Source organism: Zingiber officinale, chromosome 1A, assembly GCF_018446385.1.
Source record: "Zingiber officinale cultivar Zhangliang chromosome 1A, Zo_v1.1, whole genome shotgun sequence".
NCBI lineage: Eukaryota > Viridiplantae > Streptophyta > Magnoliopsida > Zingiberales > Zingiberaceae > Zingiber > Zingiber officinale.
The window spans coordinates 59,548,464-59,620,552 of record NC_055987.1 but is presented as its reverse complement, the minus strand read 5'-3'; the positions used below and the strand labels follow the sequence as shown (position 1 = coordinate 59,620,552).

Sequence of the window (72,089 nt, the reverse complement as noted above, 5' to 3'; positions counted from 1 at the left end):
CTCTTCTACTTAGTTGTATTAATCTACTGTTAGGAAGTAAATTGGATAGCTCTAAGATTGTATGATCAAGGGGTCTTTAGGTAACTCTTTAACCAAACTTTTTAGAGTTGTTTCTTTACTTAATGGCATTAGAACTTGGGTAAACTCCCTGGTCTAATTTTTACAAGGTTGAGTTGAGCTGAACTTTAGTTAGAAAATCTACAAAGTATAGCCATGGAGATAAGAAGATGAATAATGCATAAGGATATTAACTAACATCATACTGAAACTAAACTCCTATAATCATTCATCCATCATCCAACTCCTCTCTCTCTCTCACTCGCTTAACTCTCTCACTTTCCTAACTCTCTCTCTCTCTCATTATCTCTTGCTATCAAGCTTTTCCAACCAACCTCCAACTATCTACATAATTTGTCATATGAATTTAACTAGTGTTTAATCAACAGTCCCTGTGGGATCAATATTTTGATTACTTGATGACAACCGTGCACTTATGGATTGTATACATCAATGTGAAACTCTCGAGTTGTATCATATATGTGTCCTCGAGCATGTTTCCATTAAGAAAAGTTATTTTCACATCTATTTATCATATCTCATAATCATAATTAGCTGATATGGTCAGGAGTATCCAAATGAATTTAAGCATAGCTACTAGTGAGAAGGTTTCATCATTATTAATTCCTTACCTTTGATGATAGCCCTTTGCCATCAATCTTTATTTATAGGTAATTATATTGCCATCTATATCAGTTTTCTTCTTGAAAATCCACTTGCACCCAATAGGCGTAATGTCTTTAAATGGATCCACCAAGTTACAAACTTAGTTTTTATACATGGAATCTATTTTTGACTTCATGGTTGCAAACCACTTGTCCCTTTTAGAACTTTTTCATAATCAGTAGGTTCTTCATTCTCAATGAGTAATAGGTCATTCAATTCATTTATGAGAGATCCATATCTTTTAGGAATATTGCATATCCTATGAGATCTATGAGGAAGTTGTGTTACCATAGGTTCAACTGATGGTTCATCATTATGAGTAATCGGTTGTGGTTCTTGACTAAACATCTCTTCATTATTTATTGGAGTTTCTTGAACTTCATCAAGTTTAACCATACTCCTACTTATTTCCTATAAGAGAAACTCATTATCTAGGAATGTTGCATGCCTTGAAATAAACACTTTTTATTCCAAGGGATTATAGAATTGGTAACTCTTTGTTTTCTTAAGGTAACCAACAAATAGATACTTATCAGATTTAGCATCTAGCTTGTCTGACACAGTTCTCTTCACATAAGTAGGACAACCTCATATCTTCAAATGAGATAGATGAGGTTTCTTACTAACCCATATTCCATATGGATTAACAAAAATTGCCTTAGTCGAAACTCTGTTTAGCAAGTAAATAGTTGTCTCGAATGCATAACCCCAAAAGGATTTGGGAAGACTTGCATGATTCATTATTAACCTAACCATGTCCAACAAAGTTCGGTTTAACCTTTTAAATACATCATTATGTTATGGCGTATAAGGCGGAGTCCATTGAGATAATATTTCATTATCCCTTAGATAATCTTGAAAATCTTGGCTTAAGTATTTATCACCTTGATCAGATCGAAGTACCTTAATGCTTTTACCAAGTTGTTTCTCTACTTTATTTCTGAATTTTTTGAACGTTTCAAAGGCTACAGACTTGTATTTCATAAGATACACATAACTAATTAGGAAACAAATTCCCTAATTGTAATTTCTTAATTATTTTAGAATTTCCAAAATTAGAATTTTTGGGATGTCTCCAAGTTGTGCCAATCAATTGGCACAAGTTATTGATCGATTGGGAAGTTCTCAATTGATGTAGTGATCGATTATGTAACGACCCGGCCCTCTTGGCCCATTTGGCGGTCCATTTGGCGACCTCTCATGTCGTCGACCGTCGGCCCATTTGACGACCTCTAATGTCGTCGACTGACGACCCTTGGCCGTGCCGTTACTCACTAGGACTTTCCACCCCTGGTCAGTGGATTTTTGCCTCCCCCAGGATTCGAACTCTAAACCTCCAGGCTTAAGTATTAGAGTTTATGAATCCTGGTAACCAAGTGAGATGATCTCACTTGGTTACCAGGATTCATAAACTCTAATACTTAAGCCTGGAGGTTTAGAGTTCGAATCCTGGGGGAGGCAAAAATCCACTGACCAGGGGTGGAAAGTCCTAGTTAGTAACGGCACGGCCAAAGGTCGTCGGTCGACGACATTAGAGGTCGTCAAATGGGCCGACGGTCGACGACATGAGAGGTCGCCAAATGGACCGCCAAATGGGCCAAGAGGGCCGGGTCGTTACAATAAAAGGCGCCCCTCCTTACTACTCCTCTAAGGGTGACCGCTACTGAATCTACTATCTACACATAACTGGTACTACCTACTTTAACACTAGAAATGCTTTAATCTATTTGTTTAAAACATATCACATATCAACTAAAACTTTAAACTGCTCTGATGTTTTTTTTTTCCTTTCTTACTTATTTAAACATGCAAATAAGTGTAACACAAGCAAGTGTAACATATAGGCAATGAAGCTTAAGTATCTCTACTGTTTGCTACTTCCTTAATTAACTTGCATTCATGAAATCCTACCTAACATCCCTTGTTACAGAATGTAGTTATTCATTCTACAACCAAACCGTAATTAAAAGAAAGTGAAATAAACTACTACTCATTCATTTCCTAACAAGACGAACCACATGCTTTTCTTTCATACACCAAAACTCCTACTGCCCATGCATTTCTAACAAACCGATCAGTATATATTTCCCCTACCATTAAACAGTTACTTCTACAAAATATAAAACACTAGCATGCAAAATAGTTTCCAAGTGAATAACTCCAAGCTAGCAGTAACCAAAAATTAGCATGTACATAGGGATACTGAGTATCTAGCAAACCGAACTTCCCATGCCAATTTCCTCCATAGAGTAAAGCTCATATAACATACCAGCAAACATATAAAATTTCTGAGTATTAACAATCCGAATTTAACCCAGCAGATTTAACATTCCAGCAGTGATAAGAAAAATACTGAGTATATAAATTTACCATCTTATTGATTCTAACACATAAATGAAGCAATTTAAACACATCTTAGTATTTCAAAACAATTTCCTTTTTGCAGAAATTAAAGAAACCAGCAGGTATAACATTCAGCAAGAATCCCAAACTTCCATAATAGCCACCACACACACACCATCAACGACTCCTTGTCGCCTTCTTCTACACCACTTTAGCTTTTCCTTTATTTTTATCTATATCTGCAGTAGGAGGAAAAAGTAGTATCTATAAGCTAAAAGCTTAGTAAGTGCTTTCTACTCACAAAATCCGATAAGGAATGCATAAGCATTAAAGAAAGCAGGGAGTACATGCTCAACATGAAAATAGCAATATAGAACTACATCATGCATCTCTAAAGGAAACAACCATTTAACTTGCTAGAATTTGCAACTTAGATAAAAGAACTTGTTCTGTTTGTTTCCAAATTAATACTTTTATACTTTAAAATAATATTCAACTTTACTTGGGCCCGGCATTGTACCACTTTGCGCGCCTTTCTTAATGAGAATTGAGGTAGCTAATCCCAAAACCATTAAGACACTTCTAGACCTTATGTCTAGGGGCAACTTGGAGCCCATCCCTTGGACCTTGTGTCTGGTACATGCCCTTTAAAAAGTAAAATACTTTTCTTTATATCCTTCTTTAAATACTTCTTGTAATAAAATGCCTTGGCATTGATTTAAGCACTTAGTGTGCTTTGATTCTAAATTCTGAAATTTTAGGATCAGATTGTGACTTTATCTCACTTTACTTGCACTTCTCTCGTTTATTCAGTATACAAGAGATTTTAAACCATATGTCACTGATATAAAAATATAAACCAGTACCTACTCAAACTAAATTCCACAGTAATTTAAAAAGAACAACTATACCACTGGAATGTAACATGATATGTTCAAACTGAATTTCAACAGCCAATAACAAAAAACTACATGGTCATAGATGGTATCCTTAGTTAGGCTCACGGCAGTGATAGTTTTCCCCACAATAAGCTTGTAAAAATTACCTTATTTCAAATCTTAACAGTTCCTTGATCATGCTGTAACTTGAAGGAAGTTTAACTACTTAATCATGCTTAAAGTGTAAGGTAAATACATCTAAATAGCATGCTGTGGTAATCAAGGAAAAACCCTCAAGAATTTCCATCCGAGCACTAAAAACACTTCAACAACATGCTGTGACCAACAAGGGAAACATCAAGGCTCTGCCGTGCATCAAAATAACCAAAAGGACCTATCCCAAATCTTAACCCGGATTGTTAAAAACAAGGGTTGAAATAAATTCCATATTCTAGAATGAAAAGGCTACTATTGTTCATTTTACAACCAAAATGCAAAACAAAGCCCCGAGAGCTACTCCTACCGCAGGTGAGAAGCACTTACATCGGATTCTTGGACTTACAACCGAAGAGAAGCGCCCTAGGGTTTCGGTGGAGCTTCGATTCCACCTTTTTCCTTGTATTTCCCGAGCTCTCCTTGCCGGAATAGTCACCCACGAGTGGAGACCGGCCGGAAAACACCTCACCGACGTCGTAAGGAGGAAACCCTAGCCTTGGCTGCGATTTCGCCCGAGGGAAGAAAACGGCGTCGCGTGCGTGAGGAGAAAAGGAGAGATTAGGTTTTAGGTTTCGGGAAGGAAATTAATCTCCTTAAATAACCTAGGTTATTTCGGTTCCATCTATTACTTAAATATATTTGTTCCCACACTTAGTTAACAAAACGAGCTCAGCTCGGTTGGTTGGGTCGAATACTGCTTGGGCCGAGAGACTGGGTTCGAACCCTAGCTCTTGAATTTTTTTTTTTAAACTTTCTCCACTCGGTAAAAATACCAAACGGACTCCAAAAATTGCATAAAAATACTCTAAAAATTCCTAAAAATCTCTAGAATATTTCAAAAGTATTTTTAAATATTTTTAAAGATATTCAGAACTCAAAATAGGGAAAATTGGGTCATTACAATTCCACATACCTTATAAAAAGTTTGTCCTCGAACTTAGAATAGTTCTGGATATTTCTGTCTCATACTGTCCTCCCGCTCCCAAGTGACTTCCTCGTGTTCCTGGTTCTGCCAGACGACCTTCACTAGTGGTACTTCTTTGCTTCTTAGTCTCTTGACTGCTCTGTCCACTATCTGTGTAGGTCTACTCTCAAAACTAAGATCCGCTTGGATCTGCACTGACTGAGGCTCAATCACTTGGCTAGGGTCATGGAGGCACTTCTTTAACATGGAGACATGAAACACATTGTGTATTGCTGACATGTCTTGTGGTAATTCCAGCTTGTAAGCTACCTTCCCAATCCTGTCTGTAATCAGGTAAGGTCCTACATAGCGAGGACTTAATTTGCCCTTCTTGCCAAATCTCATCACTTCCTTCATAGGAGCAACTTTGAGAAAAACTGAATCTCCTACTTGAAATTCCAGTGGCCTACGGCGTGTGTCAGCATAGCTTTTCTGTCTACTCTGGGCAGTCTCAATCCTCTGTCTGATTTTCTGAATAGCCTGAGTGGTTTCTTCTATCAGCTCTGTCTGAATGCCCAGCTCTACTTCCATTTCCTTTCTTTCACCTGCTTCTTGCCAGCATATAGGTGATCTGCACTTTCTGCCATACAACGCCTCATATGGTGCCATCCTGATGGTGGCTTGGTAGCTGTTGTTGTAGGCAAACTCAGCTAAGCACAGATACTTGCACCAACTACCCTTAAAATCTAGTGCACAAGCCCTGAGCATATCTTCTAAGATCTGATTTACTCGCTCTGTCTGTCCATCAGTTTGAGGATGAAAGGTTGTGCTGAACTTGAGTTTGGTGCCTAGTGCATTCTGAACGCACTCCCAAAAGTGTGAAGTGAAGCGCCCATCTCTATCAGAAATGATAGATTTGGGAACTCCGTGAAGTCTGATCACCTCTTTAACATACAGCTGTGCTAACTGCTCTATAGAGTGAGACACCTTGATGGCTAGAAAATGGGCAGACTTGGTCAATCTATCCACTATTACCCATATTGCATTATATCCATTCGTAGTTCTTGGGAGACCTGTTATGAAGTCCATGGATATGTCTTCCCACTTCCACTCTGGTATTGGAAGAGGTTGTAGAACTCCTCCTGGTCTCTGGTGCTCTGCTTTGACCCTCTGACATGTTAGGCAGGTACTGACATATTTAGCCACATCTCTTTTGAGTCCAGACCACCAGAACTTCTGCTTCACATCTTGGTACATCTTGGTAGAACCAGGATGCATGGAGTATGGTGTACTATGGGCTTCTTCTAAAATTTTCTTTCTCAGCTCTTCATCATTTGGAACACAAAGGCGATTCCCCTGATAAAGAATTCCACTGTCTGATACTCGAAATTCTGAACTTCCTTCCTCTTGTATCCCTTGCTTGATCTTTTGAATATCTGGATCTTCGCTTTGCTTTTTCTGTATATCCTCAAGCAGGGTTGACTCTAGGGTCAATGCAGAAAGTTGCCCATAAATAATTTCAAGTCTGAAATCTGACAACTCCTTCTGTAGTGGCAGAGCTAATGATGATAAGGACATCAAGGATACACTGGACTTTCTGCTTAGTGCATCTGCCACTTTATTAGCTTTACCTGGGTGGTAGAGGATTTCACAGTCATAATCTTTGACCAACTCTAGCCACCTGCGCTGTCTCATGTTTAAGTCCTTCTGAGTGAAGAAGTACTTAAGACTCTGATGGTCTATGAAGATTCTGCACTGGACTCCATACAAGTAGTGTCGCCAGAGTTTCAATGCAAAGACTACAGCTGCCAGCTCTAGATCATGAGTGGGATAGTTCTTCTCATAGTCTTTGAGTTGTCTGGAAGCATAAGCTATAACTTTTCCTTCCTGCATGAGTACAGCTCCTAAGCCCATCTTGGAAGCATCACTGTAGATGTCAAAACTCTTGTCGCTCTCTGGAACAGTCAGTATAGGAGCACTGGTCAGTCTCTTCTTGAGTTCTTGAAAACTCTGCTCACATTTCTCTGACCATTCAAACTTCTTGTCCTTCCTGGTGAGGGCTGTAAGTGGAGAGGCTATCCTGGAAAAGTCCTCCACAAATTTCCTGTAGTACCCAACTAAACCAAGGAAGCTTCTCCCTGGCATTCTTGGGTCTTTTCCAGTTGTTGACCGCTTCTATTTTGGCCGAATCCACTTGAATACCTTCTTTTGAAACAATATGACCTAGAAATGCCACCTGCTCTAACCAGAACTCGCACTTTGAGAATTTAGCATAGAGCTGCCTTTGCTGAAGGGTCTGTAGGACTATTCTCAAATGCGTGTCATGCTCTTCTGGGGTTCTGGAATAGATTAGAATGTCGTCGATGAACACAATGACAAATTTGTCAAGGTATTCACTGAACACTCTATTCATCAAGTCCATGAAGACTGCAGGTGCATTAGTCACACCAAAAGGCATAACCACGAATTCATAATGTCCATATCTGGTCCTGAAAGCAGTTCTGGGTATATCACTCTCCTTTACTTTTAACTGATGGTACCCAGAGCGTAGATCTATCTTAGAGAACACTGTTGCCCCTTTCAATTGATCAAATAAATCATCGATCCTGGGCAGTGGATACCTGTTCTTGATGGTCACTTGATTCAGAGCTCTATAATCTATGCACATTCGCATAGATCCATCCTTCTTCTTGACAAACAATACAGGAGCTCCCCATGGTGAATGACTAGGGCAGATGAAGCCTTTGTCAAGCAGCTCCTGAAGTTGTTCTTGTAACTCTTTCAACTCCGCTGGGGACATGCGGTATGGAGCTTTTGAAATTGGGCCGGTACCAGGAACCAGTTCAATCTCAAACTCTACTTCTCTATTGGGAGGTAGTCCAGGTAGCTCTTCTGGGAATACCTCTGGATACTCACAGACTACCCGAACTTCCTCCTGCTTAGGTCTTTCTTCTTCCTTGGTACTCACAATGAATGCAAGAAAACCAACACACCCTTTAGCTAACATCTGGTGAGCTGTGAGAGAAGAGAGGAACTTCTGGGTCTTCCTCTTTGGTACTCCTGTAAATTCAAAGGAAGGTTCACCTTCTGGGCTAAAGATCACCTTCCTTCTGCGGCAGTCCACTGAAGCACTGTACTGGCTGAGGAAATCCATCATGAATAAGACAGAGACTCATTTTACCCGGTCCTTCTCTCGCTGACAGGGAAGGAAGGCACCGAAGAACCATAGGATCAGGCTCACCAAGTAGCACTCGTCTGAACCAGCGAAGTGGTCTGGTCTTCTGGGGTCAAGTCATCCACATCTCGGACTAGACATAGGAGCGACTAAGAGGAGCGGTGAAAGGAAAGGTAGACGCGGAGGGACGCCGACCTTAGAATTTCTCTGCCTAGCCCTTTCACCAACTATCCCTCCGGTGCCGATCTATTCTTGGATATCTGATGGCTGACCAGGGAGCTTCTTTCCCCGTAGCACTGAGCCAATTAGAGTCTGATTGATCACTGATTCCTATTTCCTACTCCATAGGACAGAAGGCTTCCTAGGCCGATGCTCCCTCTTCTTAATGGCTTCCTCTCGCAGCTACAGTTCCCATTTCGTCTACTCTTCCTTCGAGGTCCAGGTATAGAAAAATGGGATCCAGCGACCTAGGCATACTTCCCTATAGCAGTAGAGTGGCATGGAAAGAGTTAGCCGATAGCTACGTGGGATGAACATGAACCACCTAGAGGTCGAGCTCCGAAGAACCTATCCGAAGCTAAGCCCTCTACTCCCCACCTATCAGCTGACGAAGCCGCTCCTATCGATTCCCTACTTCCACGATAGCAAGCATGCCTACAAGTCCTTTCACTCTGAGCCTATGAATGATGATTGCGGGACACTTGGTCGCTCATCGCTCCCGTCTTCTTTCGGTTGCTTTCATTGAGTGCTTCAGATCGGTGGATTGGCTCTACCGTATATTTCGATCTTCTCTTTCATACCAGGCATGACTTGAACTCAGATCAGGTTGATGACCGCAGATGACTCTTTCTATCTGATCCAGCTTCCATGGCATGTCTTTCCCTATTCTCCGATTGACTCTTACTTAGTGGCTTCCCAAAGCTCCACTTGGCGGCTGATGGGAAGAGTTTCTTGCCGCACCCTTGCTTCCTTGTTGCTCCCGTTGAGACCTGGACCGAGCCCCATCTATAGCACCCGACCGGGCCCAGTTGAGCGCTTGCGCGCAATCTGGGCAACTCTCTCTCCTGCGAAGCGAAATAAATGATATCGAAATCCTGCATAGCGAGGACTACCAGGTTAACATATAGCTCTCGGTCTGAAATCCTGACTGGTACAGACCGAAGCCACTGGCTGGATTCCATGACGTCTCCAGAAGGTAGAGTTGTCAGGAACTTGAAATTCATGTTTTCTGTAGGTACCCGTAGTTCTTTGGCAAAAGGTATGGATACAAAAGAATGGGTCGCCCCAGTATCAAATAGTGCAGTAGCTATATGCTGAAAAATAACTACTTGACCTGTTACGACCGTGGAGGCACTAGCAGCTTCCTCTTTGGTAAGGGAGAATACTCTGGCATTGTCAAAGGCTAGAACTGGTGGAGCTTCCAACCTTCCTTGACTGATCTGAGGTCCTTCCAGAGTTGCAGGCATATAATGTAGTTGAGGCTTGGCTCCATATTGTATTGGCTGTGGCTGGGGTGCTTTGAACTTGTTAGGACACTGTTTGGCCATGTGTCCTTCTTGACCACAAGAATAACATCCAGTCTTACCCAAGAGGCAGGCTCCTGGATGTGTTCTCCCACATTTGGGGCAGGGAAAGAGCTTAGTCTGTTTGGTTTCTGGTCCTCCCTTCTGGTTACTTCCTGAATCCCACTGCTTCCTTTTAGTACCCTTGCCTTTCCAGTTCTGATTATTTAACTGGGGTTTCTGATTTCCCCCAGTCTTGGTCTCCATCTTGATTGGCTTGTGCTGCTCTCTTTGTGCCTTCATGCTGTTCAGATAGTGCTCAGCTACTAAGGCTCTACTGACCAACTCTTCTCCAGTCAGGGGTTGATGAGTCCCACTGCTCACATTAAGTGATATCACAGGCTTCAGCATTCTGAGCATTAGTCTGACTCGCTCCTTCTCTGTACTTACTAGTTCTGGGCAGAGACGAGCTAGCCTGTTGAATCTCTTAACTGCTTCCTCCACTGTCAGATCCCCCTGTCTGAACTCCATAAACTCCTCGTAGTGCTTGTTGGTGATCTTTTGGCGAAAGAACTCGTCGTAGAATTCTGTCTCAAAATCAATCCATTTCATCTGATTGATTGCCCTCTTGCTCTTTACTCTCTCCCACCACATGCGTGCGTCTCCAGTCAGGCAGAAGGAGGCACACTTAACTTTCTCGACTTCTGGCCAGTCAAGAAGTTCCATGGTGCTCTCCAGTGTTTTGAACCAAGCCTGGGCATCCCAGGGCTCAGTTGTGCCTGAGAAACTCTCTGGTTTCAGTTTCAGCCACTGAATGAGGTAGGATTCTTGTCTCTGGGGTGTTGTGACGACTCCTTGGGCAGCTGGTGGAACCTCAGTTACCACTAGAGTCTCCACAGTTACTGTTTGAGGAGTAGGAGGGACTGGTTGTTGATTTGCCATCAGATTGGCAATTACTTGCTACTGCTCAGCTACTTGTTTCTGAAGTTGGGCAACAACTTCAGAAAGATTGGGCTCCGTTGAGCCTGGCACCTCTTTCTCCTGTACTTGGTCCTCAATACGAGCGGTACGGGGACGTCCTCTTCTCGACATCTAGTTAAACAAATAAGAAAATTTGATGATTTCTCTACCCTTTCTAAACATACCCATTTATATATTAAGAAAGGAAATAGCTAAAAAAAATAAAACTCTTATCTTACTCATTCACTTATAACTATCAATCCATACTGCAAATAATAATGTAAATAAAGGAAAGCAATAAAGAAAGAACTTAAATACTTTCTTACTTGAAGACGGCAAGGATGATGCTGATGTGTATGTGTTGCTGGAAAATGGACCTGCTCTGATACCAACTGTAACGACCACCCTCCTTACTACTCCTCTAAGGGTGACCGCTACTGAATCTACTATCTACACATAACTGGTACTACCTACTTTAACACTAGAAATGCTTTAATCTATTTGTTTAAAACATATCATATATCAACTAAAACTTTAAACTGCTCTGATGTTTTTTTTTTCCTTTCTTACTTATTTAAACATGCAAATAAGTGTAACACAAGCAAGTGTAACATATAGGCAATGAAGCTTAAGTATCTCTACTGTTTGCTACTTCCTTAATTAACTTGCATTCATGAAATCCTACCTAATATCCCTTGTTACAGAATGTAGTTATTCATTCTACAACCAAACCGTAATTAAAAGAAAGTGAAATAAACTACTACTCATTCATTTCCTAACAAGCCGAACCACATGCTTTTCTTTCATACACCAAAACTCCTACTGCCCATGCATTTCTAACAAACCGATCAGTATATATTTCCCCTACCATTAAACAGTTACTTCTACAAAATATAAAACACTAGCATGCAAAATAGTTTCCAAGTGAATAACTCTAAGCTAGCAGTAACCAAAAATTAGCATGTACATAGGGATACTGAGTATCTAGCAAACCGAACTTCCCATGCCAATTTCCTCCATAGAGTAAAGCGCATATAAGATACCAGCAAACATATAAAATTTCTGAGTATTAACAATCCGAATTTAACCCAGCAGATTTAACATTCCAGCAGATTTAACATTCCAGCAGTGATAAGAAAAATACTGAGTATATAAATTTACCATCTTATTGATTCTAACACATAAATGAAGCAATTTAAACACATCTTAGTATTTCAAAACAATTTCCTTTTTGCAGAAATTAAAGAAACCAGCAGGTATAACATTCAGCAAGAATCCCAAACTTCCATAATAGCCACCACACACACACCATCAACGACTCCTTGTCGCCTTCTTCTACACCACTTTAGCTTTTCCTTTATTTTTATCTATATCTGCAGTAGGAGGAAAAAGTAGTATCTATAAGCTAAAAGCTTAGTAAGTGCTTTCTACTCACAAAATCCGATAAGGAATGCATAAGCATTAAAGAAAGCAGGGAGTACATGCTCAACATGAAAATAGCAATATAGAACTACATCATGCATCTCTAAAGGAAACAACCATTTAACTTGCTAGAATTTGCAACTTAGATAAAAGAACTTGTTCTGTTTGTTTCCAAATTAATACTTTTATACTTTAAAATAATATTCAACTTTACTTGGGTCCGGCATTGTACCACTTTGCGCGCCTTTCTTAATGAGAATTGAGGTAGCTAATCCCAAAACCATTAAGACACTTCTAGACCTTATGTCTAGGGGCAACTTGGAGCCCATCCCTTGGACCTTGTGTCCGGTACATGCCCTTTTAAAAGTAAAATACTTTTCTTTATATCCTTCTTTAAATACTTCTTGTAATAAAATGCCTTGGCATTGATTTAAGCACTTAGTGTGCTTTGATTCTAAATTCTGAAATTTTAGGATCAGATTGTGACTTTATCTCACTTTACTTGCACTTCTCTCGTTTATTCAGTATACAAGAGATTCTAAACCATATGTCACTGATATAAAAATATAAACCAGTACCTACTCAAACTAAATTCCACAGTAATTTAAAAAGAACAACTATACCACTGGAATGTAACATGATATGTTCAAACTGAATTTCAACAGCCAATAACCAAAAACTACATGGTCATAGATGGTATCCTTAGTTAGGCTCACGGCAGTGATAGTTTTCCCCATAATAAGCTTGTAAAAACTACCTTATTTCAAATCTTAACAGTCCCTTGATCATGCTGTAACTTGAAGGAAGTTTAACTACTTAATCATGCTTAAAGTGTAAGGTAAATACATCTAAATAGCATGCTGTGGTAATCAAGGAAAAACCCTCAAGAATTTCCATCCGAGCACTAAAAACACTTCAACAACATGCTGTGACCAACAAGGGAAACATCAAGGCTCTGCCGTGCATCAAAATAACCAAAAGGACCTATCCCAAATCTTAACCCGGATTGTTAAAAACAAGGGTTGAAATAAATTCCATATTCTAGAATGAAAAGGCTACTATTGTTCATTTTACAACCAAAATGCAAAACAAAACCCCGAGAGCTACTCCTACCGCAGGTGAGAAGCACTTACATCGGATTCTTGGACTTACAACCGAAGAGGAGCGCCCTAGGGTTTCGGTGGAGCTTCGATTCCACCTTTTTCCTTGTATTTCCCGAGCTCTCCTTGCCGGAATAGTCACCCACGAGTGGAGACCGGCCGGAAAACACCTCGCTGACGTCGTAAGGAGGAAACCCTAGCCTTGGCTGTGATTTCGCCCGTGGGAAGAAAACGGCGTCGCGTGCGTGAGGAGAAAAGGAGAGATTAGGTTTTAGGTTTCGGGAAGGAAATTAATCTCCTTAAATAACCTGGGTTATTTCGGTTCCATCTATTACTTAAATATATTTGTTCCCACACTTAGTTAACAAAACGAGCTCAGCTCGGTTGGTTGGGTCGAATACTGCTTGGGCCGAGAGACTGGGTTCGAACCCTAGCTCTTGAAATTTTTTTTTTAAACTTTCTCCACTCGGTAAAAATACCAAACGGACTCCAAAAATTGCATAAAAATACTCTAAAAATCTCTAGAATATTTCAAAAACATTTTTAAATATTTTTAAAGATATTCAGAACTCAAAATAGGGAAAATTGGGTCGTTACAGATTACAACCCTTTTCTTTCGAATAGAATGACCCTTAATTGATTCGGTAATCGATTCAAGGTCTTAATTGATTAAGCAATGAATCATGGAGCCTTTCTGTTCGCGAATACAGATCTCTCAATTAATTGGGTGATCAATTGAGATGCTTAATCGATTTAGTAATCGATTAAGAAGCTTTCTGCATGTGATTTTAGAGCTTTTAATCAATTGGTAATTAATTCAGATGCTTGATTGATTCATTAATAGATTATAAAGTCCTTTGTTTGTGATTTTTGGCCATTTAATCAATTGATAATTTTTGTCAATCGATTGGGATCAATTGAACCAATCAGTCAATCGATTTAGAGGTCTTTTTTCGCAATTTTCATCATTTAATTGATTGGCGACCTTTTCCAATCTATTGAGTTCGATTAAATTGATTGGCCAATCGATCAATTGATGATCTCAACCTCTTTAATTGATTGAGAATAGTTTTCAATAGATTAAGAGAAGCTTTTGTTGTGAATTTTGAACTACAGATCGATTGAAACAAACGCTTAATCGATTAACAGGTATATCAATTGATTGGGGATTGATTAAAATAGATTATGTGGGATTCTAATATTGGATCAGGAAATAATATTCCACCTCCATAATTTTCCTAATACCCAAAATAATAAAACTACAATTTATAAAACAAATTTTACGATCATGTTGAAGCGCGATTAGGTTTTGATACCACTGTTGGGTTATGACTGATGCGATGTGTGCTTAACACGTTTCGCAAAACATTCAGTGGAAGTAAAAATACGATAATAAAACTACTTTTATTGTAACACACACCACACACATGCAAGATACAATTACACATACATAATCATAAAATAAAAATTTAAGAATAACAATTATTCTAGGCATACCTTACGAATGATGTGTAGGGAAAAGTGTAGGTCCCTTACGGTCGGAAGGAGGGGGGTGAATTGCCCTACACAATATAAAAATAGCAATATCTTTCTCAAACAATCGGGCTTAACACAATTACACACTTTAAACAAAATATAATGAAATAAAACAAGTACGGGACAAACAAATTTTTACTTGGTTGGCAATTAGAGGATTACTACTCCAAGGAATGTAAGCTCATTATCAAGATCTCCTTCTTGAACAAAACGTCAGAGGCGGAGAAGCCTCGTATAGGAAAATAATGCTCGGAAATGAAAGATAGAAAAGATTTCGAAGTACAGAGTGTGTTTTTCATATTTAAGAAGACTAGGGCACTATTTATAGCCCACTGGTAGAAAACAACTGTTTGCTGATGTGGCACGGTCTAGGCTCCTAAGCCCTCTCCTGGCACCCCCAACGTGACAAATCGTATCGTCACGCAAACGACTATGCGACGAGCTCGGGATAAAATTTTATCCCGATTCGAGTGCCCGGAATAGGTCCAAGTGTTTGGATGCCCGTCCTCGATGAGGCAGGCGTGAGGTGGCCCTGGGCTGACCCAGGGGGTCCTGGCACCCGGAGCATCCGGGCACTTGGATGTGATCTAGGCGCTAGAGCATCCGAGCGCCTGGACTTGGTCTAGGCACATAGACAGTCAACATCTCGTTGACTGCCCGGTTCTGCTCCGATTCAGCTCTGCTCACTTGGGTAATCTCAGTCATCCATAATATGGCTCACCCGAACCTATTTTTTGGCATTCTCGAGCAGTCTTCTGCTCCAGCTTCTCGTCACTAAGAAATGCCACGCGCTTCCTTCTCATCCAATAGCGTACTCTTCCGCAACACCTCGTCCCTCGGATGCACCGAGCCCGTCGACTATCTCCCGTGTCATCCGTCTACTAGTTGTGTCTTTTGCTCGACTTCCTATGCTACTAAATTCCTACACACTTAGACACAAAACATCAAAAGATAACAGGATCTAACTTGACTTGATTGATCACAACAAAACTATCACGGTGTATTTATAATCTTCCCCTTTTTGATGCGTGCAACTCAAGTTAAGTTAGGGTAAATTAAAACAAATAACATTAAAATAACATATACATAATTTATAATTTAATAACAATGTACTCTCCCCCCAAAACTTAATCTGTAATTCTCCCCGTTTGATCACATTAAAAATAGAGAAAATATTACAAAATAACTTTAAAATAAATTCGAAATAATTTCTAAGAAAAAAATTTTCTAAAAAAATTTAAAATTTTAAAAATTTTAACTTCTGCGATTTATAAACTATTTTTGGAGAAATAATTTTAAAATTAATTCTAAGTATTGAAAAAATTATGAAATTATTTATAATAATTAAATAGATGTATCTAAAATAGTAATAAAATTTTTCATAAAAATTTGAAAATGATTTGAGCAATAATAAATTATTTCTATAAAAAGACCTATTTTTGTAAAAAAAAATGCCTAATAATAGTTTTTAAATTTAAAAAGTCTTTAAAAAAATTTTGAGAATATACTAGAGCAAGTTTTTTTGCAAAAAAAAAATAAATTTTTAAAAATTATCTTTTCAAGAATTTTTAATATTAAAAGTTAGCAATTGGATAAATAATTCATATAAAATTCAACAACGGTCAAAAATTTTTGAAAATATTTTCATGGATAGAAAACATAATAAATTTTCACAAAAAATAAAGTTATAAAAGTAATAGTAATTCACCATAGTAATTCACTATGATCCACACGTGAGAGTACTTTCGATGGACAATCTACTATCAGTTCCGAATAAGTACAGGAATGAACTTACAATATTAAAACAATTGTAAAATAAAGAATACCGATAACTACAGATCTGAAGATTCTTGTTCTAGGTCGTCGGAGCAGCATTAAGGCATCAAGGAGGTGTTTTTTGAGTAGCTTGAAAAAGCGAAAGTCGTTCGTTGCATTGTTCTGAAGCTCCTGGTTGAAGCTGCTTTTATAGGTTATTCTAGGCGCCTGGAACCCCTCCGGGTGCTTGGACCATGTAGCTCAGCCACTCCGCGCGCGCCACATCAGCTTAGCGATAACTTTTGAGTTCTAGGCGTCTGGACCGACTTTGGGCGTCCGGACCAGCTCAGGGTGCCCGGACCAGTTCTGGACGCCCAAACCAACACAGGGCACCTGAACCAGTTTCGAACGCCCGGACCAGCTTGAGGCGCCTGGACCAGCTCAAGGTGCTCGGACCAATTCCGGGCGCCTGGACTCCGGGTGCCCAGACTAGATTTTTCTAGCCCTTTATTTTCTATAAAATAAAGTTAGTATAGACATAAAATAATATATATAAACTGAAATTTGACAACCTCTGACTATCCAGTTCTGACTTTGAGGTTCGTCGAAACGCTAGGTCGAACCAACGCCTACTGTTCCCTCGTCGGGGAACGCTTCCTCACCTACTCCTCTCAAGAGAGTTTACCTGTTGCCAGATCAGTCCTCCAGATCGACTGAATTTTCTACCCAGGGTTACCACCCCCTAGGGTTTTTCTCAGCCTAAGGTTATCACTCCCTAGGGGTTTCCTCAACCTAGAGTTATCACCCCCTAGGACTTAGGGTCACCATCCCCTAGGGTTTTCCACCTGTCTAACCACAGCTAGGACTTTCCTCCACCTAGGGTTACCACCCCCTAGGACCTATGATTACCACCTACCTAGAATCCACTAGGATTTTTGCCTAAGACAACTTATGACTTTCCTGCAAGCTCAATAAACTTTGTTAGATAGCAAGACAACTTAACTTTGGACCCCTTGACATAATCAAAACACAGGTTCAATTATCGGATACTTTCCGCACCAACAATCTCCCCCTTTTTGATTATGACAACATGGTTCAAAGTTAAGTAAAATATAACAAAATAATAAAGGAATTTAAGCATGAACATAAATACAATAATTTGTAAAAAACTTCCTTATGCTCCCCCTTTCATAAAAATTATGTTTAAATTCTTAACTTTGACTTTTCTCTCTCCCTTTGATATAAATCAAAAGTAATACTAAGTAGAGAGAAGGTTGTTTTACATGTAAAGATAGATAAAAAATATTTAATCTATTTAACTTTAAGCTCCCACTGAAGGGTAGCACTTAAAAAACTTAACTAATTTTTATGCGTTTGAAAAAAAAACTTAGCTAAACTTAGCTTTTGAAAATAAGTATTTTGAAACACATTTATCTAATTTATAAATATTTTGAAAATACATAGCTTTTTCCAAAAAAAACTTAGTTAAATTTTAGCTTTGAAAATAATTATTTTGTCAAGTACTTAACTTTCAAGAGAAGTTGATAAGAACTTAGCTTTAATACTTAGATTTATAAAGGTTTTGAAAAAGCCTTAGTTAAAAGTACTCAGCATAAAAAGGATTTTGATTAAAGCTTAGTTTAAAAAATTTGATAAAAACTAAGTTAAGTACTTAGCTTAAAAAAAAGTAGTTAAGTACATAGCTTAAAAATAATTTTGCTTGAAAACTTAGCTTTAAAAAATTAATTTTGCTTAAACACTTAGCTTAAAATAATTTTGCTTAAACACTTAGCTTTTAAAAATAATTTTGCTTAAACACTTAGCTTTTAAAAATAATTTTACTTAAATACTTAGCTTTTAAAAATAATTTTTTGTAAAAATACTTAGTTAAGTAAATGATTTTTTTTGAAAAAATACTTAAATATACTTTATCAAATACTTAGTTTCTGTCTTTTCAAAAAATAATTTATTTTTCTTTTCAAAAATAGTAAAAAATTGAACTTCCTCTTTTTGAAAAGTTTAACTTTGAAAAACAATGCTTTAACAAAATAAAAAATAATGTCTTAAACTTCTTTGCACTCCCTCTTAATTAATGCCAAATTTTTTTTAGAGTTTTAGAGTCAAGCATGTAAAAAAAACATAAAAGTTACTATTTACTTTCCTGATTTTCCATCTCACCCATAGTAATTCACTAAGATCCACCTGTACTTATCAGGCATGTTCAGTTTATAAGTATGTGTGAGACAAAGTTAAGTTTATTTTAATTTTATCAATATTTTAAAAATATTGAAATTGACATATTAAAATATAAGTTTGAATTTTCAATGAGTTTGAATTTCAAAATTTAAAATATAAGTTTAATTAAATTTAAACATTTGACAATAATTAAAATTTTGAAGATTTTGAAAATATATTGAAAATTAATTAAGTTTGAAATTATAAACTTACATATTAATTATGATTATCATTTAAAAATAATAAAAATTCTGAAAATCTAAGAATTAATAATTTAAATTTTAATTATGATTTAAAAATTAATAATCAAATAATTAAGATTTTTAAAATTTATCATGATTAATTTTGAGATTAATTATATTTTTGAAATTAATTAGATTTTATAAATAATATTTTGAAATTAAGATTTATTAAGATTTTGAAATTAATTAGAATTTGAAATTAAGATTTTGAAATGAATTATGTTAACTTAATTGAAATAATTTTAATTAATTTAGGTTTGGTTAACTACTTTATATTTTAAACCTAAATCCATCTCACCCTTTTTTAAATTATCAACCATAGAACCTTATAGGATTTTGTTAGATGATTAATTTCATCTTCAATTTAGATTACGATCTAAGGATTGATTTACAATTGAGTTAGACTAAGATTTTAAGTGAGTCAATTAAATACTTATTTTCAATGATTGGCTTCCAAGCTATGGCGAGACACTAGGTCTTCTTGGGTATGAGATCATTCATCACTTCTAGATAAAGTCTTTCAATGAAATTGGATATTTAATTTTCTTTCTGAAACTCCTCAGTCTAACTAGTCAAGTGTGAATTAAGTCTTAGTCCTTATCTATCCAAATCTAGATTAAGTAATTAGTAATCATGAATGACATTTATTAATTAATTACTTATATGCATATTCATAGTAATTATGCATGGATCAAACAAATCAAGCATTTAGGTTAATAAGTTACAATTTTAAGTTAACTTTTAAGTTTACCAATTAATTTAGTGTTTATTGATTGGTTTCATAATTAAAAAGCACTTGATTATAGCTTGGTTTATAGAGTTTAAGTTTTACCATAGACTTGTAATCTAGGTCTACATTTTGTGATTTAGTTAAATTAGTAACAATCTTTTCTAATTTATCAATTTTATCTTTTAAAATATTATTTTGTATTTCAAATTTTCTAAAAATTAATTTCTTATTTTTATTAAATATTTTTGAGTTATTCTTATTTAGATTTGAATTAACTTTATTCATTACATTATTAGCATGCATATTTAATTTTTGAGAGAAATCTAAACTAGTGCAATCAGGATGAGTTATGGTACCAACATGCATTGTAAAAATTGGATTTTCATATAATGTAAATTTACTAACCTTGATTTCTCCCCCTGGATTCTTGGGTCTTCTTTCTGGATATTATCTTTTGCAGTGACCCATTCGTTTGCACTTGGAGCATTCAATGTGCTTCTTCCCTTTCCAGATCGATTTCTCCTTCTCCTCTGGTTATGCTGTAACACCCCACCCTTCTCGCTACTGGACTGTGAGGGCGGAGCGCTACTGGACTACTAACTTTACTTAACTATCCTTGTTCACATGTTGATAGTAATTCCTAAAAGTCTTAGAGAACTCAAAACTTACAATTAACTAGCAGTGGAAGACTAAATGACTCATCTAATACATTCTTAATAAATGACAATCTTAATAAATTCTTATGCTAGGTCCCAAGGCTTCTATAGTCCAGGCATCACACATCCATCCGCACCTTCTTGTCGCCTTCCTTTGCTATAACTTTTCCTTTCCTTTATCTGCAGTAAGAGGAAATGCAACTATAAGCAAAATTGCTTAGTAAGCGCTATCTAACTCACAAAATCTCGATATGCATGTACATATATCTATAACATGATCTAACTGATTACTTACTGAAGATTACTCATGCTCATCTAATAATAAAGGAATCAAACAGGCTGAAATACTAAACATGTAAAGCTACTCATGCTCAGAAAATAGCAAAGAACAGTAAGCTAATCTAAATAACATGTTAGCATAAAAGAAAACTCAACTTGCTACTTTTAAAACAAAATGAAACTTATTTCATTTGTTCTAAACTTATTCTTTTATTTCACTTGTTTAAAAACTTCTTCTTTAATACTTTTATACTTATGTAAAACTTATTTTACTTGTTCAAAAACTTATACTTATAATACTTCAAAATAATAATCAACTTTCTTCTTGGGCCCGGCAACTTGCGCGCATCCCTAACTAGACCCGAGATAGCTGGTCCCGAATCTAGTAGGGTTTACTAGGTTATCTAAACCTAGGGACGACTATGGGAACCCAACCCAAGGACAACTGAGAGTCCAGCACAGTGCCACTGATAAAAGTAAAATACTGATTTATAAGATGATTTATCTTAATTACTTCTTCTTTAAATGCCTTGGCATTTTAACGAGCACCTTGTGTGCCAAAATCCCTAAAGTCTTGACTTTGGGATCTACTTAAGGCCTTGACCTTTTTCTTTCTTTTCTTTATCTTTCTTATACTTGTTAATACCTCTAATAAAAGAATGCTTCTTTAAAAACTGAAATGTTTAAACAAATTCTAACTTTGAAATGCATAAATAAAAATCTGCATACTATGCTAATCAAAATTCTGCATACTATTCTAATAAAGATTCTGCATTCTATGCTACACTATTTCTGCATACTATACAAACATAAATTCTGTACTATAATACTTAACCAAACTGCACTATAATCTTTTTCTTTAAAAACTGCAGTATACGTTCCACCAAAAATCTGCGCTACAAGTTCCACCAAAAATCTGCACTATAAATTCCACCAAAAATCTGCACTACAAGTTCCACAAAAAATCTGCACTATAAACTTTAAAGAAGTCTGCACCATAAACTCTTAAGAAATATGCACTACAAGCTCTAAAGAAATCTGCTCTAAAGAAATCTACATTTTAAGCTCTAAGAAATCTGCACTACAAGCTTAATTAAAATCTACACTATAAGCTTACATAAAAATCTGCACTATAAGCTTGATTGAAATATGCACTATAGGCTTAATTAAAATCTGCACCTATAAACTTAATTAAAAATCTGCACTATAAACTTAATTAAAATCTGCACTATAGGCTTAATTAAAATATGCACTATAAGCTTACATAAAAATCTGCATTATGAGCTTAATTAAAATCTGTACTATAGGCTTAATTAAAAATCTGCACTATAAGCTTAATTAAAATCTGCACTATAAGCCTACATAAAAATCTGCACTATAAGCTTAATTAAAATCTGTACTATATGCTTAATTAAAAATCTGTACTATAAGCGCTTAATTAAAATCTGCAATATAAACTCTACATAAAAATCTACATTATAAGCTTAATTAAAATCTGCACTATAGGCTTAATTAAAAATCTGCACTATAAATGCTTCTTATGCTTCGAATTCAAGAAGAACAAATGTCCGAAACTACTCTTACTGCAAGTGAGAAGCACTTACCTTGCTTCTTGGACTCACAACCGAACAAAAAGGGCTTCTAGGACCTTGGTCGACCGCCGGAGATGATGCCCTAACTCCCTTTCGTTTTCTGCCCAAGCTCTGCCATCGTACGCAGAAGAGAAGGAGAGAATGGTTTAAGTCATGGGAAAATAGAACATCAACTTATCCCTTTTTATAACTTAATATTTCTGTTAACTCCTTAAATAAATTCGCTATCTTTTCTAAACAGACAAATCCAACATCAACTTATCCCTTTTATAATCCAATATTCTGTTAACTATCTTAAATAAATTCGCTACCTTTTCTAAACAAACAAATCCAACATCAACTTATCCCTTTTATAATCCAATATTCTGTTAACTATCTTAAATAAATTCGCTACATTTTCTAAACATACAAATCCAACATCAACTTATCCATTTTATAATCCAATAGTCTGTTAACTATCTTAAATAAATTCGCTACCTTTTCTAAACAAAAAAATCTATTTGCCCACCTGGTTAGCTGGGTTTTGACCGAGTCAAAGGTCATGGGTTTAATTCTCAGCTTGGACATTTTTTTGTCGAAACTTTCTTCGTTTAGTAAAAATACCAAACGACCTCCAAAAATTATATAAAAATACTCTAAAAATTTCTAAAAATCCCTAGAATATTTCTATAGCATTTTTAAATATTTTTAAATTACTTTTAGGACTCTAATTGAGGAAATTTGGGGCGTTACATATGCCGGCCAAATCTTAAGAGTAGGGCACTTATTTCTATAGTGTCTTCTCTCCCTATACTTAAAACAAGTAATGTGAAATTTAAAATTTGAATTTACAATTTTATCTTTTAGATCCATGATAGGATTCTCCCCCTTGACTGTTGTCATCTCGAATTCAGACTCAGATTCAGCTATCTCTTCCTTGGCCATCAGTACTATAAAATCAGTCTGATTTGATTCTTCTAAGTTTGATTCAGAGATTGACTCTGGAGATTCAAACTCAGATTCGAACTCATGTTTGATTTGGTCTTCTAGCTCTGAAGGAATCTCATGAAGCTTGATCAACTTCTCCTAAAGCTCCTTAGCATTGTTGAACATTCCAACTCAATCAAGATCTAAATTTGTTAGTCTACATAGAAGAGTATATGTTGCTTTTGCATTTGCCTCGATTTTTCTTCTTGTTTGTGCATCCCACTTATCACAGGCGATGGACACACCTTCTTCAGTGGGGAGTATAAATCCGATCTGGACTATGGTCCATATCTCCATTTGGGTCTTCAGTTGGTGCTCCATCTGGTCTTTCTAGTATCCGAAATTCTCGCTAGACAAGAGTGGTAGGCGTGCGGTGTTGTTGCCTTCTTGGTGGGCCATTGTAGAAGAAAATCTCGCACATAAAAAGTAAAAAAGAAACAAATGTCCCAAAGACTTGGTCTTGGATTAGTAATACGGGAGAAAAATAAAAATAGCAATTTACTATTTTTTAAAAAATAATAATAAAATATTAATAAAAATATAAAAAAAATATTATTATAAAATTTTGAAAATGCGATATTTTGCTAATACCGACCAATGGTGAAAAGATGAAAATGAATTTTCAAAAATAGTTTTGGAAGGAAAGAACGAAAGGCTTAAGGTTTTATTTTTAACAAAAACGGACGAAAAAGCGACGAATAAGAATGCTCGAATGGTAGTTGTATCGATTCAGAGCGACCCTACTCTGATACCAATTGTAGGATTGTAAAGCACTAGAGGGAGGGTGAATAGCGCTCGTGGCTATTTCATTCGTTTCAGAAAACTCAAAGTGAATACGCAACGAAAAAAGTAAAGACACGAAAGCAATGCTAACACTATTTCTTTTACTTGGTTCGGAGCCTGTGTCGACTCCTACTCCAAGGCCCGCACATGAGAGTGCTTTCGATGGACTATCCACTATCAGTTCTGAATAAGTACAGGAATGAACTTATAATATTAAAACAATTGTAAAATAAAGAATATCGACAACTATAGATCTGAAGATTTTTGTTCTAGGTTGTCGAAGTAGCGTTAGGACATTGAGGAGGTGTTTTTTGAGCAGCTCGAAGAAGTGAAAGTCGTTCGTTGCATTGTTCTAAAGCTCCTGATCGAAGCTGCTTTTATAGGCTGTTCCGGGCACCCAGAACCCCTCCGGGCGCCTGGACCACGTGGCTCGGCTACTCCACATGCGCCACATCAGCTTGGTGATAACTTTTGAGTTCTGGGTGCCTGGACCGACTCCGAGCACCCGGACCAACTCGGGGCGCCCGGACTCTGGGCACCTGGACTCTAGGCACCTAGACTCTGGGCGCCCGGACCAACTTTTTCTAGCCCCTTATTTTCTACAAAATAAAGTTAGTTCGGGCATAAAATAATATATATAAACTGAAATTTGACAGCCTCTGACTTGTTGGTGCAACCTTAGGTCAAGGTTGACCTGGTTGACCAGACTCGAGTTGACTTGACTCGAGTTGTGTTTTGATGTTTGACGAGTTATGTTTGACAAGGATACAAGCTTGGGAGATTGTGGGTGCAACCTGTGGTCAAGGTTGACCTGGTTGACCCGAGGTGAGTTGACCTGACTCGGAAAAGTCCAAGCAGGGAGCTTGGCACGGGAAAAGTCCAAGTATGGAGACTTGGCACGGAGAAGTCCAAGTATGGAAGCTTGGCACATGGGAAGTCGGAGAGGGCTCGGAAGCTCGTTCTCCGGACTGTGGTCAGAGAGGGCTCGGTAGCTCGTTCTCTGGACCGGATGTAGAAAGTCCTGGTGAGTGAAGCCAGGCAGACGGGAAAGTCCTGGTGAGTGAAGCCAGGCAGTTAGAAAGTCCTGGTGAGTGAAGCCAGGCAGTTGGAAAAGTCCTGGTGAGTGAAGCCAGGCAGTTGGGAAATCCTGGTGAGTGAAGCCAGGCAGATTGGAAATCCTGGTGAGTGAAGCCAGGTGAAAACCCTAGTGAGTGAAGCTAGGTGAAAGTCCTGGTGAGTGAAGCCGGGCAAGGGAAAATCCAGATGGATCAAGGGTGATCGGACATCTGGTGATGGGAAGTCCAAGTAGGTCATAGGATTGACCGGATACTTGGTACGGAGAGAAAAGTCTAAGTGGGTCAAAGGGATTGACCTAACACTTAGCGGGGAGTCCTAGCAGGACAAGGGAGTGACTGGATGCTAGGCGCAATGTACCAACAGGTCAAGATTGACCGGATGTTGGTTTGGACTTGGTTTGGGCGAAAACCATGAGCTGGATCGATCTGGTGATCGATCCAGTGATACCGCGAATATTCTGATCGGTCCGGTGACCGATCGAGCGTGCCAAATTCTGTCTGAAATTTCTGAAATCTCAGCTCGGGAGGCGATAGGCTGATCGGTCCGGGGACCGATCAGCACAAAGCCTGATCGGTCCCCGGACCGATCAGGAAGTTCCCTGATCGGTCTGTGGATCGATCAGTAGGTTCAGGGCACTAGCCGTTGCGACGCAACGGCTAGATTCTGTGCTTCTTTCTCCGCAGGTATAAAAGGAGGCTGAGAGCTTCTACATATTTTACTACTTCTTCTTCTTCCTTGGATTGAAGCTTCTGCTTCTGTGCTCTGAGGTTCTGAGCTTTGTTGAGCTCGCTTCCGAAGCTTCGCGTGAGCTTCCAGTCGTCGATCAGCTGCTGCAGTTGGGTTGTGAAGTTGCTGCTTCATCGCCTCCGGTCGACAGAGAAGGCAAGCGAGTGTTGCATTCATATTGTTGTCTGTATTTGCTTCTTGCTTTCCTTGTACTCCTTTCTTGTTGTTACAAGTATTGTGGCGAGGTTTCTCCACCCACAAGGAGCATCTATTAGCCGGTTCTCCGGGGACTCATCCACCGACGGATTGATAGGCTTCGTCCACCTTACGGACACGCCGAGGAGTAGGAGTTTATCTCCGAACCTCGTTACATCGGTTTGTTTGAGGTTTGTCTTCTTTCCCTTTCGTTTCTATTCGTTTTATTTCCGCTGCGCTAACCCTAATTGTAGAAAGAAACGCGAAAATTTGGGGCGGCTATTCACACCCCCCTCTCTAGCCGCGATCATCGATCCTAACATGACTGTCCGATTCTGACTTTGAGTTTTGTCGAAACTCTAGGTCGAACCGACGCCTATTGTTTCCTCGTCGGGGAACACATCCTCACCTACTCCTCTCAAGAGAGTTTACCTATTGCCAGATTGGTCCTTCATATCGATTGGACTTTCTGCCTAGGGTTACTACCCCTCAAGGTTTTCCTCAGCCTAAGGTTGCCACCCCCTAGGATTTTCCACCTGCCTAACCGCAGCTAGGACTTTCCATCACCTACGGTTACCGCCCCCTAGGACATAGGGTTACCACTCCCTAGGGGTTTCCACCTGCCTAGAATCCACTAGAACTTTTGCCTAAGATAACTTAGGACTTTCCTGCAAGCTCAATGAACCTTGTTAGATAACAAGACAACTTAACTTTAGACTCTTTGACATAATCAAAACACAGATTCGATCATCAGATGCTTCCCACACTAACAGGAGATAGAGACCGTACCTAACTTATCTTATCGATCTCATTATCTGAAGCTCCCCCTATAGTGTTGCTTTCTTTTGACGTTGCTCTCCCTTCATCGATGCTCTTGATGCTCATCTTGGATGAGCTTGCTTCATCATCTTTTTTGTGACTTGCCATCAGCACAAGTCCGGCGTAGGCTTCAATATATGATTCTGATGATATTTTATCCCATATTACTTTTAGGTTCTTGTGTTTATTTTGGGTTGGTCTTTTATCCTTCTTCTTGTCCTTGTTCTTGTTCTTTAGTTTTGAGCAGTTATTTTTTACATGCTCTTCTTCATTGTAATAATAACACCTCACTTTAATTTTTCTTCTTTTAGCCTGCACTTGATTGAGCTTATTAGCTTTAAAAAATCTTTTAAACTTTCTTACCATGAATGTCATTTCGTCATTATCAATAGATGTTTCAGAATCTTGTTCGTCTATTTTCGCCTTTAATGTAATATTTTGCTTCGGCTCCTTCTTTAGATCTACATATCTAGACTCATGGATTTCAAATATAGAAAATAACTCTTCTAAATTACTTACCTCTAAGTCATTAGAAATGTAATATGCATATACTAGAGTTGACCATTTAGGTGTTCTTGGAAAAGTGTTAAGCGTATACCTTAGCGAATCTCGGTTGGTTACCTTTTCTCCGAGATTTGTGAGTTTGGTCACTTGCTCCTTTAGCTTGGTGTATAGTTGAGGAATTGTTTCACCTTCTTTTAGTTGTAGATTCGTCAATTGATTCTGAAGAAGATCTCTTCTTGTAAGCTTGGCTTCGGAGGATCCTTCATAAGCTCCAAGAATTTTTCCCAAAGATATTTTGTAGACTCATAGACTTCGATTCTATTTATCTCTTATAGTGGTAGCATACTTATCAGATGGAACTCTGCTTTCTCGTTGGCCACAAACTCGGCTTGTTCTTTCTTTATCCAACTTTCTTCTTTCTTTAACTTATCATTACTATTAGTAGGTACTGCAAAACTATTTTTTTAAGATAAGAAATATATCAAAATCAATTTTGAAATAAACCTCCATCTTCATCTTCCATTGCACAAAGTCTCCCTTGAACTTTAGTGAGTGGATGCTTGATCTGGCCATCGTTTTTTACTTTAGTTGGTGATTAGTCCTGGCAACATTGCTTTGATACTAATTGTAGGTCCCTTGCGGTCGGCAAGAGGGGGTGAATTGCCTTGTACAATATAAAAATAGCAATACCTTTTTCAAATAATCGGGCGTAACATAATTACACACTTTAAACAAAATATAATGAAATAAAATAAGTACGAGACAAACGAATTTTTAGTTGGTTGACAATTAGAGGATTGCTACTCCAAGGAATGTAAGCTCACTATCAAGTTCTCCTTCTCGAACAAAACATCGGAGGCGAAGAAGCCTCGTAGACAAACTCTCAGAAATGAAAGACCGAAAAGATTTCAAAGTATAGAGTGTGTTTTTCGAAAAGGAGAAGATCAACACTCTATTTATAGGCCACTGGTTGAAAATGACCATTTATTGACATGGTATGATCCGGGCACCAAAACCCTCTCCGGGTGCCCCCAGCGTGACAAATCTTATCGTCATGCAAACAGTTACACAATGAGCGTGGGATAAAATTTTATCCCAACCCGGGCGCCCGGAGTCTAGGCGCCTGGTGCAGGTCTAGGCGCCTAGATGCCCTTCCTCGACGAGGCGGGCATTGAGACGCCCTTGGGCTGACCAAGGGGGTTCGAGCGCCCGGACCTAGTCTAGGTGCCTGGAGTATCTGGCCGCCTGGACCAACTCTGGGTGCCTAGACTTGATCCAGGCGCCCGGATAGTCAACATCTAGTTGATTATCCGATTTTACTCTATTCCAGCTTCGTTCACTTGGGTGATCTCGATCATCCAGAATAAGGCTCACCTAAACCTATTTTTGGACCTTCACAAGTAGTCTTCCGTTTTAGCTTCTCGTCCCTCGGAAAGACCATGCACTTCCTTCTCGTCCTCTAGTGTACTCTTCCACGACACCTCATTCCTCGGACGCACACGCCCGTTGACTCTCTCCCATGCCGTCCTTCTGTTAGTTGCGTCTTTCACTCAACTTTCTGTGCTCCTAAGTTCTTGCATACTTAGACATAAGGTATCAAAAGACAACAAGACCTCAATTGACTTGGTTGATCACATCAAAACTACCACGAGATACTTACAAAAAGGACATTAACTTTAGCGACATCCACGAACCTCGCTTCTATTCGTATCCACACCTAGATCTTTAAGACAATTCCTGTGAATAACAATGTTCACCTTTAATTGGTACTAGCCAAGTGTGGAGGCAATGCGATCCAAGAGGAGGAGGAAGAAACAAAAGCTTGAGGAAGGAAAAAATCCTCCTTTAGCTCTTGGCGAGCGATGGCAGAGAGAGGAGAGGAGCGAGAGGAGGCTAGGTTTTTCAAAAACCTAAACTCTTGAATAATGAATTCCTTTTTAATTTTATCCCTTCTATATCAATATATATGCTCTCTTAATAAGTTAGATTAAAAAGTTTAAACCCGACCTAAATTTCTTAACCAAAATTTGGCCTAATAACCTTCCAAGTTGGTTCACAAACAAACCCACTTGGTTTAAACCAAACCAATTTGATTCATTACTAAACCAAATAGGGTCTAACTCTTTCATAAGAGATGTGACTCATCCGCACTTCCGTTCTGACAAAATATCTTCCACATTTTCCCTTCGTCTAGTCCAACCAAACATCTTATCTCTTTATATGAAAATCAAATTCTTAAACTTGATTTATGTCTCTCAGATACTCATAGTGCGTGTGATTTAATAGATTTTCGGTTTATCTTGGCAAACCATAATTAAATATTTAATTATGGATCAATCATAAATGACACCTAGTAGTACATCATGATCCCTAATTAACCAGAAAATCACAAATGATTCTAGAACTAATTCTGAACCCTTCTGAAGCTATAGTGAGACATGTCTTATTTCTTTCGCTCGTCTTATACCCACTTGGTTTAGGACATGGTCTATGTGTCTGTCTCTACTAGACTGACTATGTCACACTTAACCCAAGCAGTACTTCCTTATCTTGTGGATTCAAATTACTCCTACATGTGTCTAAGAGTTTTATACTCTTAACATATAACACTTTGCAAAGATTTTGAGTAATAATCCAAACATGTGGCCATAAGGTATATGTCTCCTCGCAAGGAGTGTGAATCCTCTATGGGTTATCCAAAAACATTCGGGCACTTTGACTTATACCCAATCATCATGAGTTTATATCTCCAAAGAGATGTTTTGCTTAAGATGTCAAAGTATAAGCTTATATGACCAACGTGACTTGAATATCTCAAGTCGAATAAAGTTTGTACTTGAGTTACAGTAAGTACTTCACAGACATATTCATATATGTAAAGAACCATATGAACCTTACAGCAGGTCACTCCAATGAATTAATTATCATAACCAACATCCATATTTAACTCTTAACATTTTAATGTCTCTAACTAGTGAGTAACAACTATTTAGTTAGATCAAGGAGCATAATCCGTGCTAGTATGACAGAATTGATGATGCCCGAACATATCAATTCATTGACTAAGGAATGTTTCAATACTTTCATAATTGCACATGCAGAGACTCTCACTAGTTGTGATCCAATTACAAATACTCTCATACTATGAATCGTATTGCAGACATTTAGTAAATGAGTTTAAGATCATTCAAACACATAAGTAAAGTGTACTCAAATAGTGAATTTATCTTTATCAAAATAAATAGTACAAATCATAAGACGATTGTCTTAGGACACCTCTTAAACATAACAATTCATATTTCTATCTTTGTTTTATTTTTGTATTTCTTTGTAAATAATATATGTTGTAAGATGTTTCTTTGCTACTAGAAAGTATCAGACAAAGAGAGAGATAGTGATGATTTTGCTAGGATGGTAGATAATAGAGTAGAATTCAAGGATTCCAAACCACTTTAATTTGGCACAATGTGAATGTGTTTTATGTTGTATTTTGGTTTTATTCTTTCTACTGTATACTAACATATTGTAGATAAGTACAATGACCGAGAACAACTGTGAAATTGTGAATTACTATTCATCCCCTCTAATGTGGTCAACGATCCCAACACAATTCACCAATTTGGTTCCTTTTCCTTGATTGTCTGCTAACCTAAAAAGGTGAGTTGGATCTTGCTCATTTTCACTTCTAAGCCTGACCTAAGGGGGTGGCAGGTGATAGATACCCTAGGATAGTGATCTAATTCCAAGCCAACATATCCAACCTACATGGTCATGCCAAGTCATATATCCAACCTACGTGGCTCTATCCCATGCCATCACTCCTACTCGCATAAAGAATAGGTGCCCTGTGTAGTTCCTTGATCAACTTAACACCTTAAGTTGCTTATACAATTGGTCATCCCTAGTTGCCTATACTAGTCAATATCCTAAGTTCCTTGTACAACTTGATTTCTCGTGTTCCTCGTGCAACTCAACCTCCTAGGTCCTCCATACAACTTGACCCCTAAAACACTCTGCACTACTAAATTTCCAAATCCTAGAAGCACTCTGCTTAGAGCTATTCTTGAGCTCTGTATTCAACTCTCCCCTCTAAGTATATTAGGCTTCTCTAGGGCATGACCTCTCTACCGCCCTATTCAATTGCATGAGGAATTTTTCATATGAGTCATAATTGGACATAACCCTTTCACAACTATAACCCACTATCCCTAGGACCTAACAACCCTAGGATTTAGGATGTTGATCCCTTATAAGCATGAAAGACGATAATAATATGAGGACCTAAACTCGATCTCACTTTTCTTCTTCTATTATTGTTCTACTATTGTTTCATCGGCTACCACAATATTATAGTGACTTAAGAATCAAATGAGCTTTGTTGGATAAATGTTCTCTAACATGTGCTATTTTGTATAGGGCAATCTTACTTTTGATCATGATTTTTTTGCTTTAACATCCAATGCGACCATGAATTTCAAACATATGATATTATTTTTTTTAATCCATATATCTAAACTTTTACAAACCCGACTAATCTGGTAGGCAGGCGACCCTCTCTTGGTTTGTCCATCGAATAAATCTGAAAGTGCTCACTATAATTTGCCACAACAGTTGACCTTTATAGTTGAAAATTCACTATAAAGCCCATTTCGAACCGTGCTATTTAATAAATACATTGAGCGCCTTACTAGTACACTGTGCCCGGGGCTCATAATACTACTTTGATAAAATGTAGTAAAAAACGATTCGCTTGTTCTCAAGAGGTAAATCATGGGTGACCACTATCTATTAGTACATGTGGCGAGACATAAGGGAAGACATACTCAGACACGTCAAGTTTCGACCCCAAGACTTCATGTGGTAACACCTTAAGACAACATGCATAAAGAAATGTAAGTATTTCAGGGATTTAATGTGTAATTTAATTAAGGAAAAAATGGTGTATTTGCAAGACATGATGTCGCGGTATGACATTTAAGTTATCACCGTGTGTATTTTTCGATTTATCCTGATGATCGATGAAAATTTTTGTAAGACTGGACCAAGCACTCCTAGAGATAGTCAATGACATTAATTAGGATTATCATTTTTTTTAATATAAATTTAAGAAAATTTAAATACATGGTTTAGTAAATTGAAAAAAAAAGCAAAAAAAAAAAAAAAAAAAAAAAAATCATTTGTGTCGTGATTGACGGGTCGTCTACTTCGATAAACGAAACCAAACGATACCTTGTGCATCGCGAAGGAGCCGAAGACCGCTTCCAGTATCTGCTGATCCTACGGTGGTGTTCATCGCTACCCTCCTGAGAAGTAACTGGTCCGGTGACAATGGCCTCCTCGATGCTAAGTGCGACGCAGAGATACGCGGCAGGAGCGCTTCTGGCACTCGCCCTCCGCCAGGCTCAGATCCATCAGATTCACCCCCTTGGCTCCGACGTCTCCGAAGTTGATCCCAACGCAAGGGACAGGTGCAGCTCCGCTAGCGCCACTAGCAGTGAGAGTGACGGCGACGATCCCGAACTCTGGACACATCAGTCCCGAGGTCTTCTCCGCCCTGTTTTCAGGTTCCCTCATTTGGTCTTTGCTTTCTCCTTTCCTTCACGAACTCGTTCCAAGATGCATGTGCCTGAGTCTTTTCCTATTGGACGGAATAGGTTTTTGAACATTGATTCCAAGGCCTGGCTAGGATTGGAGGAGACTGCTGGGTCATCGGAAGTCACACATCACATAGGAGCGGTACACTGATTTTCGCACACACCATCCTTCATACTTTTTGTGTGTTTGGGTTGTTAATCGGTGGTTGTTATTGTAATTGAAGAACCTGTTTGTTAGTTTGCCCGATCACTTATCTGTGCGAGTTTTGATAGTTACGAGTCGCTTTCTTTCTAGGCGGTTGTGGGGACAGTGGAACGATGCTGTCCTTATCTTTTCCAAGTTTTTCACACTGATCTGGGATTGTATGGGCGTTTATAGATGTTGCAATTGAAATCTAGGAAATCAAGGTGACATTTTTGAAAACTTTCTGTTACCTTGATATTGATGTGGTGAAGAAGCTAGATTCTATGGTGGAAGGGGAGAGTGAGGAGGCAAACGTATGAATAAGGACACATGGAACTATTGAAACATCATTTTTCTGCTCATGTATTTCTTTAAAACAAGTATAACTAAGATTCCAAACTAAAGACAAATAATCCTAGTGCCAAAACAGAGCTAATATGGAAAGTCATATTGGCGCGTTGATAGGGACCCTCTTTGGTTGTGTATCTGTGTAGGTAAATGTCAAGATCCTTTTGTTCATTCTTTCATATCCAAATGTAAATTATGATTAGTTTTGCTCATCCATTTGATTAGGAATATCCATTTTGTGGCAATATAATCATCAAGCATGACCTTAATCTCATCATGTCTTCTCGATAATGACTTCAAAAATGAAATGGATGAAACCTGTATCGAGGTTTTGCTGCTTAGGGTTTTATTATTTATGTACCTTATGGCAAATCCATAATTGGCTCAACCATGTTTTGGAATGTCAGTGGGTCTTCAGTGTTGAAGATGTTTTGTGTCATCTTGGACAGTAGCATCAACATTACAATGATTATGGGACATAACTATTTAAATAATGGAAAGGATACATGCCAAGCATCCTTAGTTTCTCATATTGATGAGTCAATGACAATGTAGATCTAATCAAATATATTTAATAGCAAGACTCAACAATGTTTGCAAAGTATCATCAAAACCATTAATTTATCCCCATCTTTTGATGATTTTTTTGGCTTCTATGTTACTCATTAATAATTCCATGAACCAGTTGATGGACTATCAGAGCTTCTATCGAAAATGCTTATGATTTTGAAAGGAATGTGATAATTTTATAGTTCGTCATTGTTGAATGCAACAAGAACAACAAATCATGTCCAACTATTTTGGGTTGGGATCAGCACCCAACCATGATTCACCATGTTCATAATAATGAAAAATCACATGATCTGTTCATGGTGTTGCTTTTGATTGAAATTCCTACTTATCTTATGCTTTGACATGTCTAATGGATTTTTTTTTCAAAAAATTAGTTTTGACAATGCAAAATTCCAACCTTGATGATCATTAATGATTAGGTGAGTCAATCTAGGAGGTTGTGTTATTAATACATGTGGAAGAGGAAGTGTGGATCTCATGATCTTTTAAAATACTATGAACTGCAAAATTCCTTGTCTAGAAAATAAATGCTAACTATATGAACGTTTAAATTTGGTTCATTCATAATAGCTTAATATTGGACTAATAGCCAATTAATTAAGTTTAACTTGCTATTGGCTTGTTTTTGAATCCTATAATTACAAAAATGTTCTACCATCTAGTCCATTTCTAGGCCTGTCCAATCAACCAACCACTAGTACAGATGTTGTGCTAAAAATATTAAGCTACATATTGGGATATAACTATGAGTTGCAAAGTTCTAAAGTACTACTTGACTTTACAAACCTTGCCATGACAGGACCAAGATGATGACTGCTTTTTAGCATATTCAGCATGCAAGAGTTCTAATAATATGTGGTTTGCTGTATGGTTATTCTTTCACATTGAACTATATGTAAGACTGTTGTAGATATAATGTTTAGATATTTTAAGTCACTTTTAATATGTTACATGCATTTTTCTTTGGTTTCCTTCTACTCACATCCTAAACTCTAATTGATGGGAGCGTATGACAAATTATCTATGATGCCCAAGCTTTGTCTTTCCATAGTGGAACACAATCTTTCTTATTTGATCGAGCAATGCACTTGTTTTTCTTGTAGTTGGCCCAACAAGTCTTCCTAATATGGCATTAAATCTTCAATGAAGATTGATCAATGGTTGTAGCATAAACAATATGAATTTCCTAATACACCAACTCTTGTTAAAGGTTCCAAAAGTTTGAGTGCTTCATGGCTCACAATTGAGGGAAAATTTCCTTTTATGATGATGATGTATGAATTTTTATTCGATGTTTGAGAAAATTACTATCATTAAATTGTTTTAACATTTTATGTTATGGTTACAACTATGCATATACTTTTCACTGATAGGATTTTTGTTCAAGGGCATATCTATGACACTATCCCTTGAGGAATGCTTGGATTTTTCCTTCAGATTTTGTTGGTTTCTATAGATCATACATCAGAGAAACTTTTTACTTATATCCACAAACTGTTTCTTCATTGTTTCATTAAAAAAAATTTCATTTTGACTTCTGGCAGGCCTGTGCAATGATTGTCTTAATTTGTGCTTCAATAATTAATAGGGTCTGCCTTAAGATGATTTGAGACATCCAACTCACAAGTCTGAGGCCTCGATGCTTGAACAATTTCTGTGTAAGATTATAATTGACAGTGGAAACAAAATCAGTTTAATAGTTTGAAGATTATTTGCTCCAAGTCTTCTGAAGCAATCACTTTATACAACAGCTTTGTGTTTGTTAATAATAAAATTGTAAAAAGTGTTGGTTGAAACATACTTTTTTAATAATCAGATATATTCTAATAAAAGCTGCTTTTGTATGAAAGAAGTATTTTTGATCTTTCTAGTCAAAGTTTCTGTTCTTGGACAATAACTTCATAAGTGCAATATTGATAATTTTATATTACTTTGAAGAAATGATTCAGTAAACATTAACACTGAGCTGTCATTTTGATGTCATTATGAAGGTCTATGCAGGTGCAAACTGCCAATGTTATGAATGTTGCTCAATGACTTCTGGTTTTATTCCTTCTGTCACAGTATATGAGAATGATTTTTGAAGAAGACGGTGAAATTTCTTCAGAGAAGGATGAGCTAGAATTCGCTTTAAAAAAGGGAGTTGATGCCATGTCAATGAGCTTAGAAACTTCTTCTGGCAAGGTATCCTGTGAGAAGCATCAGAATCAGGATCAGGAAGATTTTGACAAACCTACCTTATTGGCATCCCATAAGAGCTTAGAGAAGACATCAGAAACATGTCCAACTTTGGAAAACAGAAATTTGAAGGTGTCTCTTAAAATGGAGGACTTACAAAATCAGTTTGACAGCCAATGCAGTGAAGGACCAATAATAACAGACTCTCCTTTTTATCAAAAGAGGAGACTGGTAGTGTTGTATGAACTCCTTTCTGCATGTGTGGCCGATATACCTCAAGATGACAAAATATCTAAGTTTCGAAATGGCTATGATGCTAGACATCGTGTTGCCATACGGTTGTTAGCAACTTGGCTTGATGTGAAGTGGATCACAGTGGTATGTTTTTTATTGATAGACATACTTTTTCAACTGATTTTTCAGTCAATTAAATGAAAAAATGCCCCAATTTCAATAATATGCACTATTATGGTTTTTTAATTAACTTATTTTACCTAAGCATCATATCGTAAAATCCTTTAGACATGAAGTTTTCACATGTTAGAAGTATTAGTATTAATAGTTTTGTTGGAATAATGAATCATAAAATATCTTATTTTATTGTTACTAACCAAGTCTTTTTTTGATCTCTCTTCCTCGTTTAATGTGCATATCTGTCATAGTACATGTCCGTACTATCTTAAATGTCTCCCATAGTTTTCTCTCAATAGATACAACTCTGACTCTCTAATACTCTTATTTTTTATTCTGTCCATCATCGTATGCCCACACATCCACCTTGACATCCTCATCTCTCTCATCTTCTGTTCATGTGTTCGAGTCATAGCCAAATATTTAATGCCAGGTCTAACCACTGTTTTGTAGAACTTCCTTTTAATTTTTAGAGGTACTTTATAATCACATAAAACACCTTACACACTCCTTCATTTCAACCATCCTCCTTTTATTCTATGTAAGAGAGCTATCTCAGTCCCTCTTTCGTTTTGCAAAAATGATTTTAAATACTTAAAGCTCTCAGTTTTAAATAACTTCATCTCTTATTTTAATAATTGTCTCATCATATCTAATATTACTAAACTTAAATTTCATATATTTTGGCTTTACTTAGCCTAAAACGTTTCACTTCAAGTATTTCTCGACAAGATTTTAGTTTAGTATTTACTCTTTACGTGTCTTATCTACTAAAATAATATTATCTGCAAACAACATATACCATAATGTCTTGAATTTGTCTTAAATGTGTCCAGTGAGTTCGAATTAGTGTAAAAAGATAAGGACTTAGAACTGATACTTGATGTAACTATATCTTTATTCGAAATGTTTTAGTTAATCTGATTGTTACTTCCTTATTGATATTTTTAATTAGTTCAATATATGCTATGCTAACACCTCTTTTTTTAGAATTTTTCATATAATATTTATAACAATCAAATATTAGTAAAAATATTTTTTAATTAATATATTTATATTTTAAAAGTACTAAAACCGTATCAACATAGCACAATATCGAAACTGTATATCATAAATTGAAATTTCGACATAGCTCAAAATTTTAAACCTAGAATGGAAGTCTAGATTGCTAGAGGAGACTAAGATAAGGTGGTTATGGAGTTTTATCGTGATTAATTATGTACAAGTTTTAATTATATAATATAATATAATATAAAAGTGACAAACAAAATGAAGCTAATTATTAAGATATGTAGGAGAGTTGGGATCAATTGATTCTAATCGAGATTCATTCTACTCCGAACTTTCTTATTATATCTCTTATGCATTATATGTGATCCATTATATTAGAGGTCTTGGAGATATGTGCATTTATCCTATTCTTGTATCAATTCAGTTTCTAATGGGTAGATGAAGTCCAATTTCTAGTGGTTAATTGAGACATGCTGATGGAGATGTGGAAAATCAATATTAGTGCTACATGTGCTGAGATAATTATTAATTTGAGTTTATCTTATGAGGATGTTACAAAGCTAGGGTTCTTTAGTATGAGGTTTCCTCGCACAACCCTACCATGGTATGAATTTTCAGCTTCTCAGCCCTAGTATGATCTTCCATAGGGATTCCTGCTAATGGCTTTAAAAGCTTGTAATTCTAGCTTTTTACTCAATCTTCCAGAACTTGTGATCCATGTTGCTAAAAACCAAAATACTATCAATTAGTGAGCTACGCACGTTTGATTGTGCCTAAGTGTTTATTTATCCGTGCTAACAAAAAAGAGGTGATCTTTCAATTTTAGGTTCAATATTTCAAATCACCTGGAAGTGCAGTGCTGCTTTACTACTAGTAACCAATTTGCCATCATGAATATTGAATTTCAGGATTTACAAGACTAGATTAATTAACTCAATTGATTTGTACATTCTGCTCATTTTCAATTATTAATAAATTGGTAGTCTCCCCCCAAGATTAGCATACCTATTGCCAAAATAGTTGCACTTGAGGAATGAAACTTTTTCCCCCTCTTAGCAACTCATTTAATTTAGGGCTCTTAACCTTTGAACTTTGGTGTTATAGGAGGCTATGGAGATAATGGTTGCTTGCTCTGCAATGGCTGCAGCAAAAGAGGAAGTACAGTCCCAAGAAAATGAATCTGAAAAGAGCAAATGGTCAAAATGGAAACGTGGTGGAGTCATAGGTGCAGCTGCATTGACTGGAGGAGCTTTGATGGCTCTAACTGGAGGTTTGATATGCCAAATTATTAATAATAAATTCTACTCCTTGGTTGATTTACCTTCATGCAAGTTTTATAAGTTACTTATCCACTATCTATAGGTTTGGCTGCTCCAGCAATTGCTGCAGGGTTTGGTGCTTTAGCTCCCACATTAGGGACTCTAATCCCTGTTATTGGAGCAAGTGGATTTGCTGCCATAGCTACTGCTGCAGGATCTGTAGCTGGTTCTGTAGCAGTTGCTGCTTCCTTTGGAGGTGCACCTTTAACTTACCCCTTCTAGTCCCTTCCAAGTTTAACTTAAAGACACATCATTTTATTATAAATCATGCATAAGCACACAAAACATTGGTTGGTTAAAATAAAGGCTTGATTAATAAGTCAATCACAATCTTTATGAAATTTCAAATTAGCATAATGTTTATTTTTTTTTAAATATTCACAATGATATATTTTAGTTTTAAATTTATCATCCAAGCCAATTCCATCTAGTGGTATGTTGGTAATGTGGTGTCCCATCCACTATTAAGTTGGTGGTATGGTGGTAAGGTGGTCTATCCACTAGTAAGTTGGTGGCATGGTGAAGTGGTGGTGACGTGGTAAAATGTTAGATTAGTTGATGCCTACTTATGTTACAACTAGGTACTATCAATAACGTGTCACTAGTTTAAATACAAGAAGAAATATTCAAGTCACTATCTCTAGTCCCCGTGTTGACCATGAACTCAACTCCACTATTGTTTTTTTCCCAGCTATGTTGATGTGGCATGGCTAGGCCTCCCTTGGTAGATAATGTAGACAAATTGACTACATTAGCACTCCTCTATATCACCAACTTCATAACGGACTATATTTAAAACAAAAATTTAGATTTGAAAATGTAATTATCATAATGCTTAAAATTTTTTAAATCTTCACAAATTTTAGATTTTAGTTTTAAATTTATGAGTCAGTTGCACTTGTCTATATCCACTGTTAAGTTGGTGATGTTGCGGTGAGTTGGCAAAATGCTAGATTAGGTGATTTGTGATATATCTGTCAACTAGGTACTAATTTATGACATGTTACTAGTTTAAATTAGATTTTTTTAAGGCACTATCTCTAGGCCTTGTATTGAACTTTGCTATAGTTAATTTTTTCCACCTAAGTTGGCGTGGCATGGCTAGTACCCACTTGGTAGATAATATAGACAAATCGATTGCTTTGGCATTCTTCTATGTCACCAACTTAACAATGGATTATATATTTAAAACTAAAACTTAAATTTGAAAATGTTTGAACGCTATATTAGATTTGAAATTTAGAACAAAAGTTATAAAATTTTTACTAATTAACCCCCAAACAAGCCATCTAGTATCTAGCCTCAACCACTTCAACATTTAACTTCTAAACGAATGGATTCTATTTTTTTTTAATAATCTAGGTGCTGAGCTTCGTCCACTAATCTTGGAGGTAGATGACCTTTCCCCTTGGTTCGTCTATAGGGTAAATCCGGAGCACAACTTATGCACACTCAGAATTCAATCTTCAAGATATTCATCCAATTTGAGATTTGAACCCTAGTCCTCTATTGGCTCCTTTAAGCGCTTTACTCAAAAAACAAAAAAAGGAAAAAAAAGATTGGATTCTTCGTATCCCTTTATATGTTCTTATGTTGTATAGTTCATTAAATAAATGACCATATTGGCCATGGTCCTTTTTATTGACCAAGCTTACTTGCCGAGCATGATTTGTTTGTAGCTACATTATCCTTTATGATATACGAAAAATGCTGTGAAAGAATTGAGAATGAAAATTAAAATTATTATAACAAATCGTCATACTTTTTTATTATAATAATTTAGCTCATATATATACAACTTTGTCTACGAAATAAAAAATGAAATAATTAGGCATATAGGTCATAATCTTTCAACTATAAGGAAAAAAACAAAAAACAAAAAGAAAATAAAGGAAAGAATTTCCTAGAAAAGAATCAACTAAAGGACCACTGTGCACGAAGCTCCTGTTAATGCAGGGTCCTGACGAAGGATTTATTATATGCAACCTTACTTGCATTGTAAGAGGTTGTTTTCGCGACTCGAACTTGTGACTTGCACACAACAACTTTACTATTGCGACAAAGCTCCTCTCAGAAAAGAATCAACTAAAAATAAAAAAATAAAAAACAAATAAATCAATCTTCTAATAAAATGATTTGCTAAATCACTCTTAGAATATTCCAATGCTCCCCCGAATGGAAACGTTTATCTTTCCTAACTTGTTTACCATGTATTGACTTGAAAAGTCTTTATTAAGACTTCAACGGTTTGTTTCTTAGTTGGAATGTATATCATGTGGATATTCCCTTTATCAATTTTTTCTGTGAGGAAATGACGATCCACATGTATGTGCTTTGTTCAATCGTGATGAACTGAATTGTGAGGAATACTAATAACTATTTGATTATCACAATAAAGCATTATTGGAGAGTCATTAAATATCTTCAATTATCCTAGTAACCTCTGAGCCATATCCCCTCACATTTCCGGTGTGCAAGTGTTCAAAATTCTGCCTATGCATTGCTTTGAGCCATTGCTGGTTATTTCTTAGTTCTCCATGTCACTAAGTTGCCCCAAATATATGCGCACTATCATGAAATTATCTCCTATCCACAAAGGAACTACCCAATCAATATTAGCATAGACTTCTACCATTTTGTGACCTCCTTTCTTGAAAAATATGTCCATTCGCGGAGTATCTGTCATAAATTGGCTAACAACTTTTACTATAAAGGTCATATTAGGACGAGTTTGTGATCGGGAAATAAGTTTACCTATGAATCTTTTGATAATGCTCTTGATTAACCTCCTTTCCACCCTCAATCCAAATTTAACATTGGCTGTATAGATATCTCAATTGGCTTGCACCCCAACATATGTCTGTCTTAAAGTATATATTTTCTTTGAGAAACCAGAATTCCTACACTACTTCTAGCCACTTCCATACCTAGGAAGTGTTTAAGAGCACCCAAATTTTTTAATTCCAATGCACCAACTAGATAGATTCTAACTGCGTGTGATCAGTACTAGTAATAATTAGTCTAGGATAAAAAATCTTGGCATGAGTGGAGATTTTAATCCTTGATTTAAACCACCCAATATAGTGTTAGATACACACTTCAAGTATGGTACAAGGATGTGCACTCTTAGGATCAAATGGTGGAGATTAAAAGATGGGAAATAATGCATCTTAAAAGAGAGGATAGGTGCACAAATATTAAGTGAAATACATGTTTATTAGACTACAACATGGGATAAAATGACATTAAATTTGAAAATGATCGCCAAGAGTGTAGTCCGTGAGTCAAGGGATGAACATCACCAAATAAAGAATTTTGATGGTGGAATGAGGAAATACAAAGAAAATGATGGAAAAAGAATATCATACTAACTATACACTTGTGAGAATGAATTTTTTTTTTTTAAAAAATATGCGGTCATCGAGAAAGAGACTGACAAAGTAGCGAGTGAAGCTTTTGAATGCTTATATTGACAGCTTGATGCAAAAGAAGAGAAAAGAGATGTCTATAAAATAACTAATGTAGGCTTGGAAATGAATCGAATGTTTGTGAATAAGTTTAAGCTTAGTGTTTAGTTTGGTAAGAGTTTATTTATGTTCATTTAATACATACAAGATCAATTAAATGAATAAGCTTGAACAACTTGTTAAACTAAACGAATAATCTCTAACATATGTGTTCAGCTCTTTAACGTTTGTGAACAACGTTCGTGAATAATGTTCAAGAACCATATTGATCAATAAAACTCTTATTAACATGCCAAATAAACAAAGTTTTAAAATAAATAAATAAGTTTGTATTATCAAACTCAATAACTAATTAAATAAGCTTAAAATGTAAAATTTTTAAATAATCAAATAAGCTAGAATTGAGAGCTCGATAACATCTAAACAAATCTAGCTCAAACTCATAAAAAAAGAAACCATCATTTCAATGACTTGGTTCATTTTAGGCTGTTATCTTATCAAACAAGCTTGAATATCATAAAGCTTGACTCGATTTGGCTTGTTTACAACCATATGCTAAAGCGAGAGAGAAGAAAACAAATGATCTTATCCAAATAAGATGCATTGAAGATGAGCCAAAAGGGTACTAATGAAGGATGGGGAAATAAACGAGTGATTATATAGATATTTTCATTAACTTTTTTATAAAGATTTAGATGCAACTTAGCTTAGGAAATTAAGTAAATTAGAGATGTATACAAATTGAAATTTTTATTTGAGAATATAAATTTTAGAATTAGAATAGATGTTAAGTGATATGCAAAATGGAAAAATGATTGGAACGGGTGATATTCCAATAGAGGTATGAAGTACTTAGGGAAGTAGGGTATTGAATGGTTTATGAAATCATTCAATCTAGTATTGAAAATGCAAAAATGTTATCAGTTGAGGTAAGTACTTTATTCCAATGTATAAAAACAAATGAGACACAAAATTGTATGAATTATTAGCACTTTAAACTAATGGGCCATATCATGAAACTTGAAAAAAGAGTCATAGAGAAGATTAAGACCAAAATGACAAAAGCAATATGGATTCTGGCCTAAAAAGTCGATAATAGAAATTATACATCTTCTTAAACAACTGATTGAAAATTATCGAAAAACCAACAACACTTACACATGGTATCTATTAATTTAGAAAGAAACTTTTAATAGAGTCTAAGGAAAATTATGTAGAGAATTTTAGAAAAGAAAGACATTAGTGTAACATATATTGAAATAATTAAGCTATGTATAGGATATAACGATAAAAGTAAAAGACTCTAAGCGAATAAATAAAGCATTTCCTAGGAAATGCAATAGATTAATCAAAATGGTACAAAAATATATTTAGCTTCGTTTGGTTGATGCAATAAAATAATATAGGAGTAGAATAAGAATATGAAGTTCTGGTCTCATTTCTATTTATGGTTTGTGGAAGTTGTGTGATTAATTGACAAGTAATCTCCATAATACTAAAATTTGCCAAGAAATATATTTGTTGTCCTTCATATGTTGTTATCCATCCCCTAGCTTGTCCATTTCATCCAACCCACTTGGCCACAGCACTAAGTGGAGTTGAAGATGGTTAAAGGCTATGCAAGGACCTTCAAAGGTTAATTCTTAATCTTTTTCTTTTAGCTTCCATTTATACTCATCTTGTAAAAAAGGTTATAAGAGGTTTCTCCACTCTAGAAGAAGTTTGTAAAGGAGAAAGGTTAGTGGGCTTTCAGTAGTGAGCCACTGAAGAGTTATAGGTCATAGTATAGGGAGTAGGAATGAGGGTCAAACCACGTCAAGCAGAAGTGTTAGCGTTTATTTTCTTGTTGTATCTATTTTAGCTTCATTAATTGTTTTGGTTAACCTTGCTAAACAATTAGCAAGAGCACAAGTATTAGTTATAGATCAAGTGATATTCACCCCCTCTAACCACTCAACCCACCTAACCTACTAATCCTAACAGTATCAAACTCTTTGGTAATCTGATTTCTCCCCTTGGTTTTAATTGGGGAGAGTGTAAGGTTATATTTTGTTGAGAGATTCTTAGTTTTTGGGGTCAATCTTATAATCTTTTGAAAATCTAATTGGTCTAGGTCAAGGTTTTTGTCTTGAGGAAATCCTATCCATTTGAGTCAAAGTTTTAATCTCTGTGAGATGGCATCTTCGGTTTGTTAATGGTTATTCCTTTGTCTCGTTTAAAATGATTGATGTAGTGGATTTTGATTAGGGTTGCATACCCTATTATAGGTTGTGAAATAGGAACAATCTCTCTAAAGCATGTTATATATTAACATTGTTTCTTTTATTCCTTTCACATTTTCTCATGCATTTCATTTTCTTCGGCTATCACAATATATAAATTCACATGTGTACACTCTTTGAAATGTTTTATGTTGGGTTTTGTAGCAAAATCAAGCATTAAAACGCAGCGGGAAAAAGAACCCACTAGAGATCCATACAAATTCTAATTAGATCGTTGGTGTGAAAAGTTACGTATTCGATGCATAGAACCTTTGCAAATCTAGAGAGTCAAGCTGATCTAATCATGATTAGTGTTCGCGCCTCTATGGTATCCACACGGGCATAATCGTCTCCAGTCTCATGAGCACAATTGGAGTCTGTTGTTCTTCGTGTAGTTCTAGCTACCATGCATATATATAAGTTGATATCAAACCCTAACTTTTAGGGTTATCACAATCTTATCAAACTCAACCACCAAGTGTTATCTACTAAGACGAATAAAACTTGGCCAAGTCTTATCTAATAAGACACTATCTAATAATGTGGCCCAGTCTTATCTACTATGATATTATCTAATAACGTAGGCTTCATTCGTTTAGGCTTGTTTGAAAAATCCAAATAAATATTAGATTAACCATTAATCCAATAAGTTTAAGATCCTTAGATTAATCTAATAATTTAATAAAATCTAATTAGATTAACCCATTAATCTAACAAGTTTAAGATCCAGAATTAATTTCAAACTTAAAATTTAGACCCACTTTATTTTAATCATACTAAAATAAACCAAACTCTAAAATTGATGTGCTCTCTATATGTGATTCAATAGGTTCTCATAACGTTAGCAGTGACTCTAAGATCTCATTTTAAAGAAACAAGCAATGAATGACATCTAGCAATACATCATAGCTAGCCAAGTGATGAGAATGTTGTAGATTCAACCTAACCTGTCTATGACTATTCTAATGTATAACTTAGTCCTTTTGTCTAAGACATCTAGACTGATTTATGAGACATAGATCGTATCATCCTCTTACCAATCTATCAGTTCTTGATCTCTAAGTAGACTTACTTAACCAAATAAGCTTAATATCTCATATTGACTTATTTGAGCATGACCATGAATTTTAGTAGTACTACTTAATCAAGGGCCCCACAGACGTCACTTCCATTATATGGAAGGGGCATTCCATCTACATCACTCATATCCCTCCGCATAACTCATTGCATATCCCGTGAATGATGTTATTATCAACCTTGTTATAGGTGACGTTTATCAATACTAAAGTACAAATTTTCCTATGTAGGAATCATAGTGATTTCAGGTTTATACTAATAATCACTATAAGAATATTTATGACACTCATATAACAATCCATGAAACATTCTCATGGCAAGTCAATTCAGTACATATTTTATCGTTAACTTGATATCTTAACCTACATGCTAGTCTCGATACATTAATATTTCTCTTGTATATAAATACTTGACTAGGGATAATTGAGATTAGTGCTCTATATATCTATCTCTAACAATCAATTTAACTATTTGATATAACAGAACCTACCACTTTGGACATATTATATTTATTCAAATTTGCACAGATATAAAGTAAATATAATAAACACAAAATGCTATTTTTATTAAAATATGATATAATAGTTCATATCAATCATCTCATGATTGACTCTTAGGGTTGACACTCACATTTTAGCTATCTATTCACCCTTGCTCTAGTCGAGCTGTTTGATCGTACACATTTCTTGTTAAGCTTCTTTATCATCCACGTCTATCAATCTAGTTGAGAATTCTATTTCATGTTAAACTTCAAATCGAGCACTCTAGTCACTTCCCTATTCATTGCTTCTTGGTGGACAAGCTACATGTTGCTAGGTGTATTCATTTCTCAACATCGTCCTTAGGAATCCTAGCTATATTTTGCACATTTTAATGAAAATATCTTTAAAGTTACATAGTTGCAATAATCCCTCACCTCAACCTTCTTTAGTTTATAGCTCCTAACTTTATATATACTCCTTTAAATCCATTCTCCTTGGATGGCGTATCTAGTTTTCTCAAAGGTTGAAGTTAGACTACACCTCTATTATAAGCCTATAACTACTTATTTGATTGGATCAACCCTAACTACACTTACCTCTTCGAGTTAAAATTTCAAAACCAAGTGGTATATTGAGACAACTTTAACTTAATCAAAGCCTACCTATATGTTGCAGGTGAGTGTAATACCATATACATAATGCATGGATTCTCTTCAACCATTATAGTTAGATCAACTGTTTGAAGAATCCTTATGTCATTCCCAACAAATCCTATCTACGTGGTACTTTTTAGCTATAAAGTTACTTTGGGTAAACCTATCTTTAAGAATGCATTATTGTACAACACATTGACTTAACACTTGTTGTAACACCCCTAGTTTTTCTTTTTATAATAATACATAAACTGCGGACATCACTTACTCATTCTTCCATAACAGTTTCTTAGTTCAAATAAAATTACTTAGACGGTTCGAAAGAAAACATAACTAAATGCGGAATTTTTAAACTGGGTGGTCTTCGGGTTGTACTGCCCTTGTTCCGAGCTGGCTCACCTCATTGTCTGAAAAAAAAGGTTATAATTTGTGAGTCGAGAGACTCAGCATGTTCAAAACGGTGTTATGCATTAGTTAGCGACTATAATCTAGTGTACTAAGGAAAACCACATACAAGGTAACTTGGGATCTCCCTACTAGCATACTATGAACGTAAGCATAGACATCGACATAATCATGAGAGCATAAACATAAGCATGGTAAATGACCTAGGCATAATGATAGACTTGATCATGAGCATGTACATAAGCATAACATAAGCCTAAACAAACTTAATCATGAGCATATATGTAAGTATAACATAAGTATATTTGTATGGTATAAATATACACATAAGAATAAACTTTATCATGAGCATATACATGGGTATACATGAGCATGGGCATAGCATATTGAACTTAACATATTTGTAGCATATCATGAACCTAATACATTCATAGTATATCATGGACTTAACGTATTCATAACATAATATGAACTTATACATAGCATATCATGAAATTAACATATTTGTAGCATAACATGAACTATACATAGCATATCATGAACTTAACATATTCATAGCATAACATGAATCTGAACTTAGCATATCATGAATCTAACTTATTCATTACCTAACATGGAAATCGATATTGGGCTCTCTATGGGGCCTTGTCTCGTAAACGGGATCCCTCTGTGACTTTTTCCCTCACAGTATTCCCATCAAATCCTCATCATTTCAATATTAGGCTCCCTGTGAGACCTTTTCCCGTAAACGAGCTTCCTTTGGGGCCTTTTTCCGTAAACGGGCTTCCTCTGGGGCCTTTTCCCGTAAACGGACTTCCTCTGGAGCCTTTTCCCTCACGGTATTTTCATCTTTATCATTATCATTATTACAATCAACTTACCCGATATTGGACTCCCTCTGGGACCTTTTCCCGTAAACGAGCTCCCTCTGGGCCTTTTCCCGTAAACGGGCTCCCTCTGGGCCTTTTCCCTCGCGGTATTCTCATTTAGTAATTTTCATTATCATGATAGGATGTAAAAGGAAACATAACATCCACCTAAACCTAGATCATATTAAGATATCATAATAAGATATAAGAAAGAACATGAACATGATCTTTAGACGCAAGCATGCAATTTTACATATAGCCTACTAATCTACCATGATGTGGAGCAAGAAGCAACTTGAACTTATCTAATCTAGAGATTTGAAACCTAGACGTAGCATATATACATAGTCATCATGATAAGTAGAACATAAATCAAAATCGTGAACTCATTTAAGGTACCTAAACATATATGAACAGAGGAACTAACATAAAACATGATATGAAGAAATCGTAGGGTGGCATCATGATGAATATGACCTTGAAAACAGAATTTAAAACTACTCTTAGTAAACTAAAATTTACTAGTTTTGTAAGGTGATTTGAGCATAGGAAAGTTTCCTATCTTCTAATGGAAAGCGACTAGAAGCATGGCCCCAACTGTAATGCAACATTCATATTCATAACTCTTAAAATAGAATTTAAACCTACATTTATCATGTCCGAAACTTGCAAGGTCTATAACTTATTTTGGGCATGCATAGTTCTATAGGGTATACAGTTAGTGAAATATGAAACAACTCGTTGAGCAAGATCATGATGACTAAAGCTCTAAAACAGAATTTAAAACTCACCACAATAGAACCAAAAGCCGCAAGGTCACAATATAATTCCAGATTCGTCAGTCAGTGGTATAAAAATTATATGTAATTCATCTTTGATCCGAAAAGGGTTCTGTAAATTGGTAATGAAAGCTAACTAAATTTCCTACATTTCAACAGAAGACACCGAAGTGAAATTCGTTCACCTATTGAGGCTAATTTACACCACAATAGAACCAAAAGTAGCAAGGTCACAACATAATTTCAAGTTCGTCAGTAAGTGGTATACAAATCATATGAAATTCATCATTGATCCGAAAAGGGTTTTGTAAATTGATAATGAAAGCTAACTAAATTTCCTTTATTTTAACAGAAGATATCGAAGTGAAATTTGTTCACCCATTGAGGCTAATTTATACCACAACAGAACCAAAGGCAGCAGGGTCACAACATAATTTTAGAATATCTATGAAACATCAACCCAATCTACGGTACCCGAAATTCACAAGACATAGAAGCTAAATAAAACAATAACATGGTTGAGAACATGCCTTTGATTCTTTAGCTATTTTCTCTCTCTTCTTGTTTTCCCTTGGAGCTATGAAACCGGTGCAACTTGATGAGGTGGGGGCTTAGGGCCAACGATAACAAGAAAGCAAGGTGGAGTTCTAGGTAAGGGTTTTATATAATGTGGAAGCTTTAAGACTTGGTCTAAATTTCTAATTCCTATAAATTTTATATAAAACCTCTTACTAAGTTTTTATCCTTATCCTTTATCCATATCCATAATTATATAAATTTCATATATATATATATAATTTGCATTTGATAATATTGTAGTTCTTAGTCATTATCTACAACATATACATTTTATAGGTTGCGTATATACACATGAGGCATATAAGTTGATATACAAATTCTTATATTTTTATTTAAATACTAGATGTATTTTATAAATGTTAAGTCCTATATATTATTTTTATAAAACTAAATACTAAGTCTAAATAGAAACCTATATCCATGGATACATAATAATGTATAATTTATAAAACTATAGTTTCTTAATTTATTATGTGCACGTTCTGTATATATTAATCTTATATTTTCCTTATTTAATTCAATGCTTTGAAATTTTTATTATACATTTTATATTACGTAATATATTATCTATATTTTATTTATATATTAATTAGATGAATAATCTTTAAAATTTATACATATTAAGTTTTATCCCTAAATACTAAGTCTTTTAATTCCTATATACTAAGTTTTATCCATTATTATAGTTTCTTAATTATCATACACACGTTATATTAAATTTATACTCTATAATTTATTATATATATCATACATATATTATACAACAACAACAACAATCAAGCCTTTTCCCACTAGGTGGGGTCATACATATATTATATATTATTTATATTTCATTTCCATTATGATTAGATGGATAATTTATACACATAAATTATATAAATACTACGTCTTTATATATTTGTATTTTATTACTTTCTTAATATAATTCACAAATCCAAATTTCCTATATATATATATATAATTCATAAATTAAAATGTCATAATTTTTTAGTTATCATCTGCACGTTTTAATCTTATAATTATTATTATTTTTATAATTTATACTATATACTCTATAGTATATTATTTATATGGATCAAATTTCTTTGATATATATATATAATTCATATACTATATTTTCTTCTACACGTTATATATGAATATTATAATTTTCTTATTTTTATTATTTATTCTATATACTTTATATTATATATAATATATTATTTATATTTTTTTCTGGTATTAATTAGACGAATAGTCAATATAATATCTTTATATATTTATATCCTATTATTTTCTTAACTAATCAAATGAACCTTTAATTAAATAATTCTGAATTCTAATTAAATTACAACCTAACCTCATAAATCTCCTTAATTAAATAAGTGGTTTCAGACACTACACTTATATCCACCAACACCTTTCAAGTCAAACAATTTGCAATTTAGGCCCAAAATATTAACACATCTTGATGATCCCTAGTGTCTTTGACTTATCATTGCTTTCCCTTCTTGACACAAGATTCAAGGCTTGCTTTCTCCTCCTGACATAGGTCCTCCAATTATCAAGATGAAATACTTCTGTAGCATCCCCCAAATCTTGTCCTTCTCCTTTAGTTCATTCTCACTTGGACACAAACTCATGCAAGTGCTCTCTTTTAATTACCTCTCCTCTATTCGAAACCTTGTTTGGAATGCATTCATTTGTATAGTGCTTATGCTGTCCTATCCTTCCTATATAACATAGATAACATTGGTTGTTGCTCTACTAGTAGTCGATTTTTAATCTTTGATTTTCATTAAGTTCTTAGCTTTTGGGACATTCGAAGATGACTTTTTACGCATTCCCATTATAGATGGATGTTTGTCAAACTCTTTGTAACACTTCACCTCCTTCTAGAACCTCCGCAGCTCCTTAACGCTCTAGATTTTCTTTATTATGTTATCTTGCATTACACTGCTCGTGGTAGCTTTTGGAACATTCGAAGATGACTTTTTACGCATTCCCATTATAGATGGATGTTTGTCAAACTCTCTGTAACACTTCACCTCCTTCTAGAACCTCCGCAGCTCCTTAACGCTCTAGATTTTCTTTATTATGTTATCTTGCATTACACTGCTCGTGGTAGGTTATATTATTTGTATTGTTTAGCATTTCAACATTGTACTTTAGGTTTTCTCATATAAAGAATGCAGCAACCAAAATGGTCACAAGGAAAACTTAAAAAGTTAATCAGTTGGATTTGAACCATCCATTTGTCTGTACACTTTCATAAATCTCTTGAAATTTTTGAGCCATTTTGCCCCCTTTACGTTAATGAAATAAGGCTATCAACACTTTAGGCTATTCAATTATTGCCAATTAAATAAGCGTTAAGCTTTGAGTGGGCTCTTGAAGTTGCAATTTCTCTCAATGACAACTAAGTGACCCAGCAGGTTGATGCCCCTCATAATGTGGTTGGAAAATCTCAATACATCAAAACATTTCCTATATAAAGATATTTGTAAATTGAAAACATTAACATGCTTTGAAGGGTTTACTCCCATTATAAATGTGCATGTTTAGGATATCAAATCTCTTCAAGACTTGCTTCTCTTGTATATCTAAAATGAAGGGTGCTTAATCTCTAGGGATCGTTCTTCTCTGATTTAATGGAAACTTTAATTGGGACATAGAAGAGTTTGAGGGTTTGATTCGCTGTGAGTTACATGACAAAATAGATAGAATTAAGCTATTGTTTATAGAATTCAAACAAAAACAGTTGAAATGAAAATAACTCACCGGAAAAAAAGAGGTTTTAGATTCATTATTTATAGATATCAACTAAAGTCCTATTTGGGAACGTTTGACAATTGAAAAGGTTAACATGCTATGAGGGGTTTGTATTTCATTACAAGATGTTAGGACCTCAAATTTCTTTGAATTTACTCCTATTATATCTCTAAATTAAGGGTGTTTAATCTCTATGGATCTTTCTGTTATTCCGATCATGCCTTAAGCATGCAATTTTCATGTGGTTTTAAAATGTGTTTGACAAAGTTTAAGTTAAGTTGATATTGTCAATCTTATATGTGTACGTCAGGTGTCAAGGTGCAGAAAATAAGACGTGTTGTAGGTCCAATAAATAGAAGTCTAAGTAGGTCAATGAAAACTAGTTATTTAGCATGTGAAAAGTCCAAGTATGTCGGGGGCTAAATACTTGGCAAAATAAAGTCTTCTTAGGTCAGGAGACTGTGCTAAGCAAGGCATGAAGTACAAACAGGTCAAACAGATGAAATGTTAAGAAAATGAAGTTTTGGAGGTAAGGAGATTTTAGAAAGACCTGGGAGCAAGAAGCTTCTTGGTGTGACAAAGGCCCAAAGGTAAAGAGCCTCTAGGCACGAAGGTACCTGAGCCTTAAAAGTGTGGAGTCAGACTTAAACCAAATAGAACAAATAGAAAGAGAAAATCTTTCTTTTTAGGATACAATCAACTAATTAGTCTCTTGTGTAGGCATTAATCGTCTAAAGATTCAGTCCACCGATGACCAACGATAAATTACCAAATTAATGTTAAAGTTGAAATTCAGTAGATGATAGTCAAGATACCTATACCTAAAAGCTAGACAATCAACTAATGGTCTAAATGAGTTGACCTAATGGAACTATTAGTGTCAAAATCAAGCAATTAATCTTTTGATAGTAAGGAGCAATCAATTGATCACCAACAAAAAGGCTAATTCCATTATGTAAAATGTGAAATCCGTCATGCCCCCCCCATTGGGAGGGAGTAAATCAGGTACGGAGCAAGCTTTTCACCGGCTTAGCTGGGATTCAACCCTTGCTTCATTCTACAAATTTATCACATGCCCTGGGGAAAAAAGGCTAATTTAAAGGCAAAATTATAGCGGTTCAAGAAGACAAAAGGGAGAATAAAAAAAATTAAAACTTAAGTCTGTCTTAAAGTGCTCAATTCTCATTGTTCTCTCTAGTTCTTTTCATTGTATTCTTCTTGTGCTTATAGAAGATTTTGTAAGAGATTTTTCCACTTTAAGTTGTTGACAAAGGAGAAAGATAGTAGTGCATTCGAGGGTGATCCTCTTGAAGGATCATAGGTTGTGGGGTAGAAGGTAGGGGCCACCCAAAATTGTTAAAATGGATGTGTTGTTTTGTTTTACTTTATGATATGAACCCAAGGAGAAAGATGTCTCATGAACCCACAACAAAATTGAAGTAAGAAACAAAGAAAGTCTAAATTGATAAGATAGATGAAAAGAACCTCAACCCAATGCTTAAGAAATCACTGACCTTGGTATAGAAGATAGAAGACGTCACAACCTTGGGATTGAGGTTGATAAGTCCTTGAACGCCACAAAGGGAGTCTCACCATGCTTGAGATTGAAACAAGCCAAAAGTTACATGTGTGATCGTCACCGCCTTTTTTTTTAGTTATAGGGTGACCTAAAAACCTTAAAAGGCCAAAAGGGAGCTTATTTTGCAGAGGCCTATGTAAACTACATAGCTAGTTTGAGTTTAAGTCAACATTAAATCGGTAGAAATTGAGCCTATAAATCAAAATTGTCCTTACTACATAGAAATGAAACTTAAGTGCTTAATTAAGCTTATCTATGACTTGAATTAGGTTAACTAAGTTGGGCATGACACGCTCTTGGTCAAATCTTCTTCAATTGTAGCTTTGTCGTTAACATTTTCAATTAGCACATTAAGTGATTTCTTCATATTTTTAGCCTTAACCCTTGTAATTGAGTTTCCATTAATGCATAATGGATCATCAACAACAACATCTAGAGTGGGATGCTCCTTTTGTTCCATGGCCTTAACTTGATCTCCATCATTAGCTTGTTGAGCCGCAACTTTGATCTTCATCTTTAACTCTATCATTCCTCCCCTCCTCAAAAGGATTCGTCCTCGAATCATCATCACCTACATTAGAGGGAGAATGATCAGAAACGTTAAATATAACACTTACATTATACTCACCTAGTAAGTTAGGCATTATCATTGATTCGAGTTGTGACTTAACATGGTCCATCTCCTTGTGGATGCAACTTAGTACGACATTTAGTAGGGAATCTATCCTTTCTCATATGAATACAAACCCAATCTCCAAGTTTAAAGATCATTCTATTTCGTCTCTTGTTGGCTTGGGTTGCATATGACCTCTTTTCAATTTGTAACCAAACTTTCTCATGCATTTACCTCACAAACATGACTTTTCTTGTACCATCTAAACTAGCACGCTCCTTGATAGGCAAAGGTGACAAATCCAAAGGAGTTAAAAGGTTGAACCCATATACTGTAGGTACCCCGAGTGAATTTTGATATGATCAACCGAGTTAGGTTAGACTTTGCATTTTTGATGCCTTGTGTCTAAATGTGCAAGGACTTAGGAACATAAGAAGTTGAGGGGAAGATACAACGAGTGAGAAGGATAACACAGGAAGCGAGTTGATAGGCTCGATACATCTGAGGGATAAAGAGCTACGAAAAAGTATATCGACGGATAAGGACATGCGTAGCGCTTTTGAGGGACAAGAAGCCGGGGAAGAAGACTGCTCGAGGAGAAAACAGGAATTGGGTTCGGGTGAGCTCAACTCTAGACGATCGGAACATCACCCAAGCGACTGGACAAGTCAAGTCAACCTGAGTTGACTGTGCCCTAGCACCTGGACCAGGTTCAGGTGCCCGGACTTCAGGTGCCCGAACTAGTTCCAAGCGCTCGGGATGTCCTGGCCACATCAGCGACCAGTTGCAGCGAGGATTAGATTGGAGTCCACGTCAGCAAGACTCTAAGCGCTCGGACTGAGTCCAAGCGCTTGGACGCCGATATGTCATTGATGAGAGCTATTGCGGAGTGAATTGAGGCGACTACATCCAGCCATCCGGACTGGATCAAGGCACCCGAGAGCTACCACGTCAATACATGGCTAGTTTAACCAGTGGGCAGTGTTCTAAAAAGCGCCCTAGGCGGCCGCCTAGGCGCTTGGCGGCCGATAACTGCACTGGAAAGGTGCTGGGCGGCCAACCTAAGCGGCCCAGCCGCCTAGGCGGCACTGGGCGCCGATGGTCGTCGCTGGGCGCCACATCGCGGGATACGGGACGCGTTCGCCACTACTGGACGCGTTCACGAACGCGTCCGTCGCAGCCAGATTCGTCGCTGGAAGCTTCTGGCGACATTGGAAGCTTCGCCCGAGGCTTCCTGCGGCGCTAGCGGTGCCAGGGTCGCGTCCAGTGCAGGTGCGGGATGCGATGCTAAAGCTTCTGGTGCCGCCGGAAGCCTCCGGCGACAGGTCCGGCGGTTGCGGACGCGTCCGACGGCGGCGACAGCAGACGCGTCCCGCGTGTCGTTCAACGTTCGCGATTTTTCTTTTTTCTTTTCTTTTTTTAATTTTTAATTATTTATTTAATTAAACAATTCCTCACTTAAATAGGTTTTCAATAGGCTTTTATACCCCTAATTAAATTATCCCAACAAACAAAATAAAAAATATATTTAAAATTTAAATCTTTTTTTTTAATTTTATTAATTATTTATATTCTAATAATATTATATTTAAAATTTAAAAATTAGGATTAACTATTATTAATTAATTTATAATATTTTAGGTATAAATTAAAAAATTCTAATAAATCTTATTAATCCATATAAATCATATTTATATTCATAATTTTATATTTAAAATTTTAAAAAAATTCTAATAAATTTTATTAATTTATTTATATTCTAATAATATTATATTTAAAATTTAAAAATTCTAATAACTATTATTAATTAATTTATATTTTGATATTTTATATTTAAAATTAAAAAATTCTAATAAATCTTATTAATCCGAGGGATCCGCTTAGCGGTGCTTAATCCCCGCCTAGGCGGCCTAAGCGCTGGTCTAGCACCCGATTAGCGCCTAGCGAATTTTAGAACCTTGCCAGTGGGCAATAAATAGAGTCCTGTTCTTGGAGTTTTAAAACGCACACTTGTATTTCATCTACGAATTCAGTTTCAACTGTTCGCGCTTTAACTTCTGTAAGAGGCTTCTCCTCTAGGAGACTTTCTATTAGAGTATACATTGTCTTGGATTAACAACCTCCTCGGTTGCAAACCAAGTATACTTGGAGTCTTCTCTTACTTTATTTTTATGCATTTGTTTTTGCTTAACTAACATGTGTTCGTCCTTGCTAAGTTTTGAAAGTAAGAGAAAGTGCTAATATTTTTATAGGGTTATTCACACACCCCCGGTCTACACGGGACTAATAAGTGGTATTAGAGCCAGGTTTGTTTCAGAATGACTAGCTACCAACTAAAGTAACAAGGAGATGGCCGGAGCAAATATTTATCCACCGAAATTCAAGGGGGATTTCACGATCTGGAAAAAGAAAATGGAGGTACTCTTTAAAACAGATTTTGATATATTGCTTACTATTAATTATGCTTTTGTAGCACCCATAGATCAGCACAGAGCTTAAAAAGAAGAGCACTTGTGGAGCAAGGAGCAAGCCGACTTCGTGGCAAACGACAAAGCAGAGTTCCATCTGTTAAGCATTCTTCCATCCCAAGAAGTCAACCAGATTAGCGCTTACAACTCCGCCAAAGAGCTCAGGGAGAAATTCCTGGAGCTTCATGATAGGACCTTAGAGGCTAAGCTAGCAAGACGAGACTTGCTTAGAAATTGGTTGATGAACCTCTTGCTGAAAGGTGAGTTGGTCTCTCAATTGTACGTCAAACTAAAGGAGCTGATTACCGAACTCACAAATTTTGGAGAAATGGTAACGAACAGAGACTCCCTAAGGTATGCTCTTAATGCTTTCCCGAAGACTCCGGATTGGACATCGATAATCGACTCCTACTACTTCTCTAAGGATCTAGAGGTAAGTATGTTAAAAACTTGTTTTCTATATTAGAACTTTACAAATCTAGATGTGCAAGTCAGAATATTGCCCTAGAAGCAAAAAGGGACGAACATACTCCGAAGCTTCTCTCGACGAAGATGAAGAAACTTTTCTGGTAAGAAAGTTTTCAAAATTTTTAAAATCTAACAATTTTGACAAAAGACAAGTAACAAAACCTGTTTGGAGTAAAAGGAAGGTTCAGTACTATAACTGCGAAGAAGAAGGACATTATCAAATATAACTGTCCGAAGCTGAAAAGCAAAAGACAAAGGGCCAAGTAGATCTAAGCACAAGAACCTAAAAGCAATATGGAACGAGTCCTCATCCGAGTTCGAGCTAGAAGAATACGCTGGGCTAGCACTGATGGCGGATTACCAAGAAGACAACGAAAGCTCATCCGAAATGCGCATTGATGAATAGGGAGACATAATGGAAGAAAGCAACGATGAAGGGGAAACGCAGACTACGAGAACAACACGATAAGTGAGGTACGCTCCTTACCTCCCGAAAAATTGTATGAGTTTATAAAAATGCTTTCTAGAAGTTCGTACAAATTAAAAACAAAGCTTGCACTATTAAAAAGAGAATTTCGAATTAAAAGTTATCTTAGCAAAAACATGTTTATTAGAAGATTATGATAGACTAAAAATTAAAAACGACAAATTAAATGATCAAATAAAAACATTAGAAAAGAATTATCTATATTCAAATGTTTAGAATTTTAGAAATTTTCAAAGGCATAATTGGTATTTTAAATTTCATAATGGCCAAATTAGAAAAGTGATACGAAAATATATTAAAATTTTTTTGTTAATCTAGTAGGTAGAAGTTTATTTTGGGTCCCTAAGTCATGATTCAAATTAATTTTATGCATGCTTTAATTTTAAGTTGCTTAATTTTTTTAACATTGCTTACAAAATAAATTATTTCATAAATTTGCCGTTCATTTTTTCTATTGAAATTTTTTCTATGAAACACAAATGGATTTACTATAAGTTTAAAAATTTTTGGAATTTTTTTGACTAGCAATTAATTTTTTATGAAATTTTTATCAAAAAATAAAATTTTAAATTTTTTCAAAGATTATTTTTGAAAAACATGATTTTTCGGCTAGAGACCATTATATTTGAATAATTAAAAAAATCAGTCAAAATTAAAATTTTATTTTTGAAAATAACTCTATTTGTTCAAAAATATTTATTACAATGAAAATAAAAAAGTTATGTGCTTGAAATTTTTATCATGTTTTCGAATGATTATGATTATAATTGATAAAATTTTTCCATATTTTTCGACACTAAAATAATTTTTACATGATCTTTGCTAAACTTTGGATTAATTGATTAAAAATTGTTCCTTTTGAAAATTAATTTCAGTAAAAATACAAATAATTGAAAATTCTATTTTAAACCCTAGAAAAAGTTTCACTATTTTTCTAATTGGCTTTTTGAGTTTCCCTATTTTTTTATTTAATCAAAGGGGGAAAAGTTAGGGATTAAGTTAAGGGGGAGACATATAATATTTTTTTACTTGAAATACTTTTCGTGAATTAAATTGATAACAATTTTTATTGAAAATTAACTTAGTTAAATCGTTTTATTATTTTGGTTGAACCCAAACTTAATTTGGGTTGGATTTATATAAAAAATAAAGAGATTGTAAGTACCTTGAGTGAGTTTTGATGTGATTAACCGAATTAAATTAGGCTTTGCATTTTTGATACCTTGTGTCTAAGTGTGCATGAACTTAGGAGCACAAGAAGTCGAGTGGAAGACGCAGTGAGCGAGAAGGATGACACGGAAAGAAAGTTAACAGGCTCGGTGCATCCAAGGGACGAGGAGCTGCGGAAGAGTACACCGGTGAAAGAGAAGTACTTGCACGACGTTTCTGAGAGATGAGAAGCAGGGAAGGAAGACTGCTAGAGGAGAAGGCCGGAGCTAGGTTTGGGTGAGTTGAACTCTAGATGGCAAGCGACCGAACAAGTTAACCTGAGTTGACTATGTTCAGGCGCTCGGACCAGGTCCAAGCGCTCGGACCAGGTCCAGGCGCCTAGGACATGGATGTCCTGGCCACCTCAGGGACCCATTACAACGAGGATCAGATTGGAGTCCACGTCAGCAAGACTCCAGGCGCTCGGACCGGGTACAGGCGCCCGAACGCCTATAAGTCATTGACGAAGAGCCGTTGCGTAGTGGATTGTGGCGACCACATCTAGGCATCCGGACTGGGTCCAAGCGTCCGAGAGCTATCACGTCAACAAATAGTTAGTTTGGCCAGTGGGCTATAAATAGAGCCATGTTCTCGGAGTTTTTAAAAAACACACTTGTATCTCATCTACGAATTCGGTTTCAACTATTTGTACTTTAACTTCTGTAAGAGGCTTCTCCGCTTTCAACAAAGGAGACTTTCTATTGAAGTTTCCAGTGCTTTGGATTAGCAACCTTCTCTGTTGCAAACCAAGTAAACTCAGAGTCTCCTCTTACTTTATTTTTATGCATTTGTCTTTGCTTAACTAATGTGTGTTCGTCCTTGTTAAATTCACCCCCTTTTAGCTGGCCTACACGGGACTAACATATGCCACTTCAAAAGGTGAAAAAATAATAGTAATTCTATTATAAGCAAATTCAACATGTGGTAAACAATCTTTCCAACTTTTTAAATTCTTTTGAATGATAGCTCGTAATAAAGTAGACAAAGTTCGATTTACTATCTCAGTTTATCCATCTATTTGTGAATGATAAGTTCTAGAAAACAAAAGCTTAGGAACTTTGCATCATGACTATACTCCTCGCCACTCCATGAAGCCACATGATCTCTTTAAAGATAAATTTTGCATCATCTATTTTACTATAAGGAATAAAATGAGTTATTTTAGGAAATTTGTCCCATAAAAATAGAATCCATACCTCTTTTGGACCTAGGTAATCATACAACAAAGTACATGGAAATATCAACTAAAGATTCACTAAGAATTAGTAAAGGTGTATATAATTCATAAGGTAGAAATCTAGATTTTGCTTGCCTACATGTGATACACTTCTCACAAAACTGGACTACTTCTCATTTCATGTGAGGTCAAAATAAATGCTCAACCAAAACTTCTAGAGTTTTACTTACTCCAAAATATTCCATTAGTCCCCCCACCATAAGCTTCTTAGATTAATAATTCCCTTAATGAACAATTAGGCACACACAACCTATTCACTCCAAAAAGAAATTCCTCAAGCGTATAAAACTTCCCAAATGCGGCATGTTTATACACTTCAAACTCATTTTCAAGGTCAGGTTTATTAGAATGTAGATCTTTAATATATTCAAATCCTAATAATCTAGTGTTCATAGTAAAAATCAAGATATACCTTCATGACAAAGCATCTGCAATAGTATTTTCCATACCTCGTTTATAGTTGAGCACAAAAGTAAATGAATTAATGAACTCCACCCATTTTGCATGACGTCTATTTAACTTTGGATCTTCTAATACTTCAACGAATCACTATAAATGGTAAACTCTTTAGGCCACAACTAATGATGTGAAGTCTCTACAACCCTCACCAATGCATATATCTACTTGTCGTAAGTTGGATAGTTCAAAGCTACTTCGTTGAGTTTCTCACTAAAATAACCAAGTAGTCGACCTTCTTGTATTAGCGCAACTTCAATACCTATTTTGATGCATTACACTCAATTTCAAAAGTTTTAGCAAAGTTAGGTAATGCAAGTAATGTTATAGGCATTAGTTTCTCCTTAAGTAAGTTGAAAGTTGAATCTTGTTCACTATCCCAATGAAATCCAACATTATTTTTAACAACTGCAGTTAAAGTACTAAAATTCTTAACAAACTTCTTATAGAAACTAGACAACCCATGAAAGCTTCGTATGTCAGTTATGGTTTTTGGTGTTGTTCATTCACGAATAGCCTTAACTTTCTCATCAATTGCTATTTCCTAACACTAAGAATATAACCAAGAAACTCAATCTGACTAATGCAAAAAGAACATTTTTGAAAGTTAGAGTACAACTTTTCATATCGCAAAACAAGTAGAACTTTTTGTAAATGATTGAGATGCTCATCTAAGTTTTTGCTATAAATTAAGATGTCACCAAAATATACTTCAACAAAGTACTCAATATAAGCACGTAGAATATGGATCATTAATCTCATGAAAGTTTTACAAAACGGCGGTTAGACCTGCTATGATATATAAAGCTGAATGTTAGGCTATGACGCAAGTAAATGAGCAGAAGATGAGAGTTACAAAAATGAAGATGTTAAGGTGAATGTGCGGATATACAAGGATGGATAAGATAAGAAATGAAAATATGAGAAAGTCAAGGTTGCACCTATTGAAGGAAATCTGGAGACATATTTAAGATGGTATGAACATATATTTAGACGACCAATAAATGCTCTAATTAGGTGATGTGAAACTATACCATATGAAAGAAGACTAAAAACGACTTGTTAATAATAAAAAGGACAGCCCGGTGCACGAAGCTCCCACTATGTGAGTCCCGGGGAAGGATCCATTGTACGTAGTCTTACTCTACTTTTTGCAAGATGTTGTTTCGAGGATCGAACCCGTGACCTTTTGGTCACAAAGTAACAACTTTACTGTTGCGCCAAGGCTCCCCTTCACTTGTTAACAATAAAATAAGATAAAATCTATTTAAATATAAATTATAATATAGTAGAGGATAATGCCCAATGTCGTAGAAGGATCCATATAGCCGACTCCACCTAATGTGATAAAGTTTGGTTGTTGTAATCTCATGAAAGTATTAGGTGCATTAGTTAGCCTAAATGATATGACTAACCATTCGTACAAACCATATCTAGTCTTAAAAGTAATTTTCCATTTATTTCCCTCACACATGCGAAATTAATGATAACCCGACTTCAAATAAATTTTAGAGAAAATGTAAGAACCATATAGTTCATCAAGCATATCATCTAATCTAGAAATAGGATGACGATACTTCATCATAATTTTGTTGATAGTTCTGCAATCAATGCACATTCTCCAAGTTTCATCCTGGCACAACCAAAACAAACTACATAAAGACTCAAACTTTCTCGGACATACCCTTTTCTCATCAACTCTTCAACTTACTTTTGAAGCTCCTTTATCTTCTCAGGATTTTGTATAAGCTAACTGATTAGGAATTGTTGTTGTTGGGATGAAATCAATCTGATGCTCTATTTTCATATGTGGTGGCAATCCATTAGGAATCTCATCAGGAAATACATCATCAAATTCCGACAAAAGAGATTAATTTAACAACACTAGACAAAATAAGGTTAAAATTGTTAGTGTTGAAATAAGTCTCCTTATACAAAAGTACAATCATCCACCGTTGAGAATAAAAAACTCTCTTAACCTCTCTTTCTTTTGCATAAAACTCCTTTTTTTTTCCTCTCTTGTTGTTGATTTTTTTCTTTTTCAATCTTTTTTTTTTTCACTTTTCTCATCCTTTTTCTTTTTTCACACTCCTTTTCTTTTCTTCTTTTGTCATTCTTTTTTTTCCTTTTCAATCTTTTTTCTCTCAGTCATTTTTCTTTTCACTCTGATTTTTTCCTCAATTGATTTTCATATACTTGCCTAGGAGTTAATGGTACAAAAGTTACAAGTTTGCCATACATCATAAAAGATTATTTATTTTTGAACTTATCATACATGAACTTTCTATCAAATTGCCATAGTCTACCTAAAAGCAAATAACCTGCATGCATTGACACTACATAACAAAGCACCTCATCATGGTAACCTACCAATGAAAAATGAAACCAAAATACTGTCTTTAAAGTGATAGCGTATAAAAGATATTGTCACGTTCTTCATCTGCTTCCTTCACTTGTACATTTAGAGCACGTTTAATGACAAGGGTTTTACCTTGAACCGGATACTCCTCTCCATTTCTTTCCATCAATGGTGACAATGCACTATCATCATACGACTCACTCTTGTTTTCAATATCCTCATTTTCTCTCAAAATCATAACTCTTTTGTTTGGATATTGTGATGCAATATGTCCCCTTCCCAAGCACTTAAAACATTTAATATCTCTATTTCTCAAAAAATTGGGTAGGTCCTTTTCTGTTAAGCAAAATAGAACTTGCATCCTTATTCTTAAAAAACTCGGTCTTACTCATAGAGACAATTTTATCATCTCTTTTGCTCCAGTTAGATTTCCAAGTGAATGAACTAAAACTTTGTCCATGCTTGACTAAACCATTCCTTTTAAGCTGTCTTTCAACTTTCATGGACATATGCACCAAATCCTTTAGCTCTATACAAATGTTGCAACTCTACTATATTTGCAATTTCTAGATTCAAGCCTTGTAAAAATCGTGTCATGGTTGCTTCTCGGTCCTCCTCTTGATGTGAACCCAAGGAGAAGAAAGTCTTATGAACCCACAATTAATTGAAGGAAGAAACAAAGAAAATCTAAATTGATAAATGAAAAAGAACCTCGACCAATGTTTAAGAAAGCACGAACTTTGGTATAGGAGATGGAAGACGCCGTAATCTTAGGATTGTAATTGCTAAGTCTTTGAACGCCACAAGGGGATGCCTTGATAAGTCCTAGTTCAATGAAGAACCGACAAGTTAGAGCCTCACCATGCTTTAGATTGAACCAACAAGCTATAGGGTGATCTAAAAACCCTAATAGGCTATAAGGAAGCCCATTTAGAAAAGACCAATATAAACTACAGCGCTAGTTTGCCCTTAAGTCATAATTACAACTCAAATAAAGATAGAAATTGATCCTACAAATCATAATTGTCCCTACTACTTAGAAATGAAACTTAAGAGACTAATTAAGTTCATCTAATGCTTGAATTAGTTTGACTAAGCCGCTTGACTTGCTTTTTATCAAATCTGCTTCAATTGTAGCTTTGGTTTTAACATCTTCAATTAATACATTAAGTGTTCCTTCATCTTTTTAACCTTAATCCTTGTAATTAGACCTCCATTGATGGAATCATCAACAACATCTAGAGTGGGATGCTCCATTTCTTCATTAGATTGTTGAGCCACAACTTGTTCTCCATCTTTGATTCCATCACTTTATTTGTTCATTTTTTATAAGTTATATCTGTCCATTGCTTAACAATGTAGGCAAATGGAGAAAAATACTATGCCGAAGTTTTTGGGCCAATAAATTTTTTCAATAAAAGTTTCTCTGGCCAAAAATACTCTAATGGGTTTTGATAAGGATCCCAGAGCCAAGGGCTACCTTGGATAGAAGATCTTTAATGTTTAAGTTGTTCTTGAAGTGGTTTAGGAGAAGTTCATTCTTTGTTAGAATGAGAAGGATATTCCTCAAATGGAAGTAGTTGAACATTAAGTTTGATTATATGTCTAGCTGGCTCTGTTTGTAAGTTTATTCATTCTGGAGGAGAATTGCCAAAAGTGCATAAGACAAGAGTTTCTTTTTCTTCAAGTATATGTTGTAATATTTAACCAAGTGTATTAGGAAAAATTTTGTACTAAGACCAAATCATGAACCCAAAGTTGTTGTAATAGACCAAAGTTCATTAAAGTGAAGGGAGTGATAAGTCGTCCCCTATAGTTCGTGTTGAAATTTTTCATAGTCAATATTGGCTTTCCTGAATGAATACAACAACTGACATTTGCATCCCAAGTCTAAAGTGTTTTAACACATTGGGGAAAAGATTTTGTACGAGTAATTTTGTACATGTATTTTTCTCCATAAGTAATGGTGATTTCTGGTGTTGGATTTTAATGAAACAAGTTAAGTGTTTCTTTAAGTTCTATAAATTGTTTAAAAGTGGAAGTATCACTCAAAGTTTGGATGTAAGTAAGTATGTCTTCTAGTAGAATTTTGATGGAAAATAAAGTATCCTTTCTTCCACGTGGCTTGTAATATTTCAAGTGATTCGTAATTCATCGATTTTAATGTCCTCATTGGAATTGATAATAAGTTAGTGCCAAGTCTGGGTAGAAAGTGTTGCTGCCATTAACTAAGTAGAAAGTGTTGCTGCCATTAACTAAGACTTATCTTTTTAGATTTTTCCATCTGTACTAAGTAATGGACTGATGATGAAATTTGGGCCCAAAGTAGTTCTTAGTAAGTCATATGCTTCATCCACTGGGTAAAAAATTTTATAAGAAGGTTTATTTTCTTCTGGTAAAAGAACCTTGACTACGTTCTAGTGGCATATAGTTCAGCATAAGGACTTGAAAGAATAGCACAACAAGAAAACTTTTTCTCCGGTGGTTTTTGTACGATTGTCAAGAAATAATTAGAAAGAGTATTAATAATGGTTATCTTCTAATTAGCTATTCCTGGAGAAGTTGGAATATTCCAGATATTGTCTATCAGACAATGTTGTACTGAATCAAGTTGTACTCTTATATAAAATTAAAAAGTATCTTCTTTTTTAGAGTGTTGAGGAAGTTTATATATACCAAATCTTATGGTTTTATAACCATAAGTGCAGACTTTCTTTTGTTTGTCCATTCCTGAAATGACATAAGTCAAGTTAATAATCGAGATAAAGTATCAGCAAGGAAATTATTAGTTCCTCTTATGTGTTACTGTACAATAATGTGATAAAAAGAATACATATAATTTTATTGAAGGATGACACATTTATATATAAACTAGAAATCTAATTTAAGAAATTATAATTAGGTTAATTGTCAATTAGCCTAATTGACCTATATATATTAACTAATTTGTACTGATAATATGGTAATTAATATATAGAAATATAAGAACTAATATACACAAATATGGTAACTAATATATACTGATAAAATACTTCCCCTCAAGTTGGAGCATAGATATTAATCATACCCAACTTGTTATAAAGATACTCAATCCTAACCTCATTTAAAGATTTTGTGAAGATATCCCCGAGTTCTCCCGTCTTCACATATCCGGTAGAAATGAAGTTTTGTTGAATTTTCTCACGAACAAAATGACAATTAATTTCAATGTGCTTAGTTTGCTCATGAAACACAGAATTTGATGCAATATTAAGAGAGGCTTGGTTATCACACCATGGTTTAGCTGGTACTGAAATTTTAAATCCTACTTCAGTCAAGAGTTGATATATCCATATTATCTTCCACATACTGTGTTATAGCCCTATATTCTGACTCTGCACTAGATCGTGACACAACATTTTGCTTCTTACTCTTCTATAAAACTAAATTTCCTCCAACAAAAATATAATAATCTGAAGTAGATCTATCCATTTTAGAACCTGCCCAATCTGCATCTTAAAAACATTCTATATGAGTGTGCCCATGATTCTTATATATGATACCCCGTTCGGATGCTCTCTTTAAGTAACACAGAATTTGCTCTAACGTTGCCCAATGATGAATGGTTGGAGATGACATAAATTGACTAACAACATTGACTGAATATGCAAAATCTGGATGAGTCACGATAAGGTAATTTAACTTCCCAACCAACCTTCGATATCTCTCAAGATGTTCAAATAGTGCTCCATCTCTTATGAGATGCATGTTCTGAGTCATTGGAGCATTACAAGGCTTTGCTCTCAATTTTCCTGTCTCAGTTAATAAGTTGAGGACATATTTTCTTTAAGATAGAAATATACCATTTTTACTTCTCACAACTTCAATACCCAAGAAATACTTTAACACCCCAAGTCTTTCGTATGAAACTGCGTATGAATGAAAGATTTAAGGGATGAGATTCCCGTAGTATCACTTCCAGTGATAACAATATCATCTACATATACAACTAATAGAATGATATCAGCTCTTGACTGCTTGTAGAACACAGAATGATCAGACTTGCTTTTCATCATACCAAATTTTCTAATAATCTGACTAAATTTTTCAAACCAAGCACGAGAACTCTGTTTCAAACCATACAAAGATTTTCGAAGATGACAAACTTGCCTAAACTCCCCCTGAGCAACAAACCCAGGAGGTTGCTCCATATACACCTCCTAAAGATCACCATGAAGAAATTCATTCTTGATATAAAGTTGATGTAAAAGCCAATGATGAGTAGCGGCCATTGAAATAAATAATTGAACCGATGTCAACTTTGCAACAGGAGAAAAAGTATCAGAATAATCCACCCCATAGATTGAGCATAGTCTTTAGCGACAAGATGGACTTTAATCTGGCAACTGACCCATCCAGATTGACTTTAATTGCGAATACCCATTTGCATCCAATAGCTTGTTTCCCTTAAGGTAGATCAACCAAGTCCCAAGTGTCATTGTCATCTAAAGCATTTATCTCCTCTATCATTGCATCTTTCTAATCAGGATGAGATATGACCTCACGCATAGTCTTAGGAATAGAGTTAGAATCAAGTGAAGTAATAAAAGAGCAAGAGGAAGATAACAAGTTGTTATAAGAAACAAAAGAAGTAGGCTAAGTACATTGTCGCTTACCTTTGCTTAACGCAATAGGAAGATCATAGCTTGGAATTGGATCTGATGATGAAGTAGTAGGTACAGGACATGAATCTAGAGAGTGACGCTGGGAATAAACTTGAATAATAGGAGGCTTGGCTGGAGCAGGTTCCAAGACAGGTGTCGGTTCTGAGACAAGTATGGAGGGTGTGATCGAATGCTAGGAAATAAGGTGAGGAGAATATACCAACAAATTATCATTCTCCTTTTGTTGAGTCGGAATAGTTGAGGATGAGAAATAAGGTGTATCTTCCATGAAGGTAACATCTATTAAGATAAGATATTTATTAATACTGGGACAATAACACCAATAACCTTTTTAAAGACTAGAATAATCAAGGAAGATACACTTCAAAGACTTGGGATCTAATTTAGTAACATATGGACGAATATCCCAAACAAAACAAGTACTACCAAATATCCTGGGGTTTATTCTCGGCCATAAGATTTCTCTCACGGGAACGCAACAATAGGAAATGGAGTGTATAGATCTATAGCTTGTGTTGGAAAGACAAAATGTAGTAAATGGAAGAAAGTGCAGCAATAGGGACTAATTTCTTACTTACGCCCAGAGGATCTGAGGACAAATTTGTCATGGACAAGAGGAAGAGACAACACAATTGTCGCTGCAGCAACAATCTCAACGTTACTTCCTGTTGGACGATGGCAGCAACAAGGAAGACCTTCCTCCTTGTCGCTGTCGTCCGACGACTGTTACTTCTATGTGGCAACTTGGTGGCTAACAGAAGGTAGAGCAAGGAGATCACGGCAAGGGGCTGCTGCTGTCTTCTTTGAGCGGTAGTGCAAGGAGATCAAATCTCCTTGTATCTGTTGTCTGGTTGCTTCCTGCCCAGAGGGGCCTACTGGCTAGCTAGAAACAAGCAAAAAGGAGGGGAGAAACCTAATCAAGAGGAGGCCATCGAAGGAGAAACCTCATATGATGCTATGAGTCGATCCTTGTTTTGATGAAGGCGGAGAGGGCGTCGACGAAGAGTGTTGGCAGGAGCAGTGGGCGTCGAAGGAGAACTATGGAGGAGGAAGTGTCGTCGATGAAGCCGAGTCGTGTCTTGGCTAGCGAGCGAAGAGCGTCGAAGGAAATAGGGGTGAGGTCGATCGGAGTGGAGAGACCGACGGAGGAAAGCTAGGAGGGCTCATGGCACGGGGCTCTGAAATTGGAGACAAGTGATAAATAAAGAGGAAAGGAAAGCGGCATATGAGGACGACGGTGGATGTAATCCTAATTTCTAATCACAATGACTCTGATACCATGTATAATATGATAAAAAGAATACATACAACTTTATTGAAGGATGGGATATATTTATATACAAATTAGAAATCTAATTTAGGAAACTATAATTAGGCTAATTGTCAATTAGCCTAATTGACCCATATATATTAACTAATTTGTACTCATAATATGGTAATTAATATATAGAAATATAGGAACTAATATACACAAATATGGTAACTAATATATACTGATAATAGTTCCCATTTGATTTTTAATCCCTTATTGAGAATTGTATATGTAAATTTAATCTATCTTTTTGACCCAAGTCCTTTGCTGGTTCCCTTAGTTTGTTGGCTATATTTAACGATAGCTTCTCTGTTCTAAGTGTAATTTCTATTTTACTACAAATAAATAGCATAAAAAAATCTAAACAGTAAATTACTGTCAATATTTCATAATCTAAAGAAGTAAGATGACCTTTATATTTTCTTGAGGCATATCTACAAAGAGATTCTAAAGTTTTTGGGTCATATTTGGATGGTTTGCTAAATAATGCTCCTCCCCATCCTGTTTCACAATCGTCGGTTTCTATAACCAAGTAGTCTGAGTCTGAAGGGAGAGTTAACATTGGTAATTGTTGAATCATGGTTTTGATTTGCCTGACAAGATCTATGTCTTGTTGATTAAAGTATCTTTGTCTAATCTGAGATATTTTATTATATAACAGACCACTTATTTTCCAATGTCTTTAAGGTATAGTCTGACATAATTAAGTAATCCCAAAAAAGATTTAAGTGTTTTGATATCTTTCATTTTATCTGGGAAATTTAATAACTTGGTACATATATGGGCTTGCGGTATAATTTTTCCTTGGCCAATGATACTACCTAGGAATTCAATATGAGATACTATCCATTTCATTTTCTTTCGCAAGACAATTAACCTATGTTTTTCAAATAAGGTAAATATCATGTGTAAATGAGCATAATGTTCTTTTGTTTTTGAAAAGATTAATACATCATCAATATATACACAAGTAAAAGAAGTAACTCCTCTAAAAATATCATCCATTTTTTGTTGGAAAATTTGGGAGCTACTTTAAGTCTGAATGCCATAACAAGCCATTCAAAATGTCCCTCATGGCAGGAAAAGATATTCCAAGGAATAGAGTCTCGGTGCATTTTTATTTGTCAAAATCCTGATTTCATATCAAATTTTGAGTACCATTTGGAGTTCTGGATTTTATTAAGTAATTGGTCCTTGTCTGGTATCTTATAACCATCTTCATGACAATTGTCATTGAAACCCTTATAGTTAAATGTCATTCTAGACTGAGCTCTCTTTTATTCTGCTCCCTTGTTTACAATAATGGTTGGGCTCCTATGTCTAGAGTCCAATCGTTGTATGACCTTAAGTGTTAGTAATTGGGTAATGTGATTTTTACATTCCTCATTTTCCCAATTAGTATATCTTAGGTCTTGTGCCTTAATAGTTAAGTCTAGATTGATAATATTAAGTTTACAATATATTTTATCCCGTTCTCAGTACTTGGTAGGGTTTTCTCCTATAATTTCTAATTTTTCATGTCTAGAGATAACTATGTTTAAACTATCTTATGTTTTCATAATGTACATAAGTAGGAAGGATTTATAAAATCCTGATAATAAGTATCTGAATCAAGATTTCTAAAATAACACGTGCCCGGGTCTTCTAGTTCCATATCTGGGCTATCATAGCCAAGTATAGTTAGTTTTCTTGCAGGTGGATGCTCATTTTGGGTTTACCTTTTCAGGCATTTTTAATAGGGCACTGACATTCAGAGCTAGAGCTAGAGGTGGGGTTAAAAGATTCAGAAGATAGCCATTCAACCGTTTGACCTAAACTTTTGGGTAAACAACATAGTTTATATGTACAATTTCTAGTTTAGTCAGCAAACTTGAATACTTAGATCTTGCTTTATAACCATGAACAATAGTTATTTAGATCATAACAAGCATACTTATTATATCAAAACCAAAACACTTTTGCACTGCTTACACTCAGATAGTGCACACTTAAATTCTCTAACAGACTTAGTAATAAGTATAGGAACATCTTTAGAAACAGAGTCCCAACTCTTAGTACAAAAACTAGAAAATATTTCTCAACACTTAGCTAACAAAACAAGTTCGCAGCAGAAGTTTTACGGAATCTTGATTATCTAAAGGCCTCTCAAGAATCTTTGAACCAAACTTTACAAACTGAATGTTTTCCTAAGAAAAAGGAAAAACAAAATTCTGATAACGAATCAAAACAATTATTACTACAATCAAAAGACTTGATTGTTAGTAACAAATCACAACTTTATGAAAAACTTGATACGTTGCTTCGTTTACTTGAAGAAATTAAATATAAATGAGCAAACTTCGATTTGAAAATTCACACTACGAAGAAGCAGTAGAATAGACAAAATACTTTTCCATCACAAAAGAAGACGGCTATTGTCAGACAGAACTTATTGGAAAAGGAGATAAAAAATAAGTACAACAAAACAACACCATTATAGCCCTAGTAACCTCACTCCATTATAGACTTTCCCTGATTGAAACCAGACTACTTCAAATAGAAAAACTCACCTTAGGAGGTGCACAAACTAGTGATTGGAAAGAAGCTTTAACAAAGCTAAACAAAGACTTAAGTCAGGACACCGCCAATTACTTCTAAATTTTTAATCTATACTAGACCAGATGAGTCTCACAAGAACTGAACTTTTTACGGGCCCTTCTCAATTGGTTAGACCTACAAAAGTGAATATCACTTCCTGGTTAGATGCCCTTACTAGATGAAATAGTTTTTCGACCATAGATCCATGTAGATTGGAAGAAATTATTGACGTAGAAAAAGATTTAAATATCTTTTCTAATGAATAACTAAATACTTTAAATCCCAAGTAACCTTGTAGCCAAGGGATTTTAAACTTCTAAACCACTGTATATAGACATCATAGGCAAGAAGTTCTTTATCTTCCTGATGAAGGAGAAGTAAGACTTGGTCTTATGACAGAA

General features: G+C 35.7%; 1 protein-coding gene across 1 annotated transcript; it reads left to right on the top strand.

Annotated features, from left to right (window-relative positions):
• Positions 1–32,531: 32,531 nt before the first annotated feature.
• On the top strand, positions 32,532–39,158 carry LOC121998124. The gene is made up of 5 exons (XM_042552886.1): positions 32,532–32,882; positions 32,973–33,054; positions 36,082–36,573; positions 38,722–38,887; positions 38,980–39,158. The coding sequence occupies exons 1-5, from the start codon at positions 32,647–32,649 to the stop codon at positions 39,156–39,158; spliced, it is 1,155 nt and encodes a 384-aa protein (XP_042408820.1). The 5' UTR covers positions 32,532–32,646.
• Positions 39,159–72,089: the final 32,931 nt, after the last annotated feature.

Excerpts from the sequence above, each read along its gene's own strand:
- LOC121998124 (XM_042552886.1), top strand. The coding sequence starts at position 32,647 with ATGGCCTCCTCGATGCTAAGTGCGACGCAGAGATACGCGGCAGGAGCG. Across the intron at positions 32,883-32,972 it reads CTTCTCCGCCCTGTTTTCAG|GTTTTTGAACATTGATTCCA; the intron begins GTTCCCTCATTT and ends TGGACGGAATAG. Across the intron at positions 36,574-38,721 it reads ATGTGAAGTGGATCACAGTG|GAGGCTATGGAGATAATGGT; the intron begins GTATGTTTTTTA and ends TTGGTGTTATAG.